Source organism: Nicotiana sylvestris, chromosome 4, assembly GCF_000393655.2.
Source record: "Nicotiana sylvestris chromosome 4, ASM39365v2, whole genome shotgun sequence".
NCBI lineage: Eukaryota > Viridiplantae > Streptophyta > Magnoliopsida > Solanales > Solanaceae > Nicotiana > Nicotiana sylvestris.
The window spans coordinates 122,987,793-123,052,761 of record NC_091060.1 but is presented as its reverse complement, the minus strand read 5'-3'; the positions used below and the strand labels follow the sequence as shown (position 1 = coordinate 123,052,761).

At 39.1% G+C, this 64,969-nt stretch overlaps 1 protein-coding gene and 1 long non-coding RNA gene across 3 annotated transcripts; both read right to left on the bottom strand.

Annotated features, from left to right (window-relative positions):
• Positions 1 to 11,134: 11,134 nt before the first annotated feature.
• LOC104249471 (uncharacterized) lies at positions 11,135 to 24,372 on the bottom strand. The gene is made up of 2 exons (XR_716755.2): positions 23,805 to 24,372; positions 11,135 to 11,490 (listed from the first exon to the last, which is right to left on the bottom strand). It is a non-coding gene; the product is annotated as an uncharacterized lncRNA (long non-coding RNA).
• Positions 24,373 to 27,046: 2,674 nt separating this feature from the next.
• Positions 27,047 to 33,852, bottom strand: LOC104249473 (aspartic proteinase-like protein 1). Of its 2 annotated transcripts, none has more exons than XM_009805908.2 (10): positions 33,363 to 33,852; positions 31,613 to 31,751; positions 30,318 to 30,593; positions 29,788 to 30,015; positions 29,550 to 29,688; positions 29,351 to 29,415; positions 29,176 to 29,275; positions 28,294 to 28,354; positions 28,121 to 28,192; positions 27,047 to 27,391 (listed from the first exon to the last, which is right to left on the bottom strand). In XM_009805908.2, exons 2-10 carry the CDS (start codon positions 31,714 to 31,716, stop codon positions 27,162 to 27,164), a joined length of 1,275 nt encoding a protein of 424 aa, XP_009804210.1. In that variant the 5' UTR covers positions 31,717 to 31,751; positions 33,363 to 33,852; the 3' UTR covers positions 27,047 to 27,161. The 2 variants fall into 2 exon arrangements, with proteins under 2 accessions (XP_009804210.1, XP_009804209.1); XM_009805907.2 differs by having other exon boundaries at positions 30,318 to 30,559; positions 33,363 to 33,769.
• Between the last annotated feature and the right edge of the window lie 31,117 nt (positions 33,853 to 64,969).

The window sequence follows — 64,969 nt, the reverse complement described above, 5'->3', positions numbered from 1 at the left end:
GAATCAGTGTCATTTAACTATGTGTTTTGTTAAACTATGTGAAATCCTGACTATTCATGTTCTACCTCATTTTATATGCTAAACATGATAACTTCCATGACTTTTTGAACCCTTGATTACTCTGAATCCCTTATTTCCTAGTTTAATTTGAACGTTTTCCTTTAAACGTTTGATTCTTACCTCTTTACTCAATTTGATTGAATTTGCTTGCCTTAATTGTTTTTCCTGCCTTATTTGTATTCCACTTATTATTACTGATTTATTTACTTAATTAAACTGTTGTTCATTTACCCCTAATTACTTATTATATAACTAAACTTTACTTGATTCTTTTCCTTAAATGCTTAGTAAGTTTTACCGTTGAATTAATTGTCCCTTGATTAAGGGAAAATCTTGTTGATTTACATGTGACTTCCTTGATTTTGCTACTTAATTGATCTCTTACCTTATTTGTTAAGTTTTTGATTACTATATAACCCCCCCCCCCCATTCTAAGTTTTGGACAACAACAAGACTAGTTCAAAAACTCTCTCTTATACATAAAGCTTTCTGTTTTTTTCTGTTACTTGCTACTTCTATTGAACTAGCCAACTGTAATCTAAGGCTAGTTATTGCACTACACTGCTCTATACTTTGTAGTTTCTCTACTTAACTGGTATGTTCTGATTTAATTACAAGTTAAAAACTCTATGTGTTCTCTTACTGCATTAGTTTACTGATTCATGTCTATCACTTGGCTTTTCTATATGTAACTAGCATGCTTAAATCCTGGTTTCACTTAGCATATTTGAGTACTACCTATTCAACTTATGATTAACATGTCTGATGACTTGTCTATTGCTTTCTCTAACATGTCTCAATTTGACTCTACTCCATGTATGTATGTTTGATTGTCTGTCTGTTTGTTTACCCAATTCCTGATAGTAATCTACTTTGCTAGGTTACTTACTACTCCCTAAGTACTTATGACCCTATGTTCAACTTTGCCTAGTATAACTATGTTCTCAACTATTTCTTTTATAACTGTGTGATTGACTCCTAAATCATATAAAGAACTCTGGAAAAAAAAAGAAACTTTTGTGCTCTTGTTGTTACATTAATATGTTCTATGTGTCCCCAATTCCCATACTCTCTGAGTGAAATCTGTGTCGGAATGATGTTGTTTAAACTGTTTGCTGATTTCTCACAAGTTCACTATTTTCAGAATTATTTTATTACTAGTCAATTCCTATTTTTCATAAAACTTCTTTACTTAATTGAGCCTTTTCCAACACTGTTTTTATATCAAAACCATTTCAAAACTATGCCAGGCACTCTCACATTACTCCTAGAATATTAGGTTCTGCCCCTCTGGCATGTGCACTACCTTAAGATCCTTAAGATCTCTCTGAACTTTGGCATTTCAGAGATGGCCTTTCTACACTGCACCTAAATCGGTTACTGTTTGAGAAAAGTCTAGGTGTGAGCACTGCCCCGAGATCCTTGAGGTCCTTAGGGAACTCTGACACACCTAGACATGATACTGTCTATGGAACTTTGACATTTGAGGCTATTGGATGCTTGGGAAGTCATTTGGGCCTGCTTCAGACTCCCTATAGTTAACTTCTTCTCTTTTATTTATTTTTTTATGTAATTTATTCAGCTGGTCTATAATAATTAATCATAAACAACATTGGGGTGACTAGTGAAAAGGGGTGGGTAGTTATATATGTTGGGTAAATCGGGTAGATACCATGCCTATAGGATTGTGTTAATGCACTTGCTATGTTTGCTTTGCTTTCATAATATTAGAAATCATGTCTGTAGGATTTAAATGGCTTCAATAGTAGAAATCATGCCGATAGGATCTAAATGGCTTTCAATAATAGATATCATGCCTATAGGGTTAAAATCAACTTTATAATTAGATATCATGCCTATAGAGTGTAAAGTGTTTGAGTTCAGTTGATGTTACAGCATGTATTTACATTCATCTCACTAGAAATCATGCCTATAAGTTCAAAAATCAGATCTTAACAATTAGATACCATGCCTATAGGAAATGAAATCAGAAATCCTGCCTATAGAACTAAAAATCTGTTTAGTTGAACAAATATGTTTAATCCATGTTATTTCATTTTGAATTAGTTTAATCAATTGTCCGCTTTTTTAAATGAGTTTTCAAACACTACCTTAAATCAACACCGCTAGAAAGCATGTCTATAGGATCCCAAGTGTCCGTTTAAAAACTATTCATTGTTTTACTGCATCAATGTAGATATCATGCTCTTAGGACATCACTGTTCTGCGTTTAGGCAAGCCTATAGGGCGATTCAAATTCTGCAACTCTGAAATTGTGCTTTGTCATTTAAAATTGTTCAGATTTAATAGGTCTAAATCAGTAGGCAAGCCAAATAGGATTTTGACACTTTGTCCTAATTCAATATTGTATAATCCCTGCTCACCTAAATATCATGTTCTAGGATTTTCTCTTATATACTTGACTGTTGTTTGAAGACGTGCATTTACTTGTTATATTTGTGGAGGTGACTGTGAGCCTGTAATTTGTTCTCTTTAAATACAGACCTACTTGTTCTTGATTGACGCCTAGATTTTTATCCTTTAAAACCTTAGGAAGGTCTAGAACTGTCTGAAAGTAGAGGTCCCAAAATACCTCCAGGGCCACAAGGAAGGGACGGGTAGTGCATGCATAGGACATTTTCAAGGTTGCTAGAACGCTTTTGGCTATGGCCAAGGGGAGGGACTTGGGTAGAAAAGGATATGATGACTACGCGCTAATGTCACGTGTAGCCTCTCATTGAGGAGTGTTTATCGGACATTGTGTGAGGTGATCATGTAGGCTAACCAACCTAGGACCCCTCTTTCTCAATGTTTAAACTTTACCCTTTTATATGTATGCAACTTGTTCAATTCTTTTCTTAATTCTATCTCATTACTTGAGTCCAAAACATGCCTTTATTTGCAAGTATGTATTTAAATCGTTTATTTGATAAAAAGACTGATTCATAAGTATAAGTTCAGCTGGGACCCACCATTGTAGACCAAGAAGGGTGCCTAACACCTTCCCTTCAATGTTATTTCGAGCCCTTACCCTAAATCTCTGGTAATTCAAACTAGTCTAAGAGCTAATCACTCTAGGTGCCCTAACGCACCATAATCCGTTAGGTGGCGACTCTTCAAAATACCCAAATTCCCAAAAGGAAATGAGTTATTACCCCCATGATGTCGAAACCCGGACTTCTCTCTCTCTCTCCCCGTGAAGAGGGAAAGGAAAAAAGGGGGCGTGACACATGGGGAATCAAGAACATAGGCACCTCTAGTACTTCTATGAATAGAGTCATCTATGAAAGTTATGCATTTGCTCATTTTGTTTGTAATGTATGGATCATGCCAAAAGAAAACAAGGAATAGCCTTAACATACTGGAGCCGACTCTCTTGACAATTCCTCCAACACACATCAATTTCGACAAAACACGTAACGACGAGATCGAAGTAGAGAAAAATCTATATGATATTCTTAAGAAAGATTGTATCGTACTCCCTTAGAATCGCAACCTCACGCTGCTATAGTATTATGCTGTTTCATATGAATTGTTTTGAGGCTCCATCTGTTACTTAGTAACCATAATATCATACTGAATGATGTAGGGAAAATATCTTATAATTGTAGGCTCATAAGAACTTTTGGTGAAGCTATAAACATTTCCCTTTAATGATATATATAGGTGTCTTTATCATAGGTGTGGGCCAAACTATTGTGATGACTTAGCCAAAAAATTTCCTTAATATGTCACTTAGTCTCATGAACCAAGAGTCACTATTAGATTCTTGAGTCCTTTTTTCACTTGCTACCACATGGGGGTGATGTCCCCACCTAATAATTATCCACAGTTTTCTAATTAGCTTGTTAATCTCCCATTAAACTAATAATTAACTAATTTTCCATATAATTAAGAATTATCTCAAATTACTTAAAATATAATCATTTTTAACATATTTTATATGCCTTACTATCATGGTCATGTGGTACCTTGTATGGCACTAGTCCACAAATACTAGGTATTATAGCTTAGACCATATTTTATTCCAAAATGTCAAACTTCGACGAAACTCATTTTCTTCGATTTGCTTACTCTCTCACCTTCACGAATTTACTTATCACTTGTTTGAAATAGCATAATACTTATGACCTCAAAATAATCTTGTCCTTGAATTTATATCAATTATCCTACGACAAATCTAACATACAATACTACGGGGTGTAACATCGTCGTAATACTGCAGAGTGTAACATCATTCCCCCCTTTGGAACATTCGTCCTCGAATGTTGACTGATGCATTTATCATTGTCATAACCTATGTCTTTTGAATACTTTAGTACTCTCCTTTCCATCTAGGCAATTGTTCTATGAATAAATCCAAAGCCTAGGGCATTCCCACCTTTAGGCCTCTTTTTCACACTATGACCTGTGGTCGGAATTCTTCCAATCTTGTAACTGTTGCTACCTTCTGTCATGTAATTTGTACGACTTTTTACTTGTATGTGCGCCTATGCGACTCTTCCCTCTATCTTTTAGCCAATCTCTAGGCCTCATTTTGGGAACATATACAGAACTTGACAAGATGTCCCTCTAGGCATGTATAGGTGTACTAAAGTTCTTTTCTCGGTACTTTGTCGAAATTACGACTAGTGCTATATCTTGTTTCATAGGCTTGGTTATCTATCCTTATGGCTTTACTACATCTAGGTAGGTCACACTATACCCTAACTCTTACTTTGATTTATTATTACCGAGGTCTTCTACCCAACTCCAGGTTACTCTCTTGCTGTTTATCATATATGTATAAATATAAGTTTTTTAATACTTCCTCGTTGTTGTTAATCTTAAGAATGACAGCCATCAGCCATCATCTCATATTATTGAACTTTAATCCATCTATTGTTGATTCACCTTAATGTTGATATATAATCTACCACTAATAACTTGACCTCTTATGTAACACTGTCGCTAGGGCTCACGTCTCATTAGAGAACATCTAAAATGATTAGACTGATCCAACTGGTGGCGATATTATACTTTCATAACCGTATTTCATAGCATCCCAATGTGATTCAACTTACGTGCGTATTTTAGTCATGTACAATTCATTAAATCCCTTTTTTCTTCAAATCATTACTCAATCGAAAGCCCAAACGTCATCCTTTATCTATTACAATTACACCCTCATTCTACTACCAGGGCAGCATTCCATCTCTTCTAAATGCTACTAGTCTTGGACTCCTTTGAGTTTATTTAGGCTATATTGAGCTTTCTATAACTCATAGAAACCATCAGCTCTCTTGTTTTCATAGGCTTAATCCTAAGGACTTATCCATTCTCGTCACCTTCTCACTCGCCTTTTCTTATTCTTACTCGTGTCTTCCTAAAACCTTGTCGCTCTACCATACTTTAGCTTGTAACCTGCACATATCTATTTATACTACTCGTAACCTTCCTTCAACTTGTTTTCACCATAGATTTCCTTATGTTATTCTAGAACATTGAGCTAGATATCACATCGTCTCTAACTCTTCTTTATTCTCTTAACTAGACCTCTCAATACCTAGAAACCATAGGATGGAAGATATGCCACTAATGACATCGCTATCATTCCTGGATACTGAATCCCAACGCTTCTAGCCCTCTATCTAAAGTACAGATTTTTCACAACTTTCTGCACCTGAGTATCCCGTATGTTGTTCACCTTTACCTTACTTACCTTAAAAACTCACATTGTATCTTCTATATCTTTCATAACCCCCCTTCAACATAGGTTTAAATTACATCCACAACTTGAAGCTCTTTTATAATACTTGCACCTCTAGTGCATACATAATTCGGTGGGAGCTCCATGACTTCTTATGGGGCTAGTACTCTTCTAATTGGCTTTATCTTAGTTCCCAAGCATGCCAAAATTTTTGTGAAACTCATATGATCTCGAATATTATTTTTGGTTTCACTTCCCGCTCATTAGCTGCGATAGGTGCCACTTTCTTATGGAGCGCATATTTTCTTTTTCAAGTGCCACTTTCTTCCTTATTTCCTTAGCTAATCTTTTGTTGTAGTACTTAGGGATACCTTCTGGCTCTTGTAAAGTTGCAAGCTAATTACAACGTATACTCGATGGAAAATTTCTTTTTGATGTTCTTCCTCGCCTATAATTGTCTGTAGTTACTTACCTCTATGCCCTTGTGCTTGTAGGGTTACTTCTGAGCTGATATTTTGATTATCTTCCTAGTGGCACTCTCTTTTATTTTTGTAACACTCATACGGTACCTTTAACTATGCCAACTCCTGCCTGAATATATCTCAAGATTACAATGTCATAACTACAAGGCTAAATTCACTATATTGAGCTTTCCTATATTTATCTTACATGATCTGTTGATTTGTCTGTAACCTCTTGTCTAGCCATAACTAAACTCTTACTGAATAAACTACTAACTATTCGTTAATCCATTCTCATATATATATTTCGCATAATCTCTCTTGGGTTATCTTCTTTGTCTTAACTTACCTCCCGCACTAGCTCCTTATGTATCAAGTGTTCATTCACTACTTATTTATCAATAACATCCTGGGGGAACCCCGTATTGTCTCTCCCCGGCATTGTACTTGCATAATATTCTGGAGTCGTAACATATCTGAAGGATTTGAATAAGTGCAATCCCATCCCTCTCTCATTTTTATCTCATTCTTCCTTTACCATTCCATAGTTACTAGAACCACTTAACTCTGACTTAATGCCACATCACTCTATATTTCCCCCTTTAGGGGAGTACTAAGATTTAGTGCTACGATGATCTACCTATAGATGTTTTACCTCTTCATCTTTGGCATCTTTTCACATCATCGATGACCCTTACTCACCTTGCGGTAATCCTTCTGTACCAAGGATAACGAAATTCCTTACTCACGAGGGTGACACATATTGTAACTGGCACACATAGCCCCTTAAGGTTAAATTTGCTCACATTGCTTGCTTTGGGGAAGCATCTTCTTGAATGACCTTTAAAGGTTATTCTTCTATCGTCCATTCTATTATTGCCGGAATGCAATCTCTGAAATTCTCATGATGCGACTATTATCAAATCACTCAGTCCCTAATTTATGTTTAGTTTATCTTGTTCACCAGCCCATACTGATTTCTATTACTCTGGGTCTAACTTTTCCTTCTGGTAGTCGCGTTGGATTCACAAACTTGTTTCTCGAAATGAGGATATGACTTTATGCCTATACTCTTTTGTTGTCTCAAGGCATGTCACCTCTTGTCTTTTCCTTCACTTGACTATCGACTCTGTAATACTGTCATCATTTTTTTTATCTAACGTTGTCATCCATATATCACATCTTACTCATAATGCTTCATTATCTCTCTTCTTATTTCCCTGCTAATATTTCTGTCTATCACTTTATTCTGAAAACTTCAACAAGATATTCTTTTGCTTTTAGCTCCCCTTGCTCCATCCGCTAGCTCTTCGGGTTGCCTAACATTCTCGTTCTACTAGGGACAAAAGCCACACTAAGGTAGTATTTATCCCTTTCAGGCTTCCAGTGCCTATTAACATTATAGTATTCATATCTAGCTATACTATTCTAGAGTGCACTATCTGGGTATCTCACAAGGAGATCTATTAGCACATTTGCAATATCCTTCGAAAATGTCAACTAACGCAAATAATCCATACACCATTTTGGGTTACTCTAACCCTGGCCGGATCCTGATATCCCGTCCTTCTCTCAAACCATATATATTAGCTCTTATAGGGCATAACTGAGATGGGTGTGGCCTATTGTACATACATCTGTTACTGTTGAAGGTAACCCAAAATGCTTATATTTTTGTGCCTGAATTGTAAGTACTGATAATCTTCATTAACTGGGCGCTTCATACCCTTCTTCACCATGCTTCTTTTACTTATTGAAACTTGTATCTACCTTCTGAATCTCTTATTGCTTTCACCATATGGGTGGATAGATATTCTTGCGTTAAGGCTCCTTATCAAGAAGCTTACACGTCTTCGTACACATATGTTCGGCTGAAGACCTCACATTTATCCATCATAAGAATGATGCAAAATCAAGTTCCTCTAACTCAACTCTTCCACAACCGCATGCAATCTCTTAGCAACTGTCTTTTGGATGTAGGTATCGTCTTATTATGAATAAAATAGAATTTAGGAGTTTGAATTCTTACAAGTAAGCTCTACCACACGATCTAGAGTAAGAAGAGTGACAGTCCTAAAATCCCTGTAGCCTCCTACTTATAAGTGTGGTGCACAACGCACCCATAAACAAGACTCTACCAGACACAGCTTGTAGATTCTCTAGGACAAAACTACTCTGCTACCACTTTTATCATGACCCAAACCAATGGGCTGCGGCGGTCACCCAGTGCCTTACTCAACCGAGTACTAACGTAACGTATCTTTCGTATCATACTATCAAAGGTAAAGAAAGGTTGTCATTAGATAACTAGAATAAAGCATGACGGAATACTCGATATTGGATGACACAACATGATATACCAACTTATGCATATGACGTACGGGCCTATAAGGCTGACATGATCCTTTCTATACTCAAAACATAGGCCAACATGGCCATACAAGTATCTGTACACATGACATCTGTCTACAAGCCTCTAAGAGTAGATAAATATCATAAAGGTCGGGACAGAGTCCCGCCATACCAATTAATACATGTATCATACTGACCAAATAGGAAACTCCGGAACAAATGAAGCGCACCAAAACCTTCCGCTAAGCTAATAGCATACTTGGAGGACTCTTAACCTGTCTATCGGGACCTGCGGAGATGAAACACAACATCCCCAGGTAAAAGGGACGTCGGTACGAATAAAGTACCGAGTATGTAAGGTAGAAAAAGCCATGTACAGTAGACATAAAAAATACGGAGTAAAAGACTCAACCTGTAAGCCTGAATAGCTCTGCGAATCATGAAACATTTATAATGTCATGCATATGCGTATAAATGTCATATCATGCATAGGTATATGCGTACATAATATCATCAAGCATCCCATCATATCATCTTGGCCACTGTGGGCAAAATCATCAACGTATACCAGCTGATTAGGTGGTGGTGTGTATATAACGCCATAGCCTTTCTTCATACCCTATATACATTATATGTGTACATAACATGATCAAGCCTCTAAGGGCATCCCACCATATCATCTTGGCCACTGTGGGCAAAATCATCAATGTATACCAGCTGATCAGGTGGTGGTGTGTATATAATTCCATAGCCTTTCTTCATACCCCATATACATATATATATATATATATATATATATATATATATATATATATATATATATATATATATATATATAACATCATCTGGTCATGGATCAATGTGCATGTATAACTGAATGCAATGCATAAGAAGTGAGTTAATAAGATTTCTCGGTATGTCACAAGATCATTACGCCTTTGATTAATTTCTTGAAATAAACTTTATCAACTTATGCATTTTCTGAGACCCATGGACAGAAGATATATTATTAAGACACATGAGGAATCAAGAACATAGGCACCTCTAGTACTTCTATGAATAGAGTCATCTATAAAAATTATGCATTTGCTCATTTCGTTTGTATTGTATGGATCATGCCAAAAGGAAAGAAGGGATGGCCTTAACATACCTGAGCCGAATCTCTTGACAATCCCTCTAACACACGTCAATTGTGACAAAACACGTAACGGCAAGATCGAAGTAGCGAAAAATCCGTATGATATTCTTGAGAAAGATTGTACCCTACCGTCTTAGAATTGCAACCTCACGCTGCTATAGTAATATGCAGTTTCATATGAATTGTTTTGAGGCTCCATCCATTACTTAGCAACCATAACATCACACTCAATGATATAGGAAAAATCTCTTATAAATGTGGGTTCATAAGAACTTTTGGTGAAGTTATAAACATTTCCCTTTAATGATATATGTAGGTGTCTTTTCATAGGTGTGGGCCCCCACTACTGTGATGACTAAGCCAACAAATTTTCCTAAATATGCCACGTAGTCTCATGAACTAAGAATCACCATTAGATTTTTTAGTCTTTTTTCATTTGCTGCTACGTGGAGGGGGTGATGTCCCTACCTAATAATTATCCACAATTTCCTAATTAGCTTGTTAATCTCCCATTAAACTAATAATTAACTAATTTTCTATATAATTAAAAATTATCTCAATTACTAAAAATACTAATCACTTTGAAAACACATTATATACTTTTCTATCATGGTCATGTGGTACCTTGTATGGCACTAGTCCATAAATACCGGGTATTATAGCTTAGACCATATTTTATCTCAAAATGTCAAACTTCGATGAAACTCATTTTCTTCGATTTTCTTACCCTCTCACCTTCACGAATTTACTTATCACTTGTTTGAAATAGCATAATACTTATAACCTCAAAATAATATTTTCCTTGAACTGATATCAATTATCTTATGACAAATCCAACGTACAATACTACGGGGTGTAACATGGAGGAAGTGCTCTAGGAGCAAACTTGTCTATCTTTTAACTGTAGTCATATGCCCTAGGCAACCAAACACTCTTATATGCTTCAAAGAAGGAGAATTCCCAAACATGATCTCAAAAGGAGATTTACCATGAAGTACAATATATGGAAGTCTATTTATGATATAGATAGCATTGAGAACACACTCTCCCCAATATCTCAATGGAACTGCAGTATGAAAACTGAGAGCTCTAGTTGTCTCAAGAATATATTTGTGTTTTCCTTTGGCAACTCCATTCTGCTGAGGGGTATACACACATGAACTTTGATGAATAATGCCTAAAGATTGCAATAAGTCAGTCATCTGTGAATTAAAAAACTCACAACCATTATCTGATCTAAAGTACTTGATTGAAGCTGAGTGAACATTTTTAACCACAGTGAAAAAGGATCTAAGAACCATTATTACTTCTGCTTTAGTAGGTAATAAGAAAAGCTAGGTATATCTAGAGTGATCATCCACCAAAGTTAGAAAGTATCTTTTCCCATCATATGTAGGGACCTTGTAAGGACCCCAAACATCACCATGAATAGTATTAAAACAGCACTTAGACACAGTAGTACTAATAGGAAATGATAACCTTGTTTGTTTGGCTAAAGGACATACAGTACAATTATTGACCTTAGTATTACATTCAACAGTGTGAAAAATATCTAGTTTTCTCATAGTTACTAGAGGTACATGCCCCAATCTCCTATGCCACAAGGCTACACTTATTGATTTATCAGTTCTTATTGTATTTACAGCAGGTATAGGTCTTGGAATTGAACCATTGACTTCTACAGCTGAGCTTTGAACTTGTAATGCTACTAAACCTCCTGGTATAGAGTTGAACACATACCGTTCATCTTTTTCTCTATCAATCCCCCCCACCGGTCCACTGAAGAGCTCCTGAAAAATAAATAAGTCAGGATAGAATATAACAACCCATTTTATTTCCTTGGTTAGCTTGGACACAGATAGAAGGTTGTACTTGAAATCAAGTATGTGCATCACATTAAATACCTTTAGATCCTTAAGAAGATAAGCAGATTTTATGTGCCTAATATGAGCTACACTACCAGTAGGTAGATGCATTTTTCCCCTTATATCAGCAGATATTGCCTTAACATTAGTCAACAGATTATATCTATTTATCATGTGAGTTAAAACTCCTGAGTCTACAATTGATTTAGTCAGAACATCAGTAATATCATCATATGATGGCATACTTGCTGCCATAGCTGATCCATTACATTCAGTTCGTTTGCCTAAAAGCTGCAAGATCTGATTGTATTGCTCTTGAGTAAATTGAGGGATGCTTGCTTGGAAACTCTGATTAGCATGTTGCATCTGAGAGGCTCCTGCAAAGTTGACAAAGGAACCAACTTTTCCAGTATTACTACTACTAAAGGCTTTAGAGGCATAGTTCTCTGCATTACCTTGAGCAAAGTTAGCAGCCCCAAAATCACCTTTCTTCTTTGACTTAGATCAGGTGGATAGCCATTTAGTTTGTAGCAGGTTTCTATTGTGTGGCCTTTAAAGTTGCAATAGTCACAATGAAGATTATTCTGTATAGACCTGTAGTTGGGGCCTCAGTGATTATTTTCACCAGAAAAATTATAGCCAGATCATGTATTACCTTTGTTACTAAACAATGATGTTGCCCTAGTATGAGTCATTCCATTTCCTAGATAGGTATGTTTGCGACCAATGTTTCCTTTGTTATTGAGTTGAGCTAAGGTTCCAAAGGAATTAGCTCCCTTACTGCTAAACAGGGTTGTACCATCATGAATCTCTGAAACTTGTAAAGGTTGAGCCATTGCTCTTCTGCTCTCCTTAGAGATAATCATGGAGTATGCTTTGTATATAGATTTTCTTGGTGACATATTCAAAATTTAATTATTGGATTGAGAGTATGTTTCATTCAAGCCTATAAGAAACTGAGTAACCTTTGGTACTCAAAATGTTCAACATACTTTTTTGATTCTTCACAGCCACGGTCAGGACAAGGCATAAAAGCATCAAATTCTGCCCACGGCTCTTTCAATTTAGAAAAATATGCAGAGACAGATAAAATCCCTAGGGTAAAGGTAGCTATTTGTTTATGCAGGAACAACACTCTAGAACTATTGACTTTGTCAAATGTTTCCTTAAGGTCCATCCATACTTGTGAGCACTTGAGGCATACACCATGTCACAAAATAACTTAGCACTCACAGAATTCATAATCCACGATAAAACTATAGCATTACACTTTTCCCACAACTCATGTAGAACAGGAGTGTGATGACCCAAAAGGTCATCACTTATTTTGAAAGTAAATTTTGTATCCTGAGGCCTTAAAACCTCTTTTTGTCTTACCTCGATTTGCGTGCACAGTTCAGGCGCATTTCCAGAGAGCTTTTATGTGAAAACTAAGTGAAATAAGGAAATTAGCTTTTAAAATTAATTAAGGTTGACTTTGGTCAACATTTTTGGTAAACGGACCCGTGATCCGATGGTCTCGTAGGATCCGTAGTAAAATTTGGGACTTGGGCATATGCCCAGAATTGAATTCCGAGGCTCCAAGCCTGAGAAATGAATATTTGAAAGAAATTATTTAACTGAAATTATATGAGTTTTTGGAAATGAAAAGAGGTTTGAAATTGATCGTATCGGGACTGTATTTTGGTTTTGGAGCTTGGTACAGGTCTTATATAATAATTAAGTTGAATCTGTGAAGTTTGGTAAGAATCGGAGTTCGTTTAGTGTAAATAGGACCTTTATTTGAGAAATTGGAAATTTTGATGTTCTTGAGTGATTCATGAATTTGAGGTTTAATTCATAGTTATTGATGTTATTTTAATGATTTGATCACATGATCAAGTCTGTATGATGTTTTTAGACTTGCATGCATGTTTGGTTTGGAGCCCCGAAGGCTCGGGTGAGTTTAGATAGGCCACGAAGTGAAATTGGACTTAGGAAAACTGATGTTATGTTGCAAGTCTGCAGGCTTCGCAATGGCTCGCATTTGCAAAGAAACATTGCAATTGCGATGATGGGCTGGGGCAGGGAGACCTTTGCATTTGCGAGGCTCATGTCGCAAATGCGACCTTAGCAGGCACCGCAATTGCGAACAGTTGTTCGCATTTGCGAAGAAAGCAGAGGCAGGCCTTCATTCGCAATTGTGAAGCTTTGGCCGCAATTGCAAGTTCGCATTTGCGAACATGTCATTGAAAATGTGATATCTGGGCCTGTGCAAAATCAAACTTAGACGAAAACTTCTTCATTTTTCAAACTCCCTCAAACCCTAAGCTCTCTTGGGCGATTTTCTAAAGAAAAGTTCTTCTCCAAATCGATTGTAAGTCATTTCTAACTCATTTTCTTCAATCTATAACATCATTTTACATTATTTCAATTCAAAATCAAGGGTTTTCATGGGGAAATTGGGGTATTTTGGGTAGAACTTAGGATTTTCGAATTTTGGGGATTTGGACCTCGATTTGATGTCCGATTTCAAAACAAATTATATATTTGAGTTCGTGGGTAAATGGGTAATCGAGTTTTGGTTCAAACCTTGGGTTTTGATCATATGGGCCCGGGGTCGATTTTTGACTTTTTGGAGAAATCTTTAGAAAACTTATTTTCATGCATTAGAATTGATTCATCTAACATTTATTGATATCGTTAAGTAAATTGTGGCTAGATACAAGCAAATTGGTGGTGGAAACAAAAGTTAAAGCAGTAGTTGAGGCTTGAATTGTGTTCGTGGCATTGAGGTAAGTGTTTGGTCTAACCTTAGCTTGAGGGAGTAGGAGTTGTATCTTATTTACTATGTGTTAATTGTTGAGTACGATGTATAGGTGTGGTGACGAGTATCTATATGTCGGTGTCAAGCATGTCCGTGAGTCTTGTACTATGATTAATGTGACTCTGTTCCGTATTGTTCATGCTTTATATGATGATTTCTATTGTTGAACAATGCTTTTAGAAGTATTATTGGTAATTGAACATTGTAGAGCATTGGCTCAAGTTGAGAATTGAGTTGTGAAGTAATTATGGAAAGAGAAGAGGTTTATGATATTGTCTCCCGTGCCGAGATGTTATTACTCATGGTATTATTTTCCCTTGCCGGGATATTGTTGTTATGTTATTGTTCCCTTGCCGGGATTCTATTGTGATTTTATTGATTTCCATTGCCCGTATTGCTTTGTGATTGTTGCTTGGGTAAGGAAGAGTATAAAAGCACGAAGGGTGATGATGTGCATGATATTTTGTGAGAGAGTGTTAATGCACGAAGGGTGATGACATGCCGATATTGTAAGGTAAAAGCATAAAGGGTGATGTTGTGCCGCACGATGTACAATGTCGTGCCATAATATGAGTGAAAATGCACGAAGGATAATTTTGTGCCATGATTATGTGAGGTAAAATCACGAAGGTTGATGTCGTGCCGATTATATTGATTCTTATGATGAGGACGAGAGTAAAAGCACGAAGGGTGATGTTGTGCACTTGTCATTGATTTCCTTATTCCTGCTTACAGTTGAATTTTCGTGTTCCCTTCACTTCTTTACTGAAATTTTGTTTGTACATGATATTCCCTGCAGCATGTTCCCCTTCCCATCTTTATCTGCTAGTTTCTGGCATTATTACTTGTTGTATATGATATAACTGCACTGACATTTTTGGTAGTCTTGTCCTAGCCTCGTCACTACTTCGCCGAGGTTAGGCTAAACACTTATCAGCACATGGGTTTGGTTGTGCTGATACTACACTCTGCACTATGTGTAGATCCCAGTGCTACAGCTTTTGGACTATAGTGAGGTTGTTGCCTTCAGTCCAATGGCGGAGACCCGAGGTAGTCCTGCAGACATCTGCAAGCCTTGGCACCTCCTTCTATCTTTCCATTCTATTTCTTTTATGTATTTCAGAGACAACTTAGTATTTATCTTTCAGACCACTGTTTGTAGTATTCGTAGATAGTCCGTGACATTGTGACACCAAATTCTAGATAGAGTTGTATGTTGGATTCTGCACTAGTATATGGTTAAACTATTATTTTTCGTCTTCCGTATTTTCTATTTATTATAATATTTTCGTTGTTGATCATCTGTTATATTGAACTATTAAAAAGGCTAAGTAAAAAGGTTAATGAATTTATAATACTCTGCTTGCCTAGCTTTCATAAGTAGGCGCCATCACGACTCCTGAGGGTGGAAAATCCGGGTCGTGACAAGTTGGTATCAGAGCTCTAGGTTGCTTAGGTCTTACAATTCACGAACAACCTTAGTAGGGTCTGAGGGATCGGTACAGAGACGTCTGTATTTATACCCCAGAGGCTACAGAGTTAGGAAAAAACTTCATATCTATTCTTTCTTGTCGTGCGACTTGATTTCTCAATACTAATTGAACTTCCACTCTGTTTTTTTGCAGATGGTGAGAACACGTACCGCTTCATCAGCTGACCAGCATCTCGAGCCCCCAGTAGCAGCTCCTGCAAGGGGCAAAGGTCGAGGTCGTGCTAGTGCCTAAGGCAGAGGCAGGGCTCAACCCAGAGCTCGAGGAGCAGCACCAGTGGCGGAGCCTCAGCTTGAGTTTGACGATGAGGTTCCGGACCAGACAGTTCCAGAAGGACCATCTCAAGTACTAGAGGGGTTCATCGCCACCTCGATACTTCAGGATGCTCAGGTCCATCTAGTGGGCCTTATGGAGAGTGTCGCCCAAGCAGGCTTGCTTCCTGTGGCACCAGCCACCACTCAGGCTGGAGGAGGGGCCCAGAATCCTGCTACCCGCACTCTGGAGCAGATGGCTCCCCAGTTTCAGACTCCAACAGCTCAACTAGTTGGGGTAGCTTAGCCTACTATTGTGGCACAGACAAAAGAGGGGCCAGCTATATTGGCTGATGCTTTGTAGAGATTGGACAGGTTCACCAAGCTTTTTACTACTACTTTTGGTGGTACATCTTCTGAGGATCCAGGATTATTTGGACAGTTGTCATGAGGTTCTACGGAACATGAGGATAGTGGAGACTAATGGGGTCGACTTTGCTGCTTTTCATCTGTATGGATCCACCAAGACTTGGTGGAGAGATTATTGTTTGGCTAGACTAGATGGGTCGCCAGCTTTGACTTGAGATCAGTTCTCTCAACTATTTTTGGGGAAGTTTCTTCCTATCACTCAGAAGGAGAACTATTGGAGGCCGTTTGAGCGTCTCCAGCAGGGATCTATGACCGTCACTCAGTAGGAGACCAGATTCATTGACTTGGCCCATCATGCTCTTCTTATACTTCCCACTGAGGGAGAGAGAGATAGTGAAGAGGTTCATTGAGGGACTCGTTTAGCCTATCCGATTGCAGATGGCTAAAGAGACGGGGAGTGAGATTTCCTTTTACGATGCAGCCAATGTGGCCAAGAGAGTTGAGATGGTTCTATTGCAGGGGGTGGTCAGGGGTCCGACAAGAGGCCTCGTCATTCGGTAAGGTTCAGTGGTGCCTCATCTGGAGGTAGAGATTCTTTTGTTAGGGGCTATCCTTCCAGGACATTTCATTCAGCACTTCAGGCTTCTCACGATGCTCTATGTGGTTGTGGTTCTCATATGCAGTATTCTGATTAGCTGCCCCACAAAGTATCGCCAGCTCCCATCAGTGCACTCCCGCTCTAGAGTTTTTAGAGTGGTTATTCAGGTCGTCAGTGTCAATAGTCTCAGTAGACAAGGGCTTGTTATACTTGTGGAGACACGAGGCATATTGCTAGATTTTGCCCTCGAGCACCAAGAAGCTCTCAACATCAGGGTTCCCGTGCTATGGTTCAGGCACCGAGTATTCCACCGCCCGCTCAGCCAGCTAAAGGTAGAGGTAGAGGTGCTAGAGGTAGAGGTAGAGGTATTATAGGTGGAGCTAGAGGTGGAGGCCAACCAGCAAGAGGTCATCCCAAAGATATAGTTCAGAGTGGTGGGGCCCAGCCCCGATGTTATGCTCTTTCAGCCAGGCCTGAGACTGAGGCCTCCGTTGTGATTATTACAGGTACTGTTCTGGTTTGTAGCAGAGATTCTTAGTTCTATTTGATTTAGGATCTACATACTCCTATGTGTCATCTTATTTTGCACCGTATCTGGTCATGCCTAGTGATTCTTTGCGTGCTCATGTATATGTGTCTACACCGGTGGGTGATTCTATTATGGTAGATCGTGTCCATCGTTCATGTATAGTTGTGATTGGGCGTCTTGAGACTCGAGTAGATTTGTTACTTCTGGATATGGTTGATTTTGATGGCATATTGGAGATGGACAGGTTATCACCTTACCATGCTATCTTGGACTGTCATGCCAAGACTGTGACCTTAGTCTTGCCGGGTTTACCTCGTCTAGAGTGAAGAGGGAATCCTGTTCATTCTACCCGTAGGGTTATCTCATATATGAAGGCTCGGCATATGGTCGAGAAGGGGTGTTTGGCCTATTTGGCAGATGTTCGTGATTCTAGTGTTGAGGTTCCTTCTATGGATTTTGTGCCTGTTGTTTGTGAGTTTCCTAAGGTATTTCCTTCAGACATGTCGGGTATGCCACCCGACAGGTATATTGACTTCTGCATTGATTTGGCTCCGGGCACTCATCTCATTTCTATCCCGCCGTATCGTATGGCCCCACCTAAGTTGAAAGAATTGAAGGAGCAGTTGCAAGACTTGCTTAATAAAGGTTTTATTAGACCTAGTGTCTCACCTTAGGGTGCACCGGTGTTGTTTGTTAAGAAGAAGGACGGATCGATGAGGATGTGTATAGATTATCGGCAATTAAACAAGGTTACAATCAAGAATAAGTATCCATTGCCGAAGATTGATGATTTGTTTGATCAATTTTAGGATGCCGAGGTATTTTCGAAGATTGACTTGAGATCTAGCTACCATCAATTGAGGATTAGGGCACCCGATGTCCCTAAGATAGCTTTCCGCACTCGGTACGGGCATTATGAGTTTTTGGTGATGTCATTTGGGTTGACAAATGCCCCAGCAACTTTTATGGATCTAATGAACTGAGTGTTCAAGCCTTACTTGGATTCATTCGTGATAGTCTTCATTGATGATATTTTGATATATTCACGCAGCCGGGAGGAGCATGAGCAGCATCTGAGAGTGGTTCTTCAGACTTTGAGAGATAGTCAATTATATGCTAAGTTTTCGAAGTATGAGTTCTGGCTAAGTTTGGTTGCATTCTTGGGTCACGTTGTATCAGCAAACGGTATTTAGGTGGATCCGAAGAAGACAGATGTAGTCAAGAACTGTCCTAGACCCGCATCAGCTACAGAGATCCGGAGTTTCTTGGGTTTGGCAGGCTATTACCATTGGTTTGTGGAGGGGTTTTCATCTATTGCAGCCCCGATGACCAGGTTGACTCAAAAGGGTGCCCAGTTCAGGTGGTCGGACAAGTGTGAGGTGAGCTTTCAGAAGCTCAAGACAACTTTGACTACGGCGTCGGTGTTGGTTTTTCCTACAGGTTCAGGGCCATATACAGTTTATTGTAAAGCATATTGGACTTGGTGCGATATTGATGCAGGATTGCAATGTCATTGCTTATGCTTTGCGATAGTTAAAGATTCATAAGAAGAATTATCCAGTTCATGATTTGGAGTTAGCAGCCATTGTTCATGCGTTGAAGATTTGGAGGCATGATCTGTATGGCGTGTCATGTGAGTTGTTCACGAATCACAAGAGTCTACAGTATTTGTTCAAGCAGAAGGAGTTAAATTTGAGGTAGAGAATGTGGTTGGAGATATTGAAAGACTATGATATCACCATCTTATATCATCCGGGAAAGGCCAATGTGGTGGCTGATGCTTTGAGTAGAAAGTCAACCAGTATGGGCAGTCTTCCATATATTCTGGTCGGTGAGAGACTGCTTGCTTTGGATGTTTAGACTTTGGCCAACCAATTCGTGAGGTTGGATGTTTCTGAGCCCAGCCGTGTGTTAGCTTGCACAGCCGCTCGCTCTTCATTATTTGAGCGTATCTGAGATCGGCAGTATGATGATCCGCATTTGCTTGTCCTTAGAGACACGGTGCGGCACGGTAGTGCCAAGCAGGTTACATTGGGAGATGATGGAGTTTTGAGGATGCAGGGTCGAGTCTGTGTGCCTAATGTGGATGGACTTCGAGAGTTGAATTTAGAGGAAGGCCATAGTTTCCGGTACTCGATTCATCCGGGCGTCGCTAAGATGTATCAGGATTTGCGACAGCATTATTGGCGGAGAAGGATGAAGAAGGATATTGTTGCATGTGTGGCTCGGTGTTTGAATTGTCAGCAGGTAAAGCACGAGCATCAGAGACCTGGTGGTTTGTTCCAGAAGATTGAGATTCCTGTGGAAGTGGGAGCGTATCACTATGGACTTGGTAATTGGACTCCCACGGACTCGGAGGAAGTTCGGTGCATTGTGGGTTATTGTTGATAGGCTGACCAAGTCAGCACATTTCATTCCTGTGCCAATTTCTTATTCTTTTGAGAGGTTAGCTAAGATCTATATCCGGGAGATTGTTCATCTTCATGGTGTGCCCGTGTCTATCATTTCGGATCGAGGTACGTAGTTTACCTCACGTTTCTGAAGGGCAGTTCAGTGTGAGTTGGGCACACGGGTCGAGTTGAGCACAATATTTCATAAGCGTACTATTCAGATTTTGGAGGATATGTTCCGAGCTTGTGTCATTGACTTTGGAGGCTCGTGGGATCAGTTCTTGCCTTTAGCGTAGTTTACCTACAACAACAGCTACTAGTCGAGCATCCAGATGGCTCCTTATGAGGCTTTATATGGTAGGTGGTATCGGTCGCTGGTTAGATGGTTTGAGCTGGAAGAGGCTCGGTTGTTGGGTACAGATCTAGTACAGGATGCCTTGGACAAGGTTAAGATCATTCAGGATAGGTTTCGTACAGCTCAGTCCAGGCAAAAGAGTTGTGCCGGTCGTAAGGTTCGTGATGTGGCATTCATGGTCAGCGAGCGCGTGTTGCTTCGGGTGTTGCCTATTAAGGGCGTGATGAGATTTGGAAAGAAGGGCAAGCTAAGCCCTAGATTTATTGGTCCTTTTGAGATTCTTGATCGAGTGGGAGAGGTGGCTTACAGACTTGCGTTGCCGCCGAGTTTATCAGTTATGCATTTAGTGTTTCATGTGTCCATGCTTAGGAAGTATCACAGCGATCCATCCCATGTGTTAGACTTCAGCACCGTCCAGTTGGACAAGGACTTGTCTTATGAGGAGGAGTCGGTAGCTATCCTAGACCGGCAGGTTCGTCAGTTGAGATCGAAGAGTTTTCCTTCTGTTCGTATTCAATGGAGAGGTCAGCCTGTTGAGGCAGCGACCTGGGAGTCCGAATCCAATATGCGGAGCCGATATCCCCATCTTTTCTCCGACTCAGGTACTTTTCTTATGTCCGTTCGAGGACGAACGGTTATTTTAGAGGTGGAGAATTTACTCATTTTGAAAGTAAATTTTGTGATCCGAGACCTTAAAACCCTTTTTTGTCTCACCTCGATTTGCGTGCGCAATCCAGCCGCATGTTTTTGGAGAGCTTTTATGTGAAAACTAAGTGAAATAAGAAAATTGGCTTTTAAAATTAATTAAAGTTGGTAAACAGACCCGGACCCGTGATCCAACGGTCTCGTAGGGACCGCAGTAAAATTTGGGACTTGGGCATATGCCCGAAATCGAATTCTGAGGTCCCAAGCCCGAGAAATAAATTTTTGAAAAAAATTATTTAATTGAAATTATAAGAGTTTTGGAATGAAAAAAGGTTTGAAATTGATGGTATCGGGCCCATATTTTAGTTTCGGAGCTCGGTACACGTTTTATATAATAATTAAGTTGAATCTGTGAAGTTTGGTAAGAATCGAAGTTCGTTTAGTATAAATCGGACCTTTATTTGAGAAATTGGAAATTTTGATGTTCTTGAGTGATTTCATGAATTTGAGGTTTAATTCATAGTTATTGATATTATTTTGATGATTTGATCACACGAGCAAGTCCATATGATGCTTTTAGAATTGCGTGCATATTTGGTTTGGAGCCTCGAGGATTCGGGTGAGTTTTAGATAGGCCACGAAGTGAAATTGGCCACAAACAGTTGTTCGCATTTGCGAAGAAAGCAAAGGCAAGCCTTCCTTCGCAATTCGAAGCTTTGGCTGCAATTCCAAGTTCGCATTTGCGAACATGTCATCGCAAATGCGATATCTGCGCCTATGCAAAATCAAACTTAGACGAAAAATTCTTCATTTTTCAAACTCCCTCAAACCCTCAGCTCTCTTGGGCGATTTTCCAAAGAAAGGTTCTTCTCCAAATCGATTGTAAGTCATTTCTAACTCATATTCTTCAATCTATAACATCTTTTTATATGATTTCGATTCAAAATCAAGGGTTTTCATGGGGGAAGTTGGGTGTTTTGGGTAGAACTTAGGATTTTCGAATTTTGGCGGTTTGGACCTCGATTTGAGGTCCGATTTCAAAACAAATTATATATTTGAGTTCGTGGATAAATGGGTAATCGAGTTTTGGTTCAAACCTCGGGTTTTGACCATGTGGGCCCGGGGTCAATTTTTGACTTTTTGGAGAAATCTTTAGAAAACTTATTTTCATGCATTAAAATTGATTCATCTAGCATTTATTGATATCGTTAAGTAAATTGTGGTACAAGCAAATTGGTAGTGGAAACAAGAGTTAAAGCAGTAGTTGAGGCTTGAATTGTATTCGTGGCATTGAGGTAAGTGTTTGGTCTAACCTTAGCTTGAGGGAGTAGGAGTTGTGTCTTATTTGCTATGTGTTAATTGTTGAGTACGACATATAGGTGTGGTGATGAGTATCTATACATCGGTGTCAAGCGTGCCCGTGAGTCTTGTTTTATGATTAATGTGACTCCGTTTCGTACTGTTCATGCTTTATATGATGATTTCTATTGTTGAACAAGGCTTATGGAAATATTATTGGTAATTGAACATTGTAGAGCGTTGGCTCAAGTTGAGAATTGAGTTGTGAAGTAATTGTGGAAAGAGAAGAGGTTTATAATATTGTCTCCCTTGCCAGGATGTTATTACTTTTGATATTATCTCCCTTGCCGGGATGTTATTACTCATGATATTGTTTTCCCTTACCGGGCCGGGATATTGTTGTTATGTTATTGTTCCCTTATCGGGATTCTATTGTGATTTTATTGATTTTACATGCCTGTATTGCTTTGTGGTTGTTGCTTGGGTAAGGAAGAGTGTAAAAACACGAAGGGTGATGTCATGCATGATATTTGTGAGAGAGTGTTAATGCACTAAGGGTGATGTCGTGCCGATATTGTAAGGTAAAAGCATGAAGGGTGATTCTGTGTCGCACGATGTACAATGTCGTGCCATGATATGAGTGAAAATGCACAAAGGATAATTTCGTGCCATGATTATGTGAGGTAAAAGCACGAAGGGTGATGTCGTGCACTTGTCATTGATTTCCTTATTCCTACTTACGGTTGAATTTTCGTATTCCTTTCACTTCTTTACTAAAATTTTGTTTGTACATGATATTCCTCGCAGCATGTTCCCCCTTCCCATCTTTATCTGCTAGTTTCTGGCATTATTACTTGTTATATATGATATACTGCACTGGTTTATTTGGTAGTCTTATCCTAGCCTCGTCACTACTTCGCTGAGGTTAGGCTAGACACTTACCAATACATGGGGTCGATTGTACTGATTCTACACTCTATACTTTGTGCAGATCCTGGTGCTGCAGCTTTTGGACTACAGTGAGGTTGCTGCCTTCAGTCCAGTGGCGGAGACCCTAGGTAGTCCTGCAGGCGTCCGCAGGCCTTGGTGTCTCCTTCTATCTTTCTATTCTGTTTATTTTATGTATTTCAGAGACAGCTTTGTATTTATCTTTCAGACCACTGTTTGTAGTATTCGTAGATAGTCCGTGATATTGTGACACCAAATTCTGGGTAGAGTTGTATGTTGGATTCTGCACTAGTATATGGTTAAACTATTAGCTTTCGTCTTCCGCATTTTCTGTTTATTATAATATTTTCGTAGTTGATCATCTATTATATTGAACTACTAAAAAGGCTAAGTAAAAAGGTTAATGAATTTATAATACTCAGCTTGCATAGCTTTCATGAGTAGGTGCCATCACGACTCTCGAGGATGTGAAATCCGGGTCGTGACAAGGAGGAAACTTCTCCTTAGGATACCTCTCATCTGCAAACCCTAGTAAGCTTAACTGAAATTAGAGAACTACCTGGAGTATCACTGGGTTGAAGAAACAAAGGATGATGTTGGTCAATTATCTGAGCTACAGTTGCATCAACTGGAGTCGATCCACTATCTTCAGTTTTAATCGCCATAGTTTTCTTCTCTTGCCAATGAAATCAAGCTCAAGCAAATGCTCCAAAAAATATTGATTTCTCAAAATCGAACAAACCATAGCTTTTGGGAGTTGAAATAATCAGACAGCTTAGATGAGTAAATCAGCTGAGAATTGAGAAAGAAGAATCTAAAATAGGAGTCGTCAAGCGCAGATCATTAACGCTCGCTCTAATACCATGATGATATCTAGATTCAAAGCTATTAAAAATTGAGAAATAAGCAGAAGAAGAGCAAACCTAACCGGCTAATGGAAAGGCATTGAACATTTTATACTAACAGCTTAACTAACTAATTAACCTCTAACTACTCAGCTAACTTAACGTATACAACTGTGTATAGTTGTCAATCTATCTAATCATTCAACAGGATTGTTTTTGTTGTTGTAGATTTGAAAGTTGTGACTGTAACATAAAATAGAATTATTAGTAAAGCGGGGTATGTTTCGAAATAGGGCAAAAGTCATACGAATTAAAATGCATGTAGGGGTTGTAACTCGTACGTGGTGTTAGAAAAATTAGCACCATTAATGCCACATTCCACGACACTATCCTAAAGTCATTTTCATGTGGCACTAAATAGTAGAATTATTTCTTCTCCTACCCCAGGATAATAATGGTGTTTCCTATTGATTATAAGTTTGCTCAACTGTCATTTGTCAAACTCGTTAGGAATTATCTACTTTAGACTCTTCCAAAACAGCTTTTTAATTTCTTGAATGAATATATCTGAATCGTAAAAAACTGAGTCCAATCATTCACACTGACAAATTGTAAAAGCTTAGTCAAACTTGAAAAACCCAACTTACACCAATACATCTATATTCCATTGTGTAATGTGTAATCGACGTGTATACTGATAAGACCAACCAAATTTTGCGAATGAGATTAGAATCGTAACTAGGGTTGAACAAAGCAAATCGATAAATTGCACCAACTCGATAATCTGAATCAAATCGGGAAAAAGAACCCGACTATAGTTTGGTTTGATGTTGAAAAAAAAAATCCGACCATAATTGATTTGGTTTAGTTTTAATTAAAGAAAGTCAAACTGAAACCAAACTAACCCGACATTATATATATAGAAATTTTAAATATATTTAATATATAATATACTTATTGTGATGTAACTTATAAATATTTCTTAAACTTTTTCATAATTTTATCTTTTAAGGCATTATTTCAAGGTTGGAATTAGAACTTTTCAATGTTCCAATAAGTTTTATAGCCATTAATATCAGTAACTTAAATAATGCTAATAAAAGTCCAAACCAAAGTCAAATCAATATTAATGCTAACAAAAGATATTTAATTCAATACTACGAACAACAATGTATTGAATATTTTTTGTTTTACGATAATGTAGATAAAAATGCATAACATTTCTTTATTTTTCTTTAGCATTTAGTCATGTAATTAATACTCTTATTAGTCTACTTGTTTTAGCATGACTTAGTACTTTTAGATTATATTTATTTTTATTATGGCTTTCTAATTAGCAATATTTGTATTGCATAATTTTATTGTCTTTATTGTTGAATATTTTAGAATAATGCCATGACGCATCTCATATTTTGTATTATTTTCTTGAAAAAAAAACTTATATAGTTGTTTTTTACTAGGATTAAAAAAATATTTTGAGTATAAGTTATATGTTTTGAGCTACGGAGATTTTACCTGGAAAAAACCCAAAAAATTCGAAAATTCGAGAAAAAACGAGATTGAAAAACCCGAGTTTTATTGATTTGATTTGGTCTTAGATTTAATAACCCAATACAATTGGCTTGATTTAATAATTATAAAATCCGAACCAAGTGTACACCCCTAATCGTAACCTAATCATCTTCACTCCACTCTGCATTAATTAGGAGCAAATTATCCACCCCTACCATGCACTAAGTAAGAGCAACCTTCTAGTTCTACCAAAGGTCATTCATTCTTTTCTTTCAAACTTTTCGAAAAACAAAAACTCCTAACCCGACAACCCTAGAAATATGCAACATACTTACAAATGGAAGGGGGACGCGAACACTGTTGAGGGAAAACAGCAAGATATTACTAAAAAGTTAACAAAGGAGTTCAAATGTTGCTCAACACTTGGACACAAAGCCATCCACATGCAGCAGTTGTTGATTATTGTCCCAGCTTATCCTCACGATTCCAAGAACAGAAAGGATATTTACTGATCGAGCCCCTTTACGTAAACAAAAATTTCTCAAAACCCCAAGAGGCAACTCATGAAATTGTCTTTCTGGATATACTGTTTTGCGTTTTGCGTGCGTATATTTTTTTGTTTCTTTGACCGAAAACACTTTTATACAAATGCAGCCACAATGGAGAACGGGGAATAAATGAAAGAAACCAAAAGCATCCATGTTTCGGAATCCTTGATCCTTATAGTCTTTGGTTAAAAGAGCTCCCTCGCTACGTCAAAGATTATACCGAAATAAACGAACACGCGAAAACAAGCTCAAAACTAAGCAAAGATAGCCACTTAACACAAATCAACCAGAAAACAGAAAGGTCCTTGCATTTCCATTAAAGCTGCAATAACCACAGTGTGGTCAATATTTAGGCCAAATATCAAGTAGACAAAAGGCTGCGCAAGTTAGACCAAGTTAATAATGATTAATGAGCATGATTACAATAGACAATAGTTTTCTCTAGAAAGTGAAACAGAATAATCTAGGTATCAGTTTGTTTTATTTTGGTACGATGGCTAGGCTTTTGAGCTGCCTCTGTAGTCTTTGGCAGAAAGAAGCAGCACTTAATTTGACAAGCGTAAGGTCCAAAATTCTGTATATGCAACATTTCACATCATATTTCAGTTCAACGGAACCGGCACCAGAACCATCCAAATCAATGATCTTCCCAGTCCTCCCACCTCGTGTAACTTGTGTACGAGGTGCATTCCTATAAGAAAAAAAACTACTTAGCTAGTTGGGAATGATAGATTCAAATTCCTGCCACTTACATCGATTAGATCTATAAAAGATCCTCGTCGTGAATTCTAGCAACTCAAATCACAACTTTATGTTCCTGCCCATGTATCATGGAGGAAATCATCACAATGAATACCAACGAATAAAATGATACCAAAATGACCTAGAAAGAGTAATAGATCTGAGGAAAGACCAAAACCAATGAAATTAATTGACTAGAATACATGATCTGTGAGAGAAGGATCTGATTGAAGAAATGAGAATTTACATATAAGCACATAATTACATATGTTATATCAGATAAGGTAACCACACAACGAATGAAAGTAGAAGAGAACTCATAGCGCAATGCCAGTATGAAACAGCATGGAGTGATGCTGCAGATGGTTTGCCGGCAATGGCAGGTGCAACTGCATGTCCACCAGGGCTTCTTTGTTGCTCATTTGTTGGCAATGGATTTGAGGCTAAACCACTCGGAGGAGGTGTTGGTGGTACTTTTGCACTCCCTCCTATGTCTTGACCTGAGATTCAAAAGATGGATTTGTGAAGAAGAGATGGTGCAGGGATAGGGGGAGAGAGAACCTACTTCAATTGAGTTATTGCATGATACAAATACTTCTCAGAAGTGACTTTTATTTTTATTTTTTATTCTCCTTTCAAGACTCACTTGTAGGAAAACCATTCTAGACCAAGAGGCAACTAATAACCATTATTATGCTAATTACTGCTACTTCACTATGATTTTTATGATTATTGTGGTTAATATGCCAACCAATAACTCAGTATACCAGTAAATAGAAGGTATATATTTAGTGAAAATCTAATAGGTGCCAAACTTCACAAAAGTTCAAGTAAGATTAGCCTGCCGATACAAGTTGAAATGCGTAAAAGGTGTTCCACCATAAATTTGCTCAAAGAGCAAAAACAAGTGCCATCTTCAGGATAATATACATAAACTATACCATGTGTTCAATCTTAAAGCCTAAACAGAATCATCAAGGAAATCCAATCAAATCTAATTATCTCGCATATATCCCAAAACTCTTCTTTCATCTACGTTCTTTTTTTTTCTTTTGATAAGGCTCTTTCATCTACCTTCCTTTTTTTCTTTTCTTTTTTTGGTGGGGGTTTTTGGGGTGTGTGGGTGGGTGGGGGGGTCAGTAAACTCTTCCATCCTTTCCTTTTCAATACAGCAAAAAAAAAACAAAATTACTTTAAAAAACTAGTCTAAATATGCAAAATGAGCTTACACTTGGAGTGAGACCAACCCAACTTCATGTTTTCCCAATCAAACACCATTCGATATCCCTCCATAAGGTTTTCTGCACAGCATAACTCAAATGTAATTGCATAGTTCATCCAAACCTTAAACATTTATGAATGTGCATCTTAAAACGAGTTTAAAATCATATAATCCACTTACGTCCAATGATACCAATCATTCCCTCAATAGGTAGGATACCTACACAATAAAAGTTATCGCCCTGCACAAAATACCTTCTATGAGAAACCATCACTATCAAAACTACAGAACAAAGTACACATGAGAGGGAACAATGAACTTGCAAATCCAGTTTCCGAGGAAATCGGTCACACAATGGGAAACCTATTGAGAAACCACACTTGTTTTATCGTAAAGGAATTGGAAATATCTTGTTTAAGCACGCAAAGGCAGCAGGGTAACATGTATGTTCATAGCAGTAAAACTAAAACCAATGTAAACTAAGTACAGGGGCATTTAGCCATCATTTCATCTTTGCACGTAGAGAGCATTCGCTCCTGAACATAGAAGTTTGCAGAACATACAACTGCAATAACTAGTGAATGGAAACTATTACAGAACCAAAATGACCTTGTAGCCAGTAGCCACTATGACAACACTAATAGAAATCTTTAGAACTAATTTCAAAAGGAGATATGATGAGGACTAAAAGCAGAGTGGCTACAGAAAAACTTCTTTGAGGGATTGGAGTTCTATAGGAAATCTATTGCAATTTTATATAGCTAATTTACACAGTTCCAGCATAAATTTTCTTAAATATTGGGCTGTCATGGTTCCTATCTGTTCACCATCACTAACCACTCATAACAAAACTGCGGATCCTTTCTTGCAGTGACTCGTTCTCCTTAAGTTTTATGCTTCAAGCATCTCTACCAAAAGTTATATGCTTCAGAGAGTATGCATGCATGAGCCACATCTTCCACCCCTCAAAGAGAGAGAGAGAGAGAGAGAGAGAGAGGAAGAAGAAGAAGAAGAAGATCGATTTGCAGGCCGATGGCAAAGCAAAGAAAATCCAATACTGACCTGATCACTGGAGATGGTAAACACGGGGCTCTGAATTACAAAGCTCTGGTTAGCAGCTAACACAAGTTTCATGCTAGGAATGTTTGGTAAACCTCGTGAACTGCATAAAAAGAGAAGGATATAACCTACAAGTAGATAAAACTAAAACCAGCATCTTCCGGAAAGCAGACTTTACCTAGCCTTATAGCAGTAAGGAAAATCTTCTGTAGCTAACCTTGTAGCATTTATTTGCTCTTCAAACTAGAAGAAAAGAAACAGGAAATAACTCAGGTACAACAAAAAACTGATTGCGTGTTCTAAAACTAAGCAGAATAGTAACTTGTGAAACCAAGAGGAAACATGGAACAAGGGCAAGAAAAAAATGACACTTGTACCTCAGTTACTACTTTTGGAAAGATTTCGGAAGGGAGATAAGTGAAGGAAGACCCACTATCAACTAAGGCTTGAAATCCGCTTTGCTTTAGACAGGTACCCCCAAAACAATAACGTTGGACTTCAACAATATAGGTATTGCTGGTACAAATTACAATTAGGAACATAAGATAATTGCGCAAAAGAAGTTGTTTGGCTATCAAGCTAAACATAGCACAAAAGGATAGAGGAGATACATACTAATTCCCATCCAAAGATACAAATGAACTTAGTCTTTGATTTTCAGGCCCTTGATCACCAAAGAAAATTGTGCCAGAATTAGTCTTGTCAAAACACAATGAGAATGAATGTGGAAGAAATCCAGACTTCGCCAGCAAACTTGGAACAGAAATTTCTCCTGGCCCTAATCCCATCACCCCATCTGGAGCAGCTCCATTCAAATAACTGCCACTTTGTTTGCTACCACACCTGCAATTAGATAATAGGAAAAAGAAAAGCATATTCATCAACCAACCGGTAAATACTGTAACTTGACAGCTAGCAGCTTGACCACTAATCAAATAGCCAAAATTTAACAGTTAGCTCAGAAAATTTCAAGGTTCAAGGGCCAAATCTTCTCTGTGGAGAATCCCTTGCTACACTTCGCTAAGGCACCTACAAACTCACTCGTAAGGAACTCATAAAATAGGTCTCTCAACGTCACAAATCTGTTAAGCTGGTGTTACTTGGAAGAATACAGAACTGGGAAAATAAAAATTGAATAAGCATACCCAATAACGATAGAAGCTAGCACAGAACCTTGATGTTCATGACCACCAACTGAAGTCAAATGCAATTTGTCCTCAAAAAGAAAACCCGAACTTGATGTATTTTCAGAATAATAGTTAACAGTGTAAGGGCATCGTTCCTTTGGACTCTGGCAGTTAGGACCCAGTTCACATAATCGATGGCTGCAAGATAGATGCTTGCTAGTGTTTGATCGTGCTGGGCTATACTCGTTCAGATCTTTATCCTGCACAATAGATGCCCCAAATACAAGGGAGCACCTGCCAATCAATCATTGGAGAATTAACTGCTAAAACTGTTCCCAAGAGAGATACACTATCACTTCTAAATGCTTCATTGATAAGGCGTTAATTAATTCAACTGTACTAGGAATTCAAGACAAAGTTCATAAGGAAAAAGACATGATAGAAGACGAAATATTCAAGAAGAAATATTCATTTCACAAAGAAGAAAAAGGGAGAAGCCACAAAGGGAACTTAAACTTTGAACCATTCACCCCAGGAAAAAAAGTACAACAAAATGATAATAAAAAATTGCGTATGTTACTTCAACAAAATGTTCCAGTGCATTCCTCAGATTGAGTTTCAAAAGATACCCAAGAATTTTTATTTTTTTTCTATAAGGAGTACATACCCAAGAAAAAGTGAAAATGACACTTCTACTTGTTCAGCACGAGATAAACCAGCCAAAGAAATACATGCCCGGATCGGTATAAGATTGTGAAATACAGGAAATAAATTACTACACCTCGAATCATCCTTATCTTAAAGCAAAACTGTTTTACTTAAACAGAAAAAGTTTTTCAGTGGAACAATAGAAGCTGTGAAATACAACAAAATCCAAAATTATTAGTAAATCTTTACTGGTTGGCATATCTTTAAAAGAAAACATATTTCTTTCAGAATGAAAAAGTTGAGGTTTCAAAGATAATATATCAGGATATAGCAGTAACTTAGAAGTTACTGCAACAGCTTGGACCTTGAGGTTGCACAAAGCATCAAGTGCATGAGTAATTTTAACTTGGACAGAAAAATTGCAGGGCGTCAAATAATGTTGTAAGATGGTTATACGTTTATAAATCTTTCTTTAGAGTAACTACATCAAATTAAATTGAGGACATTATAATATTTAGTGGTCCCACTATAAGTGAAGATGACTTTCGTGGAATTGCATTGATAGTACTTTCAGAACTACAACTTATATTTTGAAATAAAAGAAAGGTCAAATATTACCAGTAAGGATAAACAGTCAAACGCAGAATTTAGTTGTGGCACCCTACCAACATTGAGTAGTAGCTTGAAGACAACGGAGCACATTGTACACAATCACAAGGGACCCAGAGCAGATCGCTTCCAGCATCCAAAGCGACAAGAAATGATGCATTTGGCGTCCCTATATCAATCCACGCATAATGCAGCCTGAATGATAGTAATCCAGAACAATCAAGAGACTTAATTAGATCACTACAAAAAGTTTCATGCTATATACAGTACTTCCACTTTTCTTCTTGTTTCCCTTTTTCCTTTGCCTGATATTATTACTTATATTTGAATTGTCAAGGTTTCTGTGTTTTCGGTTAAGCATATATGCTATATTATACAAAACTTACCGATTTATTTTCCACGTAGCTTTTTCTTATTCCATCATATAGGGGCTGTGAATTTTTAAGACTCCTGAAATAAGAGCCAACTACAACAATGAAAGGGAAAGGAAATCTCTTAAGATTTCTAAGGCCGAATGACTATAAGGCTTGACACTTATGAAAAAGACTGAGGCTTGAAGAAAAAACAGATGACCAATTTGTGTCATTTCAATACTACAACCATAGGCAATCAAGAAGAGTATTCATTCAAGGTGGCAGCAACACCAGGATATAAAACCTTCCAAAAGGACCACAACTAATTGCTCCGTTGGAAAAAACATTCCATGGTTTGCGTTCAGCTATGAGGTCACTTTGATCCGATATCGTGAATTGCATTCGAATTGTGCTCTTAAGCACTAAAATGCAGTGTTCAAAAAAGCGGGTGCTTCCTCGCTTTAAGCGAGAAGCGAAGCGGAGCGGGAGGGGTATCGCTACCAGTGTTAAAAGCGGCTCAGGTATGCATAAGCGGCCGCTTCTCTCTAAAAAGCGAGAAGCGGTGAAGCGCCCAGAAGCGATCGAAGCGGACGATTTTTCAATTAAAAGACCCAAAGTCTTTTTTCAATTAAAAGACCCAAATCGTTGTTTCTGTTTTAGCACTTCTTCGACTTCCTTAGCAGCAAACTAGGGTTCTTCAAACCAGCGATTTGTTCAAGCAAACTAGGGTTCTTTTTCTTCTTCTTCAAGACTTCAGTAGTACAACAACAACTTAGTTTCAACAGGTATGTTTTCCAGATTTATTTTCATTCTTCTTCTTCTTCTTCTTCTTTTACTTTTTCTTTCTAAAAGTCCAAAAAGTGCCGAAATGCTGGCGAATTTTTTTCAGAAAAATTCTGCCCAGTTTCTGCCCAATTATTTATTTTAATTTCTTTTTTTTAAAATTTCGCTTCACTTAAAAAAAGCGGGCGCTTCGCTTCTCGCTTCTCGTTTTCGTGAAATGGGGGTTGTCGTTTTTCCTCGCTTCACGCTATTTTTAACACTGCTAAAATGACTCCTCGAGACTATAAGTAACTCTTATAAAGCAAAAGGTTAAAACAGAAATTAATCAGAACTTTACACTCTTCACAGATTAAGAGTAAAAAATCTCCAATTTAACCTGCTAAAAAGTAAACACTAAAACAAAAACAAAATAAAACAAAAACTGAACTTGATTTCAGTATACGTATAAATCATAACGCAAAACAATTGACTCCGTAGATGCAACAGGAAATATCCAAAAAAAAAAAAAAAAAGAACACTCAAAATCCGTTACAACATTGCGCATTTTAAGCTTCATTATTTTAAAAGTGCATTTTAAGCTTCAATTTTAACAAATCTCGTAAACTGATAGTATTAAACAGAGATACTTTCTGCAATAGTTTATATTTTCAGTAGTAATAGTATTACTAACCAACTCAAGTCGTTGCCGTAGAAATGAGTTTTGCTTCCTTCAGAAGGAAACAAGAGTTGTTTCTGCGAGCCAAGCTTTAATCTCTGGCGCTTCAAATCATTGCTAAGAAGCAACCTCATGTGCTCCACACTTTCGCGCTTCGGACACGTCACGCTCTTCCCTTTAGATGCCCAAAACGACATCGCTTCGTCTGAGTAGCCGTGAATCAACCTCGACGAGAAGGTTCCGCCGGCGGAGAGCTCAACGGAGAGCATCAACGCCGCCGTCAGTACAAAAGCGGTGAAACGAATCTCCATTTGAAGGAAATTGGAAGAAGCAAAACCCTAGAGATTGTAGTAGTAGGTTATAAAGTAGAGTGAAGAGAATCCGAGGCTTTTTCTTTCTATTTTCTAAAGCATATACAGTTGGAAACTGAGAGCCATAGCTGAGGCCTGAGAGTTAACTGGGACTATTGGAGTGTTCACTGTTCATTATTCATCGAGGAAAAAAACTTATATCGCTACTCCAGATTTTACTTTTCTTTGTTTATTCTTTTCTTTTCTGACAAGCTCCCATCTTTAATATATCAGTGTTTAAAAAGCTTCTGTTACGGTTCTGTCTGACTACTTTTTAATTAATAATACCTCCATTTCAATTTAAATGGGATAGTTTGACGAATTTAAAAAAAAAACTTTTATTAAAGTTTTTCATTAAAAATAAAATGAGTATAATAAAGAGTTTAAAATTTAATTATTTTTAAATTTAAAAATATATCATTTATTTTGAAACGTACTAAAAAGAAAACTACCTCATCAAAATTGAAACAGAGAGAGTAATTTACTTCTAAAATTGTCCAATTTTCTGTAGAGTAATGAATTAGACTAGAGGGTATTTGGATTGGATTTTACACTGGTCAAATTAGTTTTTAAGTTTCTTTTAGTATTTGGCAAAGTTAAATAGTGCTTAATAAGTTAAAAACTTGCTTAAAACAAGTCAAAAAGCAAAAAGTTGGGCCCAAAAGGCTTTGAAGCAAAAAGTTATTTACGAATATTTGAATAATTTTGTTGATCGAGAAAATATATTTAAAATAAGTTAATAATAATGGCACAAAGAGATGAGATACTTATAAGTTTGTAGATAGAAAAGGTATGACTTTTTATTTATTTAAAAGACTGCATTCTATTAATTAACAATGAAATACAGGGAGCATTTGCAAAGACGCAATTATACAAAAAGTTGGAACATTACTACTATTGTTGTTAGTAGGTGGATGATGAGCGTCATGTTGAGCGACTGCTCTATTACAAAAAAAAGTGTTTGTGTGTTGTTACTACCAGAAGCTACATCAAAAGAGTTACAAAAAGCTACTTGTGATTCTCTTATTGTAGGATTTGTTGTAGGAATATGCCTAAGTCTGCAGCATCCCCGTTTGCCTTCAAGAAGATCTTCCAGTAGAAATTTTGGTGGGGTTGGCAAAAAGGTGATATTGCTGCCCATCAGTTCCATTTCAGAATGTGCTAGTTTGTCAGCTCCTGTGTTCAGTCCCTAATAAGTGTGGACTATGGCCGTATTACTCAATGTCTCGATCAGGGATCTACAATCATTAAGCAAGTGTGAATGCATTATGTATGTACTATTAAGCATGGTAATTACCTCTTTCACGTCCGTGTGGATTTGCAATGGTGTGAGGTCGGGGTGTGCATTCGATATCGTTTCGATTTTGATCCTTATCGATAATTACTTATCGATTATCGATTTATACATATGTTTATCGTTATCGTTTCAATAAGGTTTCGATTTTTTCGATTTCGATTTATCGATTTTTGGGGCTTATCGATTCGGTTATCGATTACACCAATAAGAAACCTATAACAAACTCAAATTTCATTCGCCACCCTTCTTCTATTTATACTTTTCAAAAACTCTCTCTCCCAATTAGAACAACTCTTTCAAATTCCAAATACCCTGTACATTATCAATAATTAGAAGAAATCAATAATTAATGGAAACGCTAATGGAGGAAGAAGAGTACAACTGGAGAGAAGTGAAGCTTCCGTCGCTCATACCAGTGGTGTCGCCGCATGAATTGAAGAGAGAAACAGGATAGGGCCACCGTGGACGGGACATAGTCATCGCTATTGATCACGGTCCTAACAGCAAGCACGCTTTTGATTGGGCTGTCACTCATATTTGCCGTTTCGTCGATACCATTCATCTTGTCCACACCGTCTCCAGTTAATTTTCTTTCCTTTTTCTTTTTCTTTTTCTTATTGGAACCAAAATAATGGGTAGAGGAAATAATAGGGTTATGGACTTAGGGTAAAGGAAAAGGTATTATAGAATAAGGGTATATTTGTTTTTTTAGTATATCTTATCGGTTTATCGATAAACCGATAACCGAAGAGGACAAAATCAAAATCGATAACTCGATAAGAAAAATTTTGAAATCGAAATCGATAAACCGATAACAAATAATCGATTCGATTTATCGATAAATCGATTCGAATGCACACCCCTAGCGTGAGGTTGTGAGTTGTTGCTAGTTGTAATCCTCGAAGCAGCACCATGAGTTCTATATTAGTGACATTTGTTGTGGGATGGTTTCCCGCATATCCCATCACCCAATCCTCATTTGTATCTCTGAATATCTCCCCCTCCCCTCCCCTCCCCCCCCCAACCCAGTATTAGTAGTTGACGCTTTGACTGTCCCGTCCGTGTTAATTTGAAATAACCTATTGGTGGAGGTTCCCACTTGATATACACTGGTAACAATTGTTTTTTGTGTGTGGAGCTATTGGTTAGGTAAAAATATTGGTTGCAAGTTGATTTATAGAATTAATGTCGGGTGTACATTTGGAATTTTCGAAGATGTTCTTATTTCTAATGTTCCACAACTGCCATAAAGTGAAGGGGAGTAGTATTTGATGAGATATGGAACTGTGAGTGGTAAAACTATGTGATTGAATAAGTTTTCTAAGACATGTATAGCTAGGAAGTGTTCCCTGCTTAATATTTTGTATGAAACTCATTAATTTCATAGCATGCCAACAGTGTCTTGCATTAGTGCAATTGAATAGAATGTGACTAATTGTTTCTTCATGCACTTGACAGAGCGCACATAGGTTGGAAGAGAGGATTCCAAGTCTATGTAAGTAGGAGTTAGTTGAAAGACGGTTATGGCTTATTAACCAAAGAAATAATTTAATTTTTGGTGGTAAATGTAGACGCCAGATCCAGCCGTGAATGTTTGGAAGGAAATTGGAATGTGTGAGTGCTTTGTAGCATGAATTAATTGTGAATTGGCCCATTGGTGTATGCCCCCAAATTATGCTATCTGAACGAGGGGAATTAAAATGCATATAAGCACTAGTGATTTTATCCCTAGTGGCTGGTTTGTAGCTCAAAGGAGATGGTTGAGGATTGACCATTAATAATAGAGAGTGCCTCTTTGATTTTAATTGGTTTTCATTATGTTGTAGAGGTTCCTCAATTAGTGCGCGAATATTCATGTTTGGGGCTAACCAATTGTCAGTCCAAAATTTTACGAGGGTGTCTTGTGTGATAAGCCAAACTAGCCCTTTTTGACACACCTGTCATCCAGTAGTAATGTGCTTCCATAATGTTGAAGTTCTTGCCAATGGGCTTTTATTAGTGGTTATATATTTAGATATAAGGATCGAAGACCAAAGGGTTTGAGGGTTATGGAATAATTTCCACGTTGTACTTGCAAGTAAGGCATTATTTGTTTCCTTAAGTTTTTGGATTCCTAGCCCCCCGTGTTCTTTTGAGTTAGTTACATAGTCCCATTTTAATAAATGGAGTTTTTTTAGCTATTGTACCCCAAAGAAATTTCTTTTGAAAGGATTATAACCGAGTGATTACATAATTGGGGAGAGCTACAAATTGAATTATATGATTGGGGATGGAATTAAGAGTTGCTTTTATAAGAGTGGTACGCCATGCTAGTGAAGGATGGTTTGTTTTCCATTCTGCTTGTCTGTTTTTGAAAGTGTCGATAATAAATTGAAATCCTACTTTGTGGGTTTCGCATTAAAGATTGGGAATCCTAAATATTTTTCAAAAGATTTACCTTCCACCATATTAAAGGATGTGAGGACAAATATTTTATCGGCGGGTTTTACATCTTTTGAGAAGAAAATTTTTTATTTCTCAAAATTATTTTTTTGGCTTGAAATTTGAGTAAATTGGTCAAGTTGGTCAAAAATAGTATTGTGATGACCCGGTCGGTCGTCTTAAGAATTTACGCCCTGATCCCCTATTAACTACTTTTTTCGTATTTATTTATGCTATTTTGATTTATCGAGATGTTCGGTTTTGAGTTTCGGAGAGTTTTGGGACACTTAGTCCCTAAAATGAGAGCTTAAGTGTTGGAAATTTGACCGTAGTCGGAGCAGTATGAAGAGAGTCTCGAAATGGAAATCTAATGGTTCCGTTAGCTCCGTTGGATGATTTCGGGCTTAGGGGCGTGTTCGGATTGTGTTTTGGAGGTCCATAGCTAATTTAGGCTTGAAATGCCGAAAGGTCGAATTTTGAAGTTTTCGGTTCGATAGTGAGATTTTGATCCGAGGGTCGGAATGGAATTCTAGAAGTTGGAGTAGCTCAGTAGCATTGCATGTGACGTGTGTGCAAAATTTTAGGTCATTCGGGCGGGGTTTGATAGACTTTTTGATCGGAAATGTATTTCTAAAGTTTTGGAGTTCTTAGGCTTGAATCCGTGGTTGATTCATCGTTTTGATGTTATTTTAGGTGTTTTAAGGATTGGTATAAATTTGGACAGTGGTATTAGACTTGTTGGTGCTTTTGGTTGAGGTCTCGGGAGCCTCGGGATGATTTCGGATGGTTGACGGAAGGATTTTGGAGTTGAGAGTTGCAGCTTCAGCTGCTGGTTTATTGTCATAACCGTACCTGCGAGTGTGTGACCGCAGGTAAGGGCACTGCAGAAGCGACTAAGTGGTCGCAGAAGCGAAAATGAGGAAGGGGGCCAGGAACCGCACCTGCGCGACCGTAGATGCGGATTTTGGGTCGCAGGTGTGAGATGGAGTTTCTAAGTAAGAACCGCAGAAGTGGTTCCCCGACCGTAGAAGCGGTGTCGCAGATGCGATTGTTGGACCGCAGATGCGGGATTTCTAGGAAGAAAATAGGAAATTTTGAGAGTTTAGTTTCAAAAGTTGGAAATTCGATTTGGAGCTCGGGAAAGGGCAATTTTGAGAGGAAATTGAAGAGGAGATCATTGGGTAACAATTCCATCAATCTATAGTTCGTTTCATCATTTAATTTCGGATTGGAAATGAAAATTGGGGAAAAGTTGGAAGAAAGTTTTTAGACCTAGAATTCGACTTTTGATTGGGAATTTGACCTTAGATTTGGATAATTTTGGTATGCATGAACTCGTGAGAATGTGAGGATTCTGAAAATGTAAAATTTACCCGATTTCGAGATGTGGGTCCGAGGGGCGTTTTGGTCATTGTACCTAATTTCGCGTGTTAGCTTAGAATTTCTTGTAGAATTAGTTACTTGAAGTGTTATTTACATTATGCAATTAAATTGAATAGATTTGGGCCATTTAGAGTCGAGTACTCGTGGCAAGAACATGGTCTAGGGTTGATTATTGAGCTGGTTCGAGGTAAGTGGCTTGCCTAACCTTGTGTGGGGGACCTTCCCCTTAAGATTTGGTATATTTGGTAATTGAGATGCCTTGTACGTGAGGTGACGAGTGCGTACTTGTGCTAATTATTGGAAATCCGGTTTTTCATTAAGTAATTACTAGTATATTTCCTTTCCTATTTTTATTACTTGCAATATTAAGCCTGCTGTTAGCTTAGAAAAGAAGTCTAAGTGATTAAATTGATGTATTGGCTCAAAATGTCTTACCTGAATTCTGTGCAGCATGCTAGGCTAGAATTACTTGTTTGCCTTAATATGAAATTTGACATTTCTGAATATTTTTCCTGTTTTTGCTGTGTATTTACATTGGGACTACGGATGTGGGATTCCGGTAGCTCCCCCCTTGTCTGTTTACATCTGGGACTACGGATGTGGGATTCCGGTAGATCCCCCTGCACAATTATATGGAACTACGGGAATGCACCTGGTAGATTCCTCAGTACTGGGTATTTATATTTGGGACTATGGAACGGGATTCTGGTAGATCCCCATGCATTATGATTTGGACTACGGGACGGTATCCTGGGAGACCTATTGGATATGTATAATTGGGACTACAGGACGGTATCCAGGGAGGTCCTCGATTGTTACTTTTGGTACTGAGTCATATTTCTTTCTGTGTACTTTGCCTTTGTAATAGTTGTTGATGTCCTTTATATCCTGTGTTACTTTTACTGCTGTACTTATTTATATTGTTCTGTTCTACACTATCGAACTTTATATTTTATTTAACCTCAGTAGGGCCCTGACCTTCCTCGTCACTACCCGACCGAGATTAGGCTTGGCACTTACTGAGTACCGCTGTGGTGTACTCATGTCCTTTGTGTGCATGTTTTTCATGTGCAGATCCAGGTACTTCGACCCAGTCCTATCACCCTTGAGGTGAGGCGACTGCTCCAGAGACTTCGAGGTATATCTGCTGCATCCGCAGACCAAGGAGTCCCTTTCTAGATTAGCCCTTTTGTATTTATTTTCTTTGTTAGAAATTCTGGAGTTAGACACTGTTATATATTCAAAGGCTTGTGGTTTCATGAGATTCCAGGTTTTGGGAAAGTGTATTTGTTTTTGAGAAGTTGTATTGTATATGCCGAGCGACATTTTAAATATTGCTTTCATTCGATTATTTTGGCTTTTAAATATTTCTTCCGCAAGTTTTGTTTTTTTCCGCAATTGTTAAGTTACCGACTAGAGACTAGGTTTCGTCACGACAGTTTACGGAGGGCGAGCTGGGGTCGTGACAAGTATGAAAACTAGTAGTAGTAATTTTAGAGGCTAATATAATATCGTCTGCAAAGAAGAAGTGTGATATAAGAGAGGACTTGGGGTTTAGAGATATTGGCTTCCAGTGAATATAATCCACAGCCATGTTAATGTTGCGTGAAAGCATCTCCACGAACATTATAAAGAGATAGGGGGAGAGGGGGTCTCCTTGCTTAATACCCCTGGTGGGGGTGAAGTAATGGGTAGGTGTGCCATTTATAAGTATCAATGTTGTTGGTGTGGCTAAACACGACATGATGACAGTGATTAATTGCGTAGGGAAGTTAAAATAGGTGAGATTTTGATGGATAAAAGTCCATTCCAATCTATCAAAAGTTTTTCCAAGATCAATTTTTAAAAGCATGTTAGAGTATTTTGATTTAGAGTTACAGAAGTGGTGAAGCAATTCTTGCACTATTATTACATTGTCTGCTGCTCTACGATTTTTCTGGAAAGCAGACTAAGTTGGGTGAATAATGTTATTGGGTAAAGGTTTAATATGATTAACTATAATTTTTGTAATGACCTTTTATAGGGTATTACATAAACTAATCGGTCTAAAATGGGCAGTTGTGGATGGACTTTTAATCTTAGGGGTTAAGCAAATATATATTTTATTTAATGTTTGAGGAATGTGTCCATTCTGAAAAATGTCTTTTCAAGTACGGAGTATTTAATTTGAGGCCAGTATTTTTGGGAGAATAGGGGGTGGAATCCATCTGGGCCTAGAGATTTTAATACTTGGAAGGAATAAATTACCTCTATGATTTCTTTGCCATTTACTGGTGTTACTAGATGTAGCTTTCTCCTGGGGAATGGTATTAAAAGTAGGTATTAGGTGCTTATATTTAGACATAGTATGAGACGTAGTGTATAGTGAAGCAATTCTTGCACTATGATTGCATTATCTGCAACTCTACAATTTTTCTGGAAAGCAGATTGAGTTGGGTGAATAATGTTATCGAGTAAGGGTTTAATACGATTAACTATAATTTTTGTAATGATCTTCTATAGGGTATTACATAAACTAATCAGTCTAAAATGGGCAGTTGTGGATGACTTTTAATCTTAGGGATTAAGCAAATATATGTTTTATTTAATGTTTGAGGAATGTGTCCATTCTGAAAAATGTCTTTGCAAAATTGGAGTACGGAGTGTTTAATTCGAGGCTAGTATTTTTAGAATAATAGGGGGTGAAATCTGTCTGGGCCTAGCGATTTTAATGCTTGGAAGGAGTAAATGCCTCTATGATTTTTTTGTCAGTTACTGGTGTTACTAGAGAGGTAGCTTTTTCCTGGGGAATAATACTAAAAGTAGATATTGGGTGCTTATATTTAGACATAGTATGAGACGTAGTGTATAATTCTCGGTAATAGTCCACTATTAGATTTTTTAGTTCTTCACGATCTGTAATCCAGTTATCCTTATGATCTTTTAGAGCGATTATGTGATTGCATCGCCGTCTTTTTAAAGTACATAAATGGAAGAATCTAGTATTTGCGTCTTCATCAGCATCGAAAGAGCTGATTTTCTATTCATTTTGTTTAAATTTTATTCACAAATAGTTTTATATTGTTTCGTTTATGTTATTTTATACTTGCATCCGAGGAGCATTATGTAAGATGATTAGATGATCAATTTAGCTTAGAAATATTTCATGTTGTTTTTAAAGGACATGAAGTTTATATCTAACAATTTTGAAAGTTTTATAGTATATTATTAGAGTTATTTAGTTTTCTCAATAAACAAATATATGCATGTTATCCCACCAAACAAGTCAAAATTACGTTGCAATGATAAGTATTTATTATTTTCACATAATGTTGTACACTTTTTAAGTAAAAAGGAGTATAAACTTTTATCCCATTTTGTATTTGTTACAAAAGGAAAAATGTTTCTAACTCAAATTGATGACCTCACCGTTAAGCATATTCGTTTTCGTTCTTCAATTGGCTGAATGTTAGTACTATTATTTTCTTAATCGGGTGTCTTTTACGTTTTCCTTTTACTTGCTCTTAAACTAATGTGGCTTTGGTCGCGTGTCATGCGGAGAGCGCATTACGCGTTATTAAAAGCATATTTCAAAACACATTATCCTAATCAATTGGTTTTATGCTTTGGGGTTTTCCTAATTGACCGTTAAGCCAATGCCGCCAGCCGCATAGGTTTTTTCTTTTTTCTTTTTATTTTTCCTTATAATTACCATGACAGCAAAAATACAAAATGAACAGCAGTAAACACATGGCTATCAGAATTCGAACTGATAGAATTATATGATTGGGTTTTCTTTGCAACTTTTATAAATAGATAAAAAAATTAGTAATAAATGTAAAATATTATTATTAATTTTATACATGTATTGGTCAAAATCTGACCGTCATGACCGAGTTGACCGACGCCTTGCCTAATTAACCGGGCAGTGAAAGTTAATAGAGCCCACTCCATTTCTCCTCTCTGACATCCGACGAGTCGGTAAGAGTGACGCCTAAAATCATGACCAAGACACATTGGTGGCAAGAGGACGTCGAGTCAAGCAAAGGGTAAATGTGTCTTGCTTATATATAGCCAAGGAAAGCTTTCAACAGGGGGACTGCTCCTCTGATCTCTCTCTAAAAAATGAAAAACTCTCTTTGTATATTCTGGAGACAAAAGAAATGGCCTCTAGAAAAATATGTAAACCTACTTCCTCATCGATTGATGGGAGATACAACATTGAATCTTAATAAGATCATTCATATTTCTTTCCTCCCATGTGTGATCCTTACTGTTAGTTTTTCGATCTGGAATTAATTATGTTTGACTAAGATTTACCCCTTCATCTTTGATTGATTTGTCCAAAAAGGTTTTAATATCTTTTGAGTCAAACAATCTGGCGCCATCGGTGGGGATTTCTTAGTGAAATTTCCTAGTTTCTCCTAGATCAAAGCCAAGAAACACAATCACCCACCAAAAGAAGCACGAAGGGAGAATCCAACCCACGCGAGACACGGGAGCAGCGCAATAAAGGAAGGAGAGCCAAGTAGGATTACCAAGCTTAGAAATCCTCGCCACATCAACCGTCGATATACCAAACAAGGCAAACAGTTTTACCAACCTGTTCTCCCCCACCGGAACACGAGGCGGGAGCGAGGAAAATATCATTCTCACCTTCCACTCTTTGTCCAAGCAAGCACAAAAGACCCGCGCGGGCGAACGCATAAAGGAACAACTCGATTGAAGGACACAAATTGCTTCAGCACAGCTGAAATACCTCCTGTCGGCAACGTCTTCAAGCCGGACGGCAAGAGTCAGACAAGAAAACTATAATACGTACACAACACGAACCTAAGCGAAACGTCAACATCCCGTATTCACCGGTGTTGCACGTTCTGATGCAAGCAATATCAAACGGACTGGGACTCCTACGGAAGATGTTCAACTCTCCAGAAACTGGGACTGACAACGGGCTATTATTTCGATAAGTTTGAAATAACACCCTTTAAGGCCAAGGGCCTTTGCCAAAAAAGGGAAGAGTTCGACCTCGATCGAACGACGATGGGCTGTTATTTCAATAAGTTCAAAATAACACCCTTTAAGGCCAAGGGACTTCGCCAAAAAAGAGAAGAGTTCGACCTCGATCGAACGACGACGGGCTGTAATTTTGATAAGTTCGAAATTACACCCTTTAAGGCCAAGGGCCTTCGCCAAAAAAGAGAAGTGTTCGACCTCGATCGAACAACGACAGGCTGTTATTTTGATAAGTTCGAAATAACACCCTTTAAGGCAAAGGGCCTTCGCCAAAATAGAGAAGAGTTCGACCTCAATCGAACGACGATGGGTTGTATTTCGATAAGTTCGAAATAACACACTTTAAGGTCAAGGGCCTTCGCCAACAAAGGGAATAGTTCGACCTCGATCGAATGACGACGGGTTGTTATCTTGATAAGTTCGAAATAACACCCTTTAAGGCCAAGGGCCTTCGCCAAAAACGGGAAGAGTTCGACCTCGATCGAACGACGACGGGCTGCTATTTCTATAAGTTCAAAATAACACCCTTTAAGGCCAAGGGCCTTCGCCAACAAAGGGAAGAGTTCGACCTCGATAGAACGGCGACGGGCTGTTATTTCGATAAGTTCAAAATAACACCCTTTAAGGCCAAAAGGGCCTTCGCCAAAAAAGAGAAGAGTTCGACCTCGATCGAATGACGACGGGTTGTTATTTCGATAAGTTCAAAATAACACCCTTTAAGGCCAAGGGCCTTTGCCAACAAAGGGAAGAGTTCGACCTCGATCATATGACGACGGGCTGTTATTTCGATAAGTTCAAAATAACACCCTTTAAGGCCAAGGGTCTTCGCCAAAAAAGGGAAGAGTTCGACCTCGATTGAACGATAATGGGCTGTTATTTCGATAAGTTCGAAATAACACCCTTTAAGGCCAAGGACCTTCGCTAACAAAGGGAAGAGTTCGACCTCGATCGAATGACGACGGGCTGTTATTTCATTAAGTTCAAAATAACACCCTTTAAGGCCAAGGGCCTTCGCCAAAGAAGATAAGAGCTCGACCTCGATCAAACGACGACGGGCTGTTATTTCGATAAGTTCAAAATAACACCATTTAAGGCCAAAGGGCCTTCGCCAAAAAAGAGAAGAGTTCGACCTCGATCGAACGACGACGGGCTGTTATTTTGATAACTTCGAAACAACACCCTTTAAGGCCAAGGGACTTCGCCGAAAAAGAGAAGAGTTCGACCTCGATCGAACGACGATGGGCTATCATTTCGATAAGTTCAAAACAACACCCTTTAAGGCCAAGGGCCTTCACCAAAAAAGAGAAGAGTTCGACCTCGATTGAACGACGATAGGCTATTATTTCGATAAGTTCGAAACAACGCCCTTTAAGGCCAAGGGCCTTCGCCAAAAAAAAAGGAGAAGAGTTCGACCTCGATCAAACGATGACGGGACGTAATTTCGATAAGTTTGAAATAACACCCTTTAAGGCCAAGGGCCTTCGCCAAAAAAGAGAAGGGTTCGACCTCGATCGAACGACGATAGGCTGTTATTTCGATAAGTTTGAAAACACTTTAAGGCTAAGGGCCTTCGCCAAAAAGAGAAGAGTTCGACCTCGATCGAACGACGAGGGACTGTTATTTCGATAAGTTCGAAATAACACCCTTTAAGGTCAAGGGCCTTCGCCAAAAAAAGGAAGAGTTCGACCTCGATCGAACGACGACGGTCTGCTATTTCGATAAGTTCAAAATAACACCCTTTAAGGCCAAGGGCCTCCGCCAAAAGGAGAGGATGTCGACCTCGATCGAAATACTCCTAAGGCTAAAAACCATCAGAAGGAAAGAAAAATCGGGACTCGCCATATAGGCGTCTATCTTGCACCAAAGCCATAAACAGTTGAAATAAAGGTGAAGTACAAGACAAATAACAAAGAAAAGAACTCTCCTTTATACAAATTCACAGTGGGGGCTATCGCCGCTTACATATGGCCCAAACCAACCCAAAAAAAAACCAAACGAACGACAATGGACAAATAATTGAAAATAAAAACAGACAAGGACAATGTTCTTCATTCGGCATCATCACCGCCATCACCAGCACCATCACCGTCACCATCATCCCCGTCTCCAACAGGCTCTCCATTACCATTTTCTGATCCTCATTAGCTTCGGGTGTCGCCGCGTCATACCTATAATTGATGCGAGCCTCTCGTGCTTTCGCTCGCGCTTCTTCATAAGCAGCCTCAGCCACGGTACCCGCCTCCCATAAACTCTTATATATATTCTGCTGGGCTTCAGCATAAAACCTAGAGCTCATGCATTTGGCGGGGAACGACCGCGGAGGATACCTCAACCTGAGCCAATAATTGCTCATTCTCTGCCTCCAGAGTCGCGACCCAATCTCCCAGAACCGATGCCTCTTGATCAATCACGTCGATGCGCTCCTCGAGCCTCGCCTCCCTGAAGGTAGCTGTCACTCTCTCCGACTCTTGTTCGGATTGGAGGACGTGGATGGTGTTCTCCTAGGCCGTAGCCCTCGCTGAAGCCTCGGACCAGGCACTCTCAATGCTCTCCAACCCAGCGACTTTGCTCTCCAGCGCAGTCAATTTTCTCATCCACTCCACGCTCATCGCCTCGACCTTGACCAAGTTCTGATCTATCTCCGACTGCATTGACCTCAACCTACCCTGCAGATGCTCACATTCTGCTGTGACCCCCTTACCCAACTCGAGCTGCTCGTCCTTAATTCGAAGTTGCTCCTCGAGTGCGCTCTTGCTGCGGATAGTTTGCATTAATTCCTGGTCCCTCTTCTCCAACTCCTCACCTAGAGCCCGATTGCGAGGGTCTGTCCTCAGCCGCTCATTCATCTCGCGACACCTGTCGCGGTAGCGACGATACTTCTCCAGTATCTTCAAGAAAATTTTGGCCCGGATGTTGGCCCTGCGAATGTTTTCCACTTCTACCATATATGTCTGGAAAACACAAAGACGAGGTTAGACTAGTACTTTCGAGAAAGGCGAAGGAATAAAGCGAAAGTAAAATGCAACGTACCCTTAAGCCCATAGCGGCCACCTCGTCCATCAAATAAGTATTGGGAACGGACCGAAGGGACTCATTCTCGGCTTTGGAGCATAGCAGACTGAATTGCGGAACCAGATCTTCCCCTTCCACCAAGATTTTGACGCCAGAAGGGATCTGAAGAATATGGGCCGAGCCCCCCGCACGAACCACCGAATGAGTAAGGCCCTCTTCAAACATCCTGACATCATCGGGGTCCAGGTCTGACTCAGATTCATAGTCTTCAACCACCATGCCTTTTCTTCTTTCTACTGCTGAAGAGGAAGCACGACCCACTGCAGAAGATGAGGGCACGTCTGAAATCACGACGGCAGCCCCAGAAGTCTGATTCTCCATAACGACAGGATGTTGGTCACCAACAACGGCAGGGATTCCTGATTGAGCCGAGGCAGCGATAGGAGTCTCTGATTGTCAAGCATGGACACCGACAATTCTGATATTCTGCTCCGTCCCTATAGGGGGAGCCGCAACAACACCCTCTCCAGAGCCCGTCGGGGGAGAGTCGTCTAGATGAATTACTATTGGGGCACCATTTCAAACTCCATCCTCCGTCTCTTTGACGGCCCTTCCTCTTCTCCAGTAGTAGTGACTTACCCGTTGGGTGAACGACATCGGTCAGAACCTCATCCTGAGAAACAACCCTCGCAGGATTAACCAAGGCCGAAGACTCAACTGAAGCAGCCCTCGATGAAGGTCGGGTAATGGGTACTGCGATAGGGTGAGAAAATGCGGCCGACTAGGGAAAAGCTAACAGAGGGGCCCTTGCTCTCCGCACTCTCCTTGAAAATGACAAACGACACATAAGAGGCTAAACAAAAAGAGGAAGAAAAGTAGACAAAGGCGTCATCTCACCTGTAAGGGGTCTGCGTCCGAACCTCTCATGAAAGGTCGACCATGTGCCAATCCCCACTGTATGGGGAAGTATGGCCTCCACCCATTCACGGATACCTTCGACAGGCGGAGGGGGCAGTCTCTCAGCTGCAAAGACATGATAAAGTTTAGTAACCACAGAAAATGGTCGAGCATTTCAATGACTAAAAATACAAACTTACGTGCAAAGTTCCATTTCTCAGGGAATCTCGTTGGGTCCGCCACAATATGCTCAGTTTGCACATAAAAGTAATTCTCATAGAAACAACGGTTGGTCTTGACATCCATCTTCACCACCAGACCCCTTGACTCCCGAGGGGTAGGCGTAGAATACACAGTACCTAGGGCAGTCAAAATGAACTATGTCCTTTCCCACTGCCAGCCGCATATCAATATAATCGGGGATCCCCCACCTTTCTTTCAACTCTGCAATATCCCTCTCCCTCACAACAGAGTGAACAGGTTCCGGTTCGATCCCATCGGGAGTATTGAAGTTAGTCGGCTCTCTCCCAGGGCGGGCAAGATCTCAATCACTGATGGGACCTCCTCATCCTCCACCGCATCTGCCCCTCCGGTGATCTGGGCAGCATTTTCCAGTACCGAATTAGCAGCAGGAAGATTGTCACGAGAAGAATCACCAGCCATTCTTGTCAAAAAATACACCAAAAAAACAAAGGAAAGAAGAGATGAAAGTTTCCAGTGAACGAGGGGACACACAGAAATTTGAGGTATCAGAAAGAAAGTTTATCAGCAGGATTCTCACAAGTGAAAGATAAAGAAGTGTGTCAATCGGATGAAAATTTTCCTCTATTTATAAGAGACATAAATCCCCCAAACACGAAACTCAAGAGTCGCCAATCGAATCTGATAGGGCATAAAACGTTTCAGTCTCCCAAAAACGTGTGTCATAATGGCGATAACCACGAAACCACGCTTCAATACCAAATGACGTTTCGGTTTCAAACCGCCTCAACGGTCCAGGGGGATCGACAGAACGCTGCCACTCCGTTAAAAACCCACAAAATGTGACTAAGGAATGGAGAGTCATAAGTCAAATTTCTCTCGAATTCGTAACGATCATGATCCGTCTGCCGAGCCCGACATAGGACGACCCCGACAGATAGAGGGACTAACTGTATTGGTCAAAATCTGACCGTCACGACCGAGTTAACCGACGCGCTGCCTAATTAACCGGGCAGTAAAAGTTAATAGAGCTCACTCCATTTCTCCTTTCTGACATCCGACGAGTCGGTAAGAGTGACGCCTAAAATCATGACCAAGACACATTGGTGGCAAAAGGATGTCGAGTCAACCAAAGGGCAAAGGTGCCTTGATTATATATAGCCAAGGAAAGCTTTCAACAGGGGGCTGCTCCTCTGATCTCTCTCTAAAAAATGAAAAGCTCTCTTCATATATTCTGGAGACAGAAGAAATAACCTCTAGAAAAATATGTAAACCTACTTCCTCATCGATTGATGGGAGATACAACATTGAATCTTAATAAGATCATTCATATTTCTTTCCTCCCATGTGCGATCCTTACTGTTAGCTTTTCGATTTGGAATTAATTATGTTTGACTTAGATTTACCCATTCATCTTTGATTGATTTGTCCAAAAAAGTTTTAATATCTTTTGAGTTAAACAATACATCTCATGAGTACCTATAACTACACCCCCTTCCAAGGTACTGCAGCCAGGCCTCCTATTACCAGAAAACAACAAATTCAATCTAACTATATATTTATCTCCCTATTAACTATATGCATGTTCACTATAAAAACAGAACACTCCCACTACATATTTGCTGAAAAAAATGCCTACGTCTTTGTGCTTTCCTATCTGTTTGTAAAATTTCTAATCTAACTTTGACCTCTTCTGCTGAAACAAATGCTTACATCTTTGTGTTTTCCTATATATTTATAAAGCTTCTATTCTATTCTAACTTTGACCTTTTTTCTTTATTTGTGCAATTGTAAAATTAGTAATCATATTTGTGCCTCTGAATATTCTCCCGTTCCTTGCCTGCCATGTATGATAAATTATTGCTCCCCATATATTTGCCACCACTTCCTTCTTCATCCAGACCATATACACTGTCTCCATTTCCTCCCCTTCAGCCAGTGTAAACTCTGTGTCACTCCCTTGGCCACAATTGTATTCCAGACAATTTCTTACTTCAGTTATCCAAGCACATTCCACAAATAAGTGTTGATGTGTTTCTACTATCCCTTCTTCACACAAACAGCAAGTGTTAATTTGTGTCACGACCCAATCCCCGAACCCGGTCATGATGGTGCCTGTCGTGAAGACAATGCCAGCCAAACCAAAATGGAACGCCTCTTTTAAACAGTTAATCATCATAAACGGTAATAACATATAATATGATACTCATAAATTGCGGAATTTAACGATAATAACCGAAAGAACCATCCCGACACAGCCCAAACCGGGGTGTCACAAGTCATGAGCTACTACAGAATCTGCTATAGGTCTACAAAGTACGGAATCCGATACAACAGTCTGAAGAAAACATAAATGAAAAAGGATAAGAGAGACAAGGGGCTGTGAACGTCAACAGCTACCTCGTAACTCCAAATCACTGCCTATCCTGGACGGAATCAGTGCTCAGGTGCACACTCTGCTATGCTTGAATCTGCACACACGGTGCAGGGAGTAATGTGAGTACTCCGACTTAGTGAGTAATAATTATAAATAATGGCTGAAAGTATGAAAACACATAAAGGCACAAAGCAATTCCATATCAAGCAGTAAAATCACTTAAAGCAGTAAATCAGTGAAGATATCAAATGATATTCCTTTTAAAACAAGTAAAACCGATAATTTAACAGGTAAATAACAAGTAGAAATCTGCCTCTCGGGCACAGTATCAATCGCTCAGCATAGTATCAGCCCCTCGGGCTCACTCTCAGTACAAGTATCAGCCCATCGGGCTCAGTATCAATCACTCAGAACAGTATCAGCCCCTCGAGCTCACTCTCAGAATAGTATCAGCCCCTCGGGCTACCTCACAATCACTCATATCAGCCCCTCGGGCATAGCATCAATCACTCAGAACAATGGGTAACCGCGCTCATTGTGGGTGTGCAGACTCCGGAGGGGCCCCTTACGGCCCAAGCGCTATATCAAGCCACCTCGTGGCATCATCACTCAGCATATCCTCACATCACTCAAGCCACCGTGTAGCATATAAAGTATCTCAGGCCCTCGGCCTCATATCACTCGGCCTCACATCACTCAAGCCACCGCGTGGCATAAATAGTAACTCAGGCCCTCGGCCTCATATCACTCAGCATATCCTCACATATGGCCCTCGGCCTCACTCAGTCCGGAAATCATCATAAGCCCCTTGGGCATTAGTAAAATAGTAGTTCTCAGCCCAAAACATGATGTAGAAATATTATTTTAGTTTCAAATATGAGTAAAAGTGGCCGAGCTTGTAAAACAGTAGATATCAACAGGACTGAGTTCAAATAATAAGTCAAGCAGTGATAAAATCCACGAAGGGTTCAAATAGTTGGCACGAAGCCCAAATATGGCAATCAGCCCAAATCATGATGATAATAAATGAATTTTAGTCAAATATTCGTTAAAATCATCAATTGGGATGGACCAAGTCACAATCCCCAGTAGTGAAAGACCTCACGCTCATCATGCAGCGCGTATCTTGCCTCAATATGGCACTACGATGTGCAAATCCGGGGTTTCAAACCCTCATGACATCATTTACAACTATTACTCACCTCGAACTGGCTAATTCTCTAGCTCGCGACGCCTTTGCCCCTCGAATTGGCCTCCACGCGCGTCGAATCTATCCAAAATCAGAACGAATACGTCACAATATGCTAAGGGAACAAAGCCCAAGCGAAAACATTCGAAAAATATCAAAAATCCCGAAATTAGCAAAACCCGAGCCCCGGGCCCACGTCTCAAAATCGGGTAAAATTTACATTTTCAGAATCCTCATATGCTCACGAGTCTAACCATACCAAAATTATCCAATTCCGATACCATTTGGTCCTTCAAATCATCATTTTACATTTTTGAAAGGTTTCACAATTTTCTTCCCAAATTCCATCCCAAATCACGAATTAAATGATGAATTCAGTGATAGATTCATGTATTCTAGCCAAATCTGAGTTAAAATCACTTACCCCGATGAATTTCTTGAAAAACCTTCGAAAAATTGCCAAAATCCGAGCTCTGTAGGTCAAAATATTAAATAAAACCCAAAACCTCATATTTATAGGGTACCCCTCAGGTTTCAGCCTCCACGGGCCGCACCAAATCGACCGCGGTCTGTGCAAGCCAGTGCGGTCCGCGCAAACACAACCGCGGCTGCACAGGCCTTCCTCTGCAGTGACATGTTTTAGTATTTTGGCTATAACATTTGTTACAGATGTCCAAATTGCGATATTTTTACCTTTCTAGAAACTAGACACGAAGGGCTACAACTTTCGTTTTTGAATCTTCTCAAAATTCCTTGTGGATCAAAATATATGAGCTTCCGAAGTTGACCGACGATCTGCAGATCTTCATGACCGCGGTTGCGGTCACTTTTACGCACCCAGCACTGAGCCAGTGCGCCCAACGCTAAAAATTCTGCCCCCATCCATTTTCTAAGTTCCGAAATGTCCGTACTCGCTCAAAACTCACCCGAAACACACCCGAAGCCATCAGACCTCAACCCAAACATACCAACAGCTCCCATAACATCATTAACACCTAGTCGAGTTTTCGAATCACTCCGAATAACATCAAAACACAAAATCAACTTCGGATTCAAGCCTAAGAACTCCAAGAACTCTTAAATTATGCTTTTGATCAAAATGTCTATCAAATCTCGTCCGAATGACCTGAAATTTTGCATGAACATCCCAAATGACACAATGAAACTATTGGAACTCTCGGAATTCCATTCCGACCCCTATATCAAAATCTCACCTATTGACCGGAAAGCGCCAAATCTCAATTTCGCCAATCCAAGCCTAAACCTTTCATAGACTTCCAAAAGGCATTCCGATCATTGCTCCTAAGTCCAAAATCACCTAACGGAGCTAACCAAATCATAAATATTCCCATCCAAGATCAAATACACATAAGTCAAATTTTGGTCAAACCTTTCAAATTTTAAGCTTTCAACTGAGATTGTTCTTCCAAATTCATTCTGATTAACCTGAAACCCAACACCAACGATTTACATAAGTTATAATACACCTCACGGGGCAAGTCATGCCCAAGAACTGGCGGGCGAAATGCAAAAGCTCAAAGCGACCGGTCGGGTCGTTACATCTTCCCCCACTTAAACATACGTTCGTCCTCGAACGTGCCAAGAGTTGTTCCAAAATCCAACCAATTGCTGAATAACTTCACCATGCACATGCCCGGGGTGATCCCACGTTACCCTATCTCACATAGGTTCGATAACACAATATAACGGAAATTTTACTATCAATCCTAGTCCATGAACTATGGAACCACATTTCCTCTTCTAAAATCATCGACACGATCAGAATTTCACATTTATACTGTGAATAAGTCCAAAAAAGCGGTAACAAACCATATATGCTATCTCCGGTGCAATCATATGATATACCACATAACTCAACACTTGTAGTGATAACTTCTAACCACAGCAGCTGCACACAACATCCGCATACCAATAGAAAAACTCTTATCAACTAAAGTCTCATACGAACACTTTCATATACTTCCAATGATCACTAAGACACGCGGTAAGCCATAACCATTTTCCAGATCAACCATTCATGAGGCCACTTCTTCCTTGGCAAATACCACAGCAAATTTCCGAACCGAAGCTCGATACTATCCTTCCAACATGCTAAAATCACATCCATTCGTATTTATTAATGATCCCCAACGATATCCTCTAATCCAACACATTACTCTGGTGACATGACACATCCATACAGGCCTTAGCCACAACTTGCACAATACACACATCAATACGCAATAGTCCGAACATACTCAAATCATGTAAATGACTCAAATGAAAGAGTTGTACCTCAAGCTCATCGGTACCACCACAACACAAGGCTGAGAACCCGTCTCACATCATAGGAACAAAACACACGAGTCTAACCTGCAAGGTCATACCTCCACATAACTTCGCTACGATGTGCGACCCTATCCAATACTACCCCACATGAACCACCTTAAGTCACTAGCTCGAAATCGACAACCACACACAATTTGATATCTGGAACCAAAACAATCCATCATACTCATGGTGAAGTAAATAACATACACCATGCAAACCCGAAAGGACATAACCGATACATCATTCACCGAGCAACACCCAATTACTCTTCCCGCTCGACTTCCACTACGAGACCCCAATAGAACCGCACCACATGTACCTATAGCCAACAAATCATAACATCTCGCAATACAGAAATGTAACTCATGGATCTCCCCAGATTACTAATAAGCTCAATAACAATCGAATCAATACACCCCTCAACAATACAATTCAGAGCCAACCAAGCCAGCTCAAATTAGATCACGCATCCACATTAACCTGCAATGAGCTCCCTATCACAAAATCCTGGAGTTGCTCTTCAACTCCTTTAACTTTGCCGGTGCCATACGATACAGTGCCTGGCATCAAATCAATACCGAAATCAACAACATTGCCCGACGACATGCCTGGTCACAAGAAACATATCCGAAAAGTCCCTCACCACCGGAACTAAATCAATGGTAGGAGCCTCTACACTAACATCTATCACGAAAGCCCAAATAAGGAAGACAACCCTTCCCAGCCGTCCACTGGGCCTTCGAAATATAAAACCACTCCACTAGGGCATAATCCTATGGACCTCTCCACTCAATCCGTGGCATTTCCGGCATAGCCAACAATGTCACCTTAGTGCAATAGTCCAGAATGACACAATACGGAGACAACCAGTCTGAACCCAATATCACATCCAAAATCTAACATACCAAGCAACAAAATATCCGCTCGGGTCTCCAAATCCCAATAGTCACTAAACAGTGCCGATACACACGACTCATAACCTCCACATAGCCTGAATATGAGAACTTCCCGTCTCCAACTCCATATGGCCCATGAATCCACATATCTGGTTCCAATTCCGCCGTCTGAATGCATACCACACCTCGAATACTCAATCATTCCATGAGAGATAATCTAGAATTCTTCTGTGCCACCAAGCAAACACGAGTATCGGCAGTCGTTCTAACCAGAAAATGCCACAATACTACCAAAGTATCACTAACTTAATCACATTGCCCTTTCTGAAACATATGCCCTCGTCAAATCACCCCAAATTAGCAATATCATTTCCTTAATCATCCAAAGACCCTTCCTCTAATTATCTGAAGCTCGTTCCTCTAATTATCTGAAACTCGTTCCTCTAATTATCTGAAACTACCCGTGTTGCCTAAGAATTATATGACTTTCCGTTTTAAACTGAACCGCAACCTCACGCACACAATTCCCAATCATTTATAATATACTGCATAACCCATACCATTCTAGGATAACCATGAAAACTTCATATCCCTTCCGAACCGCAAGCCACTATGCATTCCACTAGCCAAGAACTTTCCATTGATCCCATCTAGCAAAGAACCACTATACATCCCATGCTCCTTATGCTCATAGAAAATATACATCTCCAACTAAGGTAGAAACCATCAAGGACTCTCCGAGTTCTCCTTGCACAAACTAGACCTGCCAGGACTGAATCTTCTAACTCGACCAAGCTACGCAAGCCATCAAAACCTAAGAGCATTGCCGCGAAATACCTGTAGGAACTCATTACCCCATACACACCCAAAGAACTAATCATATCCTTGCCATACTGATCCAGCCTACTATCAAGCTACCTCATCTATCTAAATTTCCTTCTGATTCATTTTCATCTTGATATTCTCTCTTAAATATTTCCAAAAGCACTACATTCGAAATACTTCGCTCTGAAGGACTTCCTGTGGATCTAAATCTGTTACCTCCTAATATTAATACATAGAATCCCACAATTAATATAGAAAACACCACAAGTCTTGACGTCTTCCAAGGAAAACTCAGTTCCTAACCACACATACAACTTGAAAATATCCAATTGTTACATGCAAAATTTTGAACACAATAGGACCATTCTCTAGAGGCATCCACTCTACTCAAACCGCAGTTAGATTGATTGATCGAACCAAACAACTCGTGCTTCATTTGCGCCCCAACACTGCAGAATGTGACCTCATTTCGATATAACCAAGAAACTTCCTGCCCTATGCACCGAGCATTCTTTACCAACCACAACTCAAGTCATTCTCGATTCCCGTACACCCGTAAGGCATAACATAACCTTTATTGAAATTTCCTTTACTCGAGCCATAATTGCTTCACAAATACACCTCAAACTGGAACCATTAGAGCACATAACCATGCAATCAACTATTCAATAGTGGACTCCCCCACTTGGCTCAAAGCCATAGATCAAAACACACACCATAACTTATAACGTGTATACTTTATTACTTCCATAATACCATAGTGAGATTAGACTCAGTCCTTCATAAGCTCTTGAAATACCGACCATCGGGGTACTTTAACTCTATACAAATCTCGCATTCACTCTCGTAACAGTTAAGCCCACTCTATCAAGTGACCCAAATTTAAATTTCAACACATATGTTTCACTTGTGAATGAGATCTTCTAACAGACAGCATAAGGATCACACAATCTCAGAACACCGCAGGAGACAACTTGTCTGCTTTGCCTCAATATAACATTTCTGTATACCTTCCACTGTCATACACATTACATAGTCACTTAATTTTCTTGAGTCTGAACTCATATCGCAACATGAAATTTACTTCACTCCAACTAGAAGACATGAAAAGATTCTTCACGCGCCCATAACTCGGGGCTACACATCCAACCATAATGGCAATCAAACACTTAATAGTTCATCTATCATCCATCAGACCTTCCTCGTCACTTCCAAGTCATATCGATACCTCTCGCAGTACCAACATACTCATCACATAGTTGTCAGCCATCACCTCTACTAATAGGGACAAAACTGCACATATAAGTTCAAAACACTTGCTCACACAATCAGCACCTCGGTGCTCAAGCCATAGGCAAAGATCCGGCCTCAAGTCCTCTAGACTGGCCCAAAATCAAACTCACAGAGATCATATCTCGCCCCTCGATCAGGGAATCACAAGCCATCAAGGCATATCTGATACTGAGCGCTCATGCGCACATACGAACGCGTGGAAGGAATTTCAAGAGTAACTTTTCAAGCTGAATCAAGGACGCACAATAAGAATTCAAGAATGCAAAGTTTTCCTAAAGGTTCTGCATCCTCTCGAGGATAAATACAGACGTCTCCGTACCGATCCGCGAGACTCTACTAAATCTGCTCATGACTCATAAGGCCTATGCAACCTAGGCTCTGATACCAACTTGTCACGGCCCAATCCCCGAACCCGGTCGTGATGGCGCCTCTCGTGAAGACAAGGCCAGCCAAACCAAAACAGAACACCTATTTTAAACAGTTAATCATCATAAACGGTAATAACATATAATATAATACTCATAAATTGCGGAATTTAACGATAATAACCGCAAGAACCATCCCGACATAGCCCAAACCAGGGTGTCACAAGTCATGAGCTACTACAGAATCTGCTATAGGTCTACAAAGTACGGAATCCGATACAATAGTCTGAAGAAAACATAAATGATAGAGGATAAGAGAGATAAGGGGCTGCGGACATCAACAACTACCTCGTAACTCCTAATCACTGCCTAGCCTAGACGGAATCAGCGCTCAGGTGCGGACTCTGCTATGCCTGAATCTGTACACACGGTGCAGGGAGTAATCTGAGTACTCCGACTTAGTGAGTAATAATTATAAATAATGGCTGAAAGTATGAAAACATGTAAAGGCACAAAGCAATTCCATATCAAGCAGTAAAAATCACTTAAAGTGGTAAATCAGTGAAGAAATCAAATGATATTCCTTTTAAAACAAGTAAAACCGATAATTTAACAGGTAAATAACAAGTAAAAATCTGCCCTTCGGGCACAGTATCAATCGCTCAGCATAGTATCAGCCCCTCGGGCTCACTCTCAGTACAGTATCAGCCCATCGGGCTTAGTATCAATCACTCAGAACAGTATCAGCCCCTCGGGCTCACTCTCAGAATAGTATTAGCCCCTCGGGCTACCTCACAATCACTCATATCAGCCCCTCGGGCATAGCATCAATCACTCAGAACAATGGGTACCCGCGCTCACTGTGGGTGTGCAGACTCCAGAGGGGCCCCTTACGGCCCAAGTGCTATATCAAGCCACCTCGTGGCATCATCACTCAGCATATGCTCACATCACTCAAGCCACCGCATGGAAAATAAAGTATCTCAAGCCCTCGACCTCATATCACTCGGCCTCACATCACTCAAGCCATCGCGTGGCATAAATAGTAACTCAGTCCCTCGGCCTCATATCACTCAGCATATCCTCACATATGGCCCTCGGCCTCACTTAGTCCGAAAATCATCATAAGCCCCTTGGGCATTAGTAAAACAGTAGTTCTCAACCCAAAACATGATGTAGAAATATCATTTTAATTTCAAATCTGAGTAAAAGTGGTCGAGCTTGTAAAACAGTAGATATCAACAGGACTGAGTTCAAATAATAAGTCAAGCAGTGAAGAAACAATGATAAAAATCCCTGAAGGGTTCAAATAGTTGGCACGAAGGCCAAATATGACAATCAGCCCAAATCATGATGATAATAAATGAATTTCAGTCAAATATTCGGTAAAATCATCAATCGGGATGGACCAAGTCACAATCCCCAGTAGTGAAAGACCCCACGCTCATCATCCAGCGCGTATCTTGCCTCAATATGGCACTACGATGTGCAAATCCGGGGTTTCAAACCCTCAGGACATCATTTACAACCATTACTCACCTCGAACTAGCTAATTCTCTAGCTCGCGATGCCTTTGCCTCTCGAATTTGCCTCCAGGCGCGTCGAATCTATCCAAAATCAGAACGAATACGTCACAATATGCTAAGGGAACAAATCCCAAGCGAAACATTCGAAAAATATCAAAAATCCCGAAATTAGCAAAACCCGAGCCCCGGGCCCACGTCTCGGAATCGGGTAAAATTTACATTTTCAGAATCCTCATACCCTCACGAGTCTAACCATATCAAAATTATCCAATTCCGATACCATTTGGTCCTTCAAATCATCATTTTACATTTTTGAAAGGTTTCACAATTTTCTTCCCAAATTCCATCCCAAATCATGAATTAAATGATGAATTCAGTGATAGATTCATGTATTCTAGCCAAATCTGAGTTAAAATCACTTACCACGATGAATTTCTTGAAAAAACCTTTGAAGAATCGCCAAACTCCGAGCTCTCTAGGTCAAAATATTATATAAAACCCAAAACCTCATATTTATAGGGTACCCCTCAGGTTTCAGCCTCCGTGGGCCGCACCAAATCGACCGCGGTCCGCGCAAGCCAGTACGGTTCGCGCAAACATAACCGCGGCCGCACAGGCCTTCCTCTGCAGTGACAGGCTTTAGTATTTTGGCCATAACTGTTTCTATAGATGTCTAAATTGCGATATCTTTATCTTTCTTGAAACTAGACACGAAGGGCTACAACTTTCGTTTTTGAATCATCTCAAAATTCCTTATGGATTAAAAGATATGAGCTTCCGAAGTTGGACCGACGATCTGAAGATCTTCATGACCGCGGCCGCGGTCACTTTTATGCGCCCAGCACTAAGCCAGCGCGCCCAATGCTAAAAATTCTGCCCCCATCCATTTTCTAAGTTCCGAAATGTCCGTACTCGCTCAAAAATCACCCGAAACACACCCGGAGCCATCAGACCTCAACCCAAACATACCAACACCTCCCATAACATCATTAACACCTAGTCGAGTTTTCAAATCACTCCGAACAACATCAAAACACATAATCAACTTCGGATTCAAGCTTAAGAACTCCAAGAACTCTTAAATTATGCTTTCGATCAAAATGTCTATCAAATCTCATCTGAATGACCTGAAATTTTGCACGCATATCCCAAATGACACAACGAAACTATTGGAACTCTCGGAATTCCATTCCGACCCCTATATCAAAATCTCACCTATCGACCGGAAAGCGCCGAAATCTCAATTTCGCCAATCCAAGCCTAAACCTTTCACGGACTTCCAAAATGCATTCTGATCGCGCTCCTAAATCCCAAATCACCTAATGTAGCTAACCAAATCATAAAAATTCTCATCCGAGATCAAATACACATAAGTCAAATTTTGGTCAAACCTTTCAAATTTTAATCTTTCAACTGAGACTGTTCTTCTAAATTCATTCTGATTAACCTGAAACTCAACACCAACGATTTACATAAGTCATAATATACCACACGGGGCAAGTCATGCCCGAGAACTGGCGGGCGAAATGCAAGCTCAAAGCAACCGGTCAGATCGTTACATTTGTGCCCCGCTTAATTTAGTTGCCTCTTCTTGAACTTTTTTAGACTTATTCAAATGACAAAAAAATAACTAATGCTTTTTGTCTCATATAACATTTGAATTTGAAATTCTATAGTTTTGTACTAATTTCATTGACCCCTGGTTACACCTTTGAATGCGCAACATTGCGCTTTTAACTTTCACTGATATAAAGTAAATATGCCATGAAAATTGGAGAAAAATAAATTTCTAATAAGTTGAATCACTTGAATTTGAAACTTGATTCCGACATGATTATTTTTACATCTCAACTACTCAATTATTCCATTGAATAATAATTGAACACTGAATTGCTTCATTGGGTGCTGCTCACATATGTTTTCCCATGTTATGTTGCCCGTGTTATATAGCGATAAAATCATAAAAAGTGCTTTTGAGTTTGACCCATGCTGCTGCTAGGGTTTACGTAGGTGCACTTTTGGATATTATATACACTTATTAAATCATTTTCTCTCGAGACTTTATAATGGACTTTTTTCACTTTAATAATAACTTTTATTGATTGTGGAATATTGAATAAAGGTCCAATCATGGAGATGTTAATAAAGTGTCTCCCATGCCCACCAAGGATCCAATGAGCAAATAATAATGATTAATGTTGTGATGTTGTTTAACTGGTCAAAAATTGCATCGACCCTGTAATTCCATTACATTCGACATCAACATGGAATTGTCATACAAATTGTTGTTTGGGTGATGCTTGTTCTTGAAAATGAAGAAAAAAATAAATCTTTTGTTACATCTCGCATTTTCGTACATTAAAAATTTCGCCTTCAATTAATTAATATAGACTCGAAGATGAGATTATCTTAAGGTTAACGTATTTATGCTATTTATAACAGGCGATAAGTAAGTGTCATGAAGGATAAAGGGTACACGAATTAAAAAAACGAGTTTTGTTGAAAGTGGCCAATTTGGGATAAAATACGAGTCGAGCGATAATACCCGATAATTATGGACTAGTACCATGCAAGGTACTATATGACCACGATAGTATGATGTATAAAGTATATTAAAAATAAGTAAAATTTTAAGTAATCTGAGATAATTTTTAATTATGCGGGTACTTGGTTAATTACCGGGTAATGGGACATTACCTAATTACCTAATAAATGAATAAAAAACTAAAATCTCCCCTCCCTACCTCACGTGGCAGCAAGCCATCTTCCAAAAAGATGACTCTTAAGTCACCTGTAATTAGGTGGCAAGATACTACAACAAAACATAAATTGGTAGCTTATGAGATATGTCTTCTATACACATTACTAGAATCAATAACACCCCAAATCATAATCTTAGTCTATCTCCTACCATTAGGGCTTAGAAATGAATTGATAATAGGAAGATTAGCCAAGAAACAACAGAACGGTGACATTATCAAAAGTTAGTACAAAATATGATTCTCAACACATAACAACGAGAATTTCTTTTAGAAGCCTAACAACGTGAAAATTTTGTGGTTATAAAGGAGTACGGTGCAATCTTTTTCAAGAATATCATACGGATTTTTCCTACTCCATATATGTTAAGACTATCCCCTCTTTCTTTTGGCATGATCCAAGTTATACAGAAGAAACAAAATTTATACAACCGGGTTATTGCCTGACGGAACTCACTATTCTCGTTATTCTATCCATCCAGGAGCGACAAAGATGTTTCATGATATTAGGGAAGTATATTGGTGGGACGGAATGAAAAGGGATATAGCGGAGTTTATTGCTCAGAGTCCTAACTGTCAGCAAGTTAAGGTTGTGCATCAGAAACTCGATGGGTTATTGCAGGCTATGGAGATCCAGGCTTGGAAATGGGAAGTAATCAATAGGGATTTTACGTAGGCTTGCCTCGTACCCAGCGTAAGTTCGATTGATATGGCTGTTTGTTGATAGGCTTACAAAGTCAGCCCATTTTCTGCTCATTAGGAATATATATTCCTCAAATGATTATGCAAGGCTTTATATTAAGGAGATAATACGACTGCATGGTGTCCCTGTATCTATTATCTCGGATAGAGGAGCTCCATTTACAGCTAACTTCTGGAGGTCCTTCCAAAAAGGATTGGGGACTCAAGTAAGTCTTAGTACAATATTTCATCCCCAAACAGAGGACTTATTATACGAGGAAATTCCGGTTTCCATTCTAGACCGACAAATCCGTAAGCTACGGAATAAGGAGGTAGCCTCCGTGAAAATACTTTGGAGAAACAACAATGTGGAAGAAATGACTTGAGAGGCCGAGGGAGACATGAATTCTAGAAATCCCTACTTATTTCCTCCTCCAGAAAAAGGTTCGACTGAGACGCCATAACCTCAAGGTACGTGTACGGATTCTTGTGTTAGCTATTGTCATTGGTCGTGTGAGGCCATTGTCGTTATTGATGATTGTGGTTCTATGTGGCGTTAAATTATTGGGTTTCTACAGGAAGAGTTGGTAGTAGCGTTGTTACAAAGGCGACTCTGCCAAGATTATATAGATCGAGGAGAGTTAAACATTCGAGGACGAATATTTCTAAGGGGGGAAGGATGTTACATCTCGCGTTTTCGTACGTTAAAATTTTTGCCTTCAATTAATTGACATAGACTCGGGGATAAGATTATCTTAAGGTTAACATATTTATGTTATTTATAACAAGCAATAAGTAAGTGTCATGAGGATAAAAGGTACATTAATTAAAAAAAACGAGTTTCGTTGAAAAAAGTGGCCAATTTGGGATAAAATACGGGTCGAACGATAATATCCGATAATTATGGACTATTACCATGCAAGGTACTATATGACCGCGGTAGTATGATGTATAGAATATATTAAAAATAAGTAAAATTTTAAGTAATTTGAGATAATTTTTAATTATACGGATAATTGGTTAATTACCGGGTAACAAGACATTGCCTAATTACCTAATAAATGGATAAAAAACTAAAATTTCCCCTCCCTACCTCACGTGGCAGCAAGCCATCTTCCAAAAAGATGACTCTTAAGTCACCTTTAATTAGGTAGCAAGATACTACAACAAAACACAAATTGGTAGCTTATTAGATATGTCTTGTATACACATTACTAAAATCAATAACACCCCAAATCATAATCTTAGTCTATCTCCTGCCATTAGGGCTTAGAAATGAATTGATAATAGGAAGATTAACCAAGAAACAGAACATTGCCATTACCAAAAGTTTCAACAAATTATGATTCTCAACACTTAACAACGAGAATTACTTTTAGAAGCCTAACAATGTGAAAATTTTGCGGTTATAAAGGAGTACGGTGCAATCTTTTCCAGGAATATCATATGGATTTTTCCTACTCCAGATATGTTAAAACTATCCTCTCTTTCTTTTGGCATGATCCAAGTTATACATAAGAAACAAAATTCATACAATCGGGTTATTGCCCGACGGAACTCACTTGTTCTGTTATTCACATATATGCAGTTTGGAAACAACTTCCTATACTCCTTATATATAAAAGGAAATTCAGATTCATTTGTGAATAAAAGGTAATTTTCAATCTAAATGGTGAATAAGAGTTCATACAACTAATTTCTCTACATAAATTGCAGCTTTTAGAGCCATTCCAGGTTGAGTAACTTATACAACATATCAATTTCACATTCATTTTGCACAATATTTTCACATTATTTCAAGATAAGGTTAAATATGCAGAATGTAGCAACATGCTTCAATGACAGATCAAGTTCAGATAAAAAATTAACAGTGTAATAGACACAGTTTTCTTAAACGACTCTATTCATAGAAATACGAGGGGTCTCTATGTTCTTGATTCCCCATATAACATATTATTATATCCTCTGTTCATGGGTCTCAAAATAATACGCAGTTAAAAAAGTTTATCCGGAAGGAATATTGAGATTATTACATATTTTTCATGCATTTCATTAATTTATACATGTGCATTGACCCATGACCAGATGGCGTTATATGCGCGTATTTATATGTATTTATATATATATATATATATATATATATATATATATATGAGATATGGAAAAAAGGTTACAGCGTTATATACGCACCACCACCTGATCAGTTGGTATATGTTGATGATGTTGCCCACAGTGGCCAGACGATATGACGAGATGCCCTCAGAGGCTTGATGATATTATGTACACTTATACCTATGCATGACACGACATTTATATGCACGTGCATAATATTATAAATGTTTCTGGATTTACAAAGTTATTCAGATTTACAGATGGATTTCTTTATTCCATGTTTCATCTATGCCTTTTACGTACAACTTTTCATACCTTACATACTCAGTACATTTTTCGTACTGACGCCCTATTTCACGGGGCCTGCGTTTCATGCCCGAAGGTGCAGGTAGGCAAGCTGACGGTCCCCCTTCTTAAGATCCTTGATCAGCGAGAGTTGGCGTGCTCTACTTGATCCAGAGCTGCTTTTCATTTTGGTACGATATGTTTGTATATATATGGATACGATGTGGCTCAATCCCGTCTTTGTACAACTATATTTCTATTAGAGATCTGTAGACTGTGACGACCCAAAGGGTCATCACCGTAATTCTTCCTTGTTCCGTGCTTCCGAGGCCTTGAAAACCTCGCTTTTAGTTGTTTCGATTTGCGTGCGCAATCCGGACGCGTAGCCGGAAAGCTTTTATGTTGAAATATGTGAATTATGTGAGAA

Coding starts and splice junctions, on each gene's coding strand:
- LOC104249473 (XM_009805907.2), bottom strand. CDS start 33,658: ATGGAGATTCGTTTCACCGCTTTTGTACTGACGGCGGCGTTGATGCTC. Junction 29,416..29,549: donor TTCCAAAAGTAGTAACTGAG/GTACAAGTGTCA, acceptor CTTTTCTTCTAG/TTTGAAGAGCAAATAAATGC. Junction 28,193..28,293: donor AATGATTGGTATCATTGGAC/GTAAGTGGATTA, acceptor TATGCTGTGCAG/AAAACCTTATGGAGGGATAT.